Here is a 56,966-nt window from a genome sequence, read left to right on the forward strand (position 1 = left end):
TGTTTAACGTCCCTTTATGACACAACTGATTCTTTTAATATGTAAAGAGCGAACAATGGGCGTGCCTTCAGGAAAAACGCTTAAATGTTGCTCAAGAATGCATTTGTAAAAGTTAACAATAAACTGCTGGTTCATCTGATTATTCCCATTGTTGCCTCACTTGCTGTTGTTAATTTCTACCACGTTTGGGTGTAGAAATAAAAATAAAGATACTTCATAGGCAATAGCTGTAAGACGGATATGTAACAATTTTGCACATCTTCAACAAACGAGATTTCTTAAAGAAAAACACACAATTTTTACATTTATCATCATTTTTTAATTTTAGTTCGATTCTCCTTTAAAGTATTTCATTGCTCTAGTTCATCCTGTAATTCTGTTTAAAAATGTTTTATATCATTTTTACGTCATTTTATCGATATTTTCCGGTTATTTTAGTGGTAATTTTGCAGGTATTTTAAATCATACATAACTGTGCCCTAAAGTTACAGGTATTTTTCATATTCCTAAACTGAATGAATTCTCATTAGGGGCAACTGCCCCCACTGCCCCCCCCCCCCTGCGGTCGCCCCTTCCCAGGTCCACTTGCATGGGAGACACCCTGGGCAGTTGACTGTTACTCGTCATATAGCCTGACAACCGGGAGTGATGGATCGTCTGGGGTGCCATTTCGTAGCAGGTTCTCTTTGATTGTCATCTGTGGCACTCTTATAGCACAGAAGTACATCGACGATATTCTACGCACTATTTTGTTGCCCCTCATGGGAAGCCATCCTGAGCTTACATTTCAGCAGGTATATGCCCGCTCGCACTCGACAAGAATTTCTACTGCTTGTCTTTGTGCTTGCCAAACCCTACTTTAGCCAGAAAGGTCACCGATTTCTTCCCAACTGAGAACATTTCGAGTTTTATGGGCAGAGCCCTCCAACAAGCTCTGGATACTGGCGAGCTAACGTGCCAGCTGGACAGTATTTGGCATGATATACCTCAGGAGTGCATCCAACAACTCTATCAATGAATGCCAAGCCAAATAACTGCCTACATAACTACCGGAAGTGGACCAACGAGTTATTGACCTGTTTAATTTGTGAAACTCATACTCTTGAATAAATCGTCTAGTTTTCCTGTAATTGTAATCGTTTGTTTGTCTGTAAATGTGCATCACAGCTACCGATTTCCCATCGGATGATTTCTTTGAGGTGGATAATTGTTCTTTTTTTTTTAGTGTATGAGGGACTAATTAGAGCCTGTTTACCTTATTCATTATGTTTTGCTTTCTTAACCAATTACTTACGTCATAACATTGTATTTCTCTCCACCATTAGAGCTGACTTTTTCATTTAAAATGTTATTTAATGACAATTCCTTCAACTTATGTTCTTATTTTTTCACAGATTGGGCGTCAGCTCTGTGCTTTTAATGTAAAACCAAAATAATTTTTCGCTTTCAGGTATTTCTCCTCGGTGTCGGAAAAACAATAAATGGAGAAAACATCCATGTCACCACAGATTCAAAAGCAAAAATGCCACAACTATAAAATGCGTGAAAACCACGAAGTTCTCTTCTGACAATGCAGTGAAAAATTTCCTCCTGGCTAACCTTAATGGTAAGTGACGTGACGTGAAGGTCCGTTGACAGCTTGTGTGACTGTCACCATTTGAAATTCATTATGGAATATTCTGACGTTGACATGGCGTGTTGGCCTTAAGTCATATCCTTAAGTTCACCATTCGGTACTAGAGTAGAAGCGAAATGATGTGATGTGACATAAGACCCACTGTAAACGTACCCTCATTCTCCATATTGCCACAGTTAGACTAATTAAATAGAATTTTCCTTTGTGCGAGGCAGCATGCACAAGTTCGTGGGCCAATTTTTAAGTTCTAGATTCTCGTATTTTGCTGGTCACGTAATTTCTGTATAATCTTTCATTGATTGTATCAATACCCGTTTATATTGCGATATATATATAGGGAATTTGTGAACATTAGCGAGTGCCATGATAAACTTGTACTGTTATCATCAATTGCAGCCTTAAACGTAATTGAGCTCTTTAAATTTTTTTAGAACATTAGGGCTATCCTTGTTCAAAACAATCGTTCTCTAATTTCATTGTATAGTTCCATGAGAAACAGGTTATTTTAGGAATTATCGGACGCTTACAAAACTGTTTTCGTATGTTACAGGTATGAGTGTTTTTGATCTATAGTTCATTTCGTAGCAAATCAGTGTTTCTGATTGAAATAGTTCTACCAAAGAATATATCACCTCTGAACTCCATTGTAAATTTATCAACGCAAATAAACGTGCGTTTTAAAAATTTTGGGAAGCTACCAAAGACTTTGCATAATCTTTCCCTTAAAGAGGAGTAGCCCTGTATATTATCAGAATTTATCGAAAATCAACATTGTTTTCGAGTTTGTTAACAACTGCAATTAATCACAATACAATTTAGGAAACTAATAGTTTCTGCCACAGGTTTTTGTATTGTGTTAATAGAAATCTCGTTTTGTATATTTGCTTCATTTCTCTTAGGGAATCAGCAACTTTTTAGCTCAACAGATTAAAAGATAATCAGCTGGCTTATTTTAAAGTTATTTGTTCCCTGCCTTATAATATATTGCACCAGCCAAAACGCAGCTCCACTGTGAACAATGTTATCGAACACAGGATGAGTTGGTTGACGTTCGTAAGCAGCTGGAAATTGCTCTAACTACTGTCAAACAATTGGCAGCTGCTGCGAATCGTTGTGTTGGGAGAGCTACCAAGAGTCATGTACCTGTTATACCAGTACCAGAGGTAGCTCAACTACTATCCTCTCCTGTGGATCCCATCTCCTCTGCAGAAAGTACAGTATCTGACATTACTCGTCTACTTGATTGCAAGTGGCGTGTCAGTGGTAGATCTAGGCGTCCTGTAGCAGGTGGATAGGGACTAGGGAGAATGCAGTGTGTTGTACCGATTCCCCTAATTAACAAGTTTGAGGTGCTGTCTTTCACTGAAACTGAAACTAACCAGTGGGAGTCACTTCATCTGCATTGGGGAAACCTGCTTTGCCCAGTGTCAGGAGGAGGCAAATGGAAAAGAGTAGAGGTCTATTAATCGTCGGCACTTCAAATGTATGGTGGACGATGGTACCCCTAAGGGAAATAGCAGCAAGAGACAGGAAAGAGCACAGGTGCACTCAGTGTGTATGCCTGGAGGTCTCATACAACATGTTGACGAGGCTGTTGCAGCAGCCATTGAGGGAAAAGGGTGCCACCAACTGCAGATTGTGCGCATGTTGGAACAAATGATGTCTGTTGGTTGAGCTCTGAGGTCAATCTTTGGTCATTCCAGTGACTGGCAGAGAATATTGAGAAGACCAGCCTTATGAATGGGGTTTCAACGAAGCACACACTTTGCTCCATAGTCCCGAGAACTGATTTTGTCCCTTTGGTTCTTAGTCGAGTGGAAGGACTGAACCAGAGACTTTGCAGTTCTGTTTCAAGTTAGATTGCGACTTTCTGAACTTGCGTCATAGCGATGAGAACAGTAGGGTCCGGCTAAACGGGTTCATGTGTACACTAAACGGCAGAGGTTGCTACACAGGTAGCTAACGGTGTCTGGGGTGCACACAGGGTTCTTTTTTAGATTAGGTGACTCTCCATCCAATCTAGATAACGATAACTTTAGGAAACCCAGAAGCATCAGAGTAAGATTGAAAGAAATGCCTCGCATAGGTGAGAGTATTAAAATCTTAATGGTAAACTGCTAAAGCATTCGCAACAATGTTCCAGAGTTTCAAGTGCTCCTGAAAAGTAGTGAAGCTCACATAATATTTGGTACAGAAAGCTGGTTGAAACCTGAAACTGATAGCAGTGAGGTTTTTTGGGAAAAATTTAAAAGTACGTCGAAAGGATAGGCAAGTGAGAAACAGTGGTGGTGTATTTGTCACAATAGACAAGAAACTCAATTTCATTAAAGTAGAAATTGAAGCTGCATGTGAGATTGTTTGAGCAAGACTCAGTATCAAGAGTGGGCATAAAATGATAATCGGATTCTTCCATCACTCACCAGTTTGTCTCCTGATGAAATCTAAAAATTTAGAGAAAACCTCACTTAACATATATGCAAGTTCCCCACTCATACTGCAGTCATTGGTGAAGACTTTAATCATTCTACAGTTAATTGGGACAATTACAGTTTTGTTAGTGGTGGGCATGATAAGACATCCTATGAAACTTTACTAAATGCCTTCTCTGAAAACTTGCTAGAACAGACAACTAGGAACCCCACTCATGATGGAAATATATCGGGTCTAATGGCAACAAACAGACGTGATGTCTTTGACGACATTCACATCGTAACTGGTATGAGTGATCATGATGAGGTTGTGGTAACAATGATTACCAAAGTACAAAGGACAACTAAAAGAAACAGAAAGATCTATATGTACAGTAAATTAGATGCAAAATCGGTAGTGGCATATCACAATAAGGACCTTGAAACTTTCAGCACAGGGCAGGAACTTGTAGAGGAAATTTGGCTCAAGTTTAAAAGAATAGTTGGCCATGCACTGGATACATATGTAGCCATTACAACAGTTCATAATGGAAGGGATTCTTCACTGTATACAGTCACTGTAAAGGAACTTCTAAAGAAACAGAGATTACTGCATAATAGGTGTAAAACAAAGCCTAAGGCTATAGACAGCGAGATGCTGAATGAAAAGCAGTTGGCTGTCAAGAGAGCCATTCATGATGCCTTCACTGACTACCATAGCAGCATATTGTCAATTGAACTTTCTCAGAACCCAAAGAATTTCTGGTCGTATGTACAATCTGTTAGTGGCACCAAAGTTAGTTTCCAGTTCCAGTGAATGAGACAGTAACTGAAATTGAGGGTAGCAAAGCAAAAGCTACAATGCTTAACTCTGTTCTAAAATGTTAGCTTACAAAGGGAAACCCAGGAGAACTTCCCCAATTTAATCCTCATACCACTGAAAAGATTAATGAAATTAGTGAAATTAGTGTCAGTGGAGTTGAGGGCCCAATGGATTCTCAATACTGAATTTTCAGCTGAGTTTGCTCCTCTTCTAACTGTAATCTGTCGTAGATTCCTCAAACAAAAAACTGTGCTCAGTTCTTGGTAAAAGGCACAGTTCATTTCCGTCTACAAGAAGGTTAGTAGAATTGATCCACAAAACTACTGTCCAGTATCCTTGACATCGATTTGTTGTAAGATCTTATAACTTATTCTGAGCTTAAACATAATGAGGTACCTTCAACAGATCGACCTCCTCAGTGTCAACCAGCATGGATTTCGAAAACTTCGATCATGTAAACCCACTCACACTTTTCTAACATGACATACTGAAAGCTTTGGCTCTAGGCAGTCAGGTAGATGGAGAATTTTTTTATTTCCGAAAAACATTTGACTTTGTACCACACCTATAATTATAGTCAAAAGTAGGATCATATGGGGTATCAAGTAAAATTTGTGACTGGATTGAGAGCTTTTTGGTATGGAGGACACAGCACATTGTCTTGTGTGGAGAGTCGTTGTCAGATGTAGAAGTAACTAAGGGTGTGCCCCAGGAGTGTGTTTGGACCCTTGCTGTTCATGTTGTATATTAATGACCTTGCAGGCAATATTAACATTAAAATCAAGCTTTTTGCAGATGATGCTGTTATCTATATTGAACTATTGTCTTAAAGAAACTGTATTAACATTCAGTCAGATCTTGATAAGATTTCAAAGTGTTGCAAAGATTAGCAACTTGCTTTGAATGTTCAAAACTGCAAAAATGTACACTTCACAAAATGAAAAAAAAAACATGGCATCCTATGACTATAATAGCAATGAGTCATTGTTGGAATCAGCCAAATCATACAAATACCTGGGTGTAACACTTTGTAGGGATATGAAATGGAATGATCACATAGGTTCAGTCATTTATAATCAGATGGTAGACTTCAGTAGATTGGTAGAGTACTGGGGAAGTGCAGTCAATCTACAATGGGGATTGCTTGGAAATCAGTCGTGCAACCAGTTCTAGAACATTGCTTAAGCGTGTGGGACCCATAACAATTAGGAGCAACAGTTGATATTAAACGTATACAGAGGAGTGCAGCACCAACTGACAAAGGTTCCTGTAATCCATGCGGGAGCATCACAGAGATAGTGAAGAAAGTGAACTGCAAGACCCTTGCAGACAGGTGTAAACCATTCTAAGAAAGCCTATAAACAAAGTTTCAAGAATCAGGTTTGAAGGTTACTCTAGCAGCTGTAATCAAGGCTTTCTTGCAGATAGAACTGAACATGCTGCTCTTAGTGGAACTAAATGGACATATGTAAAGGTAATATCCGGAGTACCACAGGGAAGTGTGATAGGATCGTTGCTGTTAACAATATATGTATAAATGATCTTCTAGAAAGCGTTGGATGCTCTTTATGGCTATTCGTAGACGATGCAGTTGTTTATACCAAAGTAGCAACGCCAGAAGATAGTAAGAATTTGCATAACGACCTGCAGAGAATTGATGAATAGTGCAGACTCTGGCAGTTGGCCCTGAACATAGATAAATGTAACATATTGCGCATACATAGGAAAAGAAATCCACTACTGTACAGCTACATTACTGATGAGAAACAGCTGCAGACAGCGTCTGCCATAAAATATCTAGGCATAATTATCCAGAGCGACCTTATGTGGAAGGGCCATATAAAACAGATAATAGGAAAAGCATACACCAGACTCAGATTCATTGGAAGAATCTCAAGGAAATGTTACTCATCCACAAAAGAAGTGGCTTATAAGGCGCTTGTTCGCTCGATTCTTGAGTATTGTCCATCTATCTGGGATCCCTATCACGTGGGACTGATAGAGGAGATAGAGAAGATACAACAAAGAGCAGCGCATTTCGTCACAGGATCGTTTAGCTGGCGAGAGAGAGTTACGGAGATGCTAAACAAACCCCACTGGCAGACATTACAAGAGAGACTTTGTGCATCATGGAGAGATTTACTATTGAAATTTCAGGACAGCACTTTTCAGGAGGAGTCAGACAACATATTATTTACCCCCACATACATCTCGCATATTGACCATGAGGAGAAAATTCGAGAAATTAGAGTCAATATAGTGGCTTACGACAATCATTCTTTCCATGCACTATACGCGAGTGGAACAGGGTTGGAGGGATCAATTAGTAATACCGAAAGTACCCTCCGCCACACACCATTAGTTAGCTTGCGGAGTATGAAATAGAAGTAAATACGAGAACCTCCTACATATTGAAGATAAGAAAGAATGAAGCTGCGGGATATTCTCATATTTATCTAAAATGTGATCTAATCTGCCATAACTTATTGCTTATGAAACTAGAATTTTATGGTATTTGGGGACTTGCCTTCAAATGGTTCAAGTCTTATCTCTCTTATAGACAACAGAAAGTTCAAATATCTCATGAAGCCAAAAAGTATCTTCTAGATTAAAAAAAAAAAAAAAAAAAAAACCAGCTATGGTGTGCCCCAGGGCTCCGTGTTAGGCCCTCTGTTGTTCATGGTGTACATAAACGATTTGCCAAACCATCTGACAGTTGTAGAAACGGTGATGTTCGCTGATAACACTAGCATTTTTATGAAAGGATACACGGAGGATAATCTACAGCAGAGTGTCTCTAGGACAATAAATGAGACAGGAAAATGGTCTAGCGATAATGCTTTGATCATAAATAAGGATAAAACGGTATTGACGAATTTCAGTACTATTAAAAGTAAAGCTAGCAGAAGAGCAAAAGCTGACTTAGGGAACTATGTTACTGCACAAGCTCCATATACAAAATTCCTAGGTATATGGGTGGGTGAGCACTTGAGATGGGAAAAGCTTCTAGAAGTTTTGTGTAAAAAATAAAGTAAATGCTGCTATGTGCGAATAATGTTTCAGGAACGTTGCAACACTGAACCATTTCTGTGTGCCTATTCTGCTTATATGAAAAGTTTGCTTAGATGTGGTGTGATCTTTTGGGGAAATACAGATATGGCAAAACAAGCTTTCAAACTTCAAACAAGTAATATTAGAATAATGAAAGGGATTCCCTTCAGAGTGTCATGCAGGGAAATATGTAAAGAATTTAAAATAATGACTCTTCCTAGCTTACACATCTATGACTGTGTATCCTTTCTGAAAACTCACCAGGAATTTTCAACATTAAATAATCAGGTTCATAACCATGAAACAAGGAACAGAGATGATTTTCACAGAGACACCCACAATGGAGCACTCTACCAAAAAAGTGTAAACTACCAGCCCAAAATACTTTTTCGTGTATTGCTTTCTACAATAAAGAAAAGTAAAGAATTTCATAAATTTAAGGTAGATCTTAATCAATTTTCACTAACACATAGTTTTTATAATATTGAAGAATATCTGAATATGTAAAAGTAATATTATTTATATATACTGCTATAAAATATTTGTATTTATTATCCAAGTTTTTGAAACAAATTAAATATTAGAATCTATATTTTAATTGACTACATCTATAGAATGTATAGTGTTAACGGATGAATAAAGGGATTGAATTGAATTAGAATAATTTAAACAATCATTCTTCACGAGCTCGATACGTGAATGGAAGAGAAAAAAAAACAATGGGACGTACCATATCTGTCATGCACCTCATGGTGGTTTACAGAATACAGAATATAGATGCAGATGTAGAAATGTGTCGCGGGATACGGTACTACAAATTAGATAGCTAGCTGCAGCAAAGTCAAATAATGATTCATTATCGGACGTGAAGATTAGGTAAATGTGCAAAGGTAGCAATGTAGTCATCCGGAGTTCTAGATACAATTTTTTATTACTTCTTAACGTAAAAATATTGTATCTTTGCAAACTTAACTCTCCAAGCCAAAGATCTCTATCATGGTGTGTAGTTGTAACTTTGCCTTGCGATGTACGAATCATTTCATTTGTATACAAACTTGTTTTATATGTGAATGATGTTGGATATTAAGCGTAAAAAATGTCAAAACGGAAGTCTGCGGTGACTCTAAGTAATGTTGTTGGTGTCGTAAAAGAGGTTCACTACCCGGGGAAAGCGATAGTAACGTTTCGGTTTGATGGGCAAGAAGAACGCGCGCTTCTTTACGGCGAGAAATTGCTTGTAGATGGAAAAAGTGAATCTGATAGGCAAACACTGTACGAATTCGTTGCGCAAGGGTCTGTGCTGAAGTTCACATGTCATTCGTTCAGTAATAATGGTGAAGATCGTTGTAACTGGTTTATAACGTGTGCTTGGCGCCTGCATACTTACGACCTGGGTAGTCCTGCTGGTACGACCTCAGTGAATGTGATATTCGGATTGAACAGTACATTGGGTACTGTTGTTGAAGTGACTGCGAGACATTGTGTACTTTCGTTCATCAATTATAAAGGTGAGACAGCTCTCGTGGTTCTTGGTTGATATTGTATACATTATGAATGAAAACACTGGCGACATTGGTGTAATATTGAACGATATTTATCATTTGTTACATGAACCGGTTTTCCGCTGTTAGTCCAACGAAAGTACTGTGTTCTTTCATTCATATCGAAGGTGAACCATCGTATATGCATCTAATGTAATATATTGTAATGCTGTACCACAGTAGTGTTGGTTATGGACTGTTGGATTATATCGGTGTTTGTAAAGCTTAATTTGTCGTCCACTAAGCAGTATTAAAATGATATTGAAATATTGCTTTAGTGGTGTTGCACTTGATGTTTCAAAATGAATATCGATGTTTTAAGGCTTAGTAGCTTATATCCAACTTAATATAATAATAGTATGGCGGATCCGGGTACTTCCAGCGTATACAGTGTGGCGACAATGACATCATTGCAGTCACACGCCAACAAAAGCGGCCAAAAATAAAAAGACACAATAACATCTCACTCCAAAAATAAAGTGAAACTAACGGGACAGACATTAAAAGGTTAGGATTTACGACGGGGCAAGCTAAATATACAACAATAAAAACACACCGCACCGTCCCAAAACAAATAATATAAAAAAATTAAATTACTGCATTCTGTAGAAATATCGAAACACGTGAGGTAATACTGACCCTACGACTTATCTTAGAAGCTAGATTAAGGAAAGGCAAACGTACGTTTCTAGCATTTGTAGACTAGAGAAAGACAATGTTGACTGGAATACTCTCTTTCAAATTCTGAAGGTGGCAGGTGTGAAATACAGGGAGCGAAAGGCAATTTACAATTTGTACAGAAACCAGATGGCAGTTAAGAGTCTAGGGACATGAAAGGGAAGCAGTGGTTGGGAAACGAGTGAGACAGGGTTGTAGCCTCTCCCTGATGTTATTCAATCTGTATATTGAGCAAGCAGTAAAGGAAACAAAAGAAAAATTCGGACTAGGTATTAAAATCCATGGAGAAGAAATAAAAACTTTGAGGTTCGCTGATTATACTGTAACAGTCAGAGACAGCGAAGGACGTGTAAGACCAGTTGAACGGAACAGGTACTGTCTTGAAAGGAGGATATAAGATGAACATCAACAAAAGCAAAACGAGGATAATGGAATGTAGTTGAATTAAGTCAGGTGATGCTGAGGGAATTAGATTAGGAAATGAGACACTTAAAGTAGTAAAAGCGTTTTGCTATTTGGGGAGCAAAATAACTGATGATGGTCGAAGTAGAGAAGATATAAAATGTAGACTGGCAATGGGAAGGAAAGCGTTTCTGAAGAAGAGAAATTTGTTAACATCGAGTGTAGATTTAAGTGTCAGGAAGTCGTTTCTGAAAGTATTTGTATGGAGTGTAGCCATTTATGGAAGTGAAACATGGACGATAAATAGTTTGGACAAGAAGAGAATAGAAGCTTTCAAAATGTGGTGCTACAGAAGAATGCTGAAATTTAGATGGGTAGATCACATAACTAATGAGGAGGTATTGAACAGGATTGGGGAGAAGAGAAGTTTGTGGCACAATTTGACAAGAAGAAGGGATCGGTTGGTAGGACATGTTCTGGGGCATCAAGGGGTCACCAATTTAGTACTGGAGGGCAGGGTGGAGGGAGACCAAGAGATGAATATACTAAGCAGATTCAGAAGGATGTAGGTTGCAGTAGGTACTGGGAGATGAAGAAGCTTGCACAGGATAGAGTAGCATGGAGAGCAGCATCAAATTAGTCACAGGACTGAAGACCACAACAGCACCACACCAACAAAACCAAAGAGATCGGACATTTCCTTTGATCTCATCCGCAGCTATCACCTACAGATTCAAAAATTGGAATTGGATATTTCCTTTGGCTGTAGCTCAGCTAAAGCCATCAATACCAAAAAACAACAACAATAAAAAACGCAACTGTCCCATCATGAATGTATAACAGCTCAAATATCACAATTACTGTAGAATAAAAATTCCTACAACACCCACAACTTGCAACTCACAAACCAACCCCAATTCACTCAATATTACCCCTGAAAAAAGACCACCAACAAAGAAAAGCCACAAGATAGACCAAACCAATCATTCCTTACTTTGTTAGTGATTTATTGTAATGTCAGTAATTATTGTCTATGGATTTCTTATGATCTCTGGAATTGTTAGTTTAGTGTGTTGGTAATGCTTGGAAATTTAATTTTTGCTTTGCATATCTGATGGATATGAAGAGAAAATTGACTAATAGGTTGTTGCATGCCCAGAGGGTGACGGTGTGATCACAACAATAAGTTCCTTCAGTGTTTTTATGTTTCTTTTATTGTAAGAAGTATGGTATGTGTGTGTAATTTATGCGCATGATTGATTGCATTTTAATTGTGTACTGAAATTGGTATTAAATTTTTTTTTGAATTTGTTGGTTGTTTAATTAGTTGCAGTTAATAATGATTCAATTAAGATTGGTGGATCATTGTGTTTGTTCTGTCTATTTTGGCCGGGTTAAGTTTTCGATAATAGTTACATTAGTGAGGTTTGGTTTCATAGAATTTTTTCTGGCTGGTTTGCTTAAGTGAGATCTTCGATAATACTGCAATGAGTTGTAGCTTTATCATATTGTGGTGTTTGTTCTAGTTAAGTGATGTTGTCAGCTCAAGTTCTTGGATGACTTGTGGTATTGTGGACTCCTTATGCACTATGTCGATCAACCAAAGTTTTCAGTAGGCCTAACAGCATTTGGAGTGAGTTGAGGTTTTGTGGTATCGTGGACTTCATTTTAACTATATAGATCAAGTGAAGTTTCTGGATCAATCTGTGTGTACAACACCACTAGTCAACTTTGACTAATGACGTTGTCTGCACCACAAGACACAATGCACACTTTTTTAAAATGATGAGCAATACTTGTAAACATTTCCATGCTGCACAAATATAACCATAAAGTATGCAAATTCTTAATAATAAATAATGAAAGTAATGGAACAACCACAGGAAAGTTGGGGTTTGGGCAGGAGGACGCTGCCATCTAATATAACACCTGCAGAATCATTTTACTACCAAAATAACAAAATGCAACAATAGAAACATGATAAACCAATAATTAAATAGAAAAACACTATAAGAGGAAAAAACCAATAAATCATATAGAAAACATCAGTTCAACTATATAGCTGACGTTCAAAGACCAATACTAATAAAGAAATTCTGAAAGAAATCACGCTACACACATAGTGCAAAGCCACAAAAATAACAAAACATGATATCAAGAAAATGAGTTGAGTTATATAGTTTAATTTGAAACCCCGATACCAATAAACGAAACCTAAAAGAAATTTCACAAAACAAATATCGATAACCATGAAAATTAACAGGGTGTGGAATCAGCAACATGAGTTGAACTATGGGGTATAACTTAAAACAGGAATCCCTGTGAATAGAACGCCATATTGTCCCACTGACAGTGTCACATATACTGGTCTCTGGTCCAAGGTACAGCAACTTTAGTCGATCTCATATCTTCTTTACAGTGCCTGGCAGTTGAACCAAAGAACAAGAGGAATGTAATCGTACTCTAGATATCACCCCCATCGTAACATGAAGGGACTTACTTGTGCAATTTTTTGTCACTCACATAAGTAACGAAAACTAAATCTCTACCAATAAACAAAACACCACAGTAATCATTCCAGTCCTGAAATTGAAATATTTCCCGTAAGTGTCAGCATCAAATTAACTCGCTAACAAGCTGGCACAAACTCTTCCAGTGTTATCACAAACAGCCCTCAAGGAGTCCAATATTACTAAAAACACTCACAAATAATTTACAGGCATAAACATCCCACTCTAAAGCGAACCTCTGCATACTCCAACATACTCTCTGCAAACACAATACATTTCAGGTATGTTGTCCACCATGACGTCACTCAACACAGTACAGTTATGGCACAGGTCAGAGAAGACGAGCAATATTGAGCACTTAAGTTGACCCAAATTTCTGGTATCACTTTCTTGTAGATTTATTTACATGTTGGTTTAGTAGAGTTTTGTTTATGTATTTAGATTGTTTGATGTTAGTGACACAAATTTTGTGGATTTTGTGTAATGTTGGCATACTGGAATTTTGCAAAACTTTTTGTGTGGATATACATTTTGTATTAGGAATGGTAGTGTGGCTTCAGCTGCCAGAGACTGTGGTCATGTGTGTGAAAGTTGCGACTTTTTTTTTTTTTTTTACAAAGGCCTTGTTGGCCAAAAGCTCATTTTGTGAAAGTCTTTTTGTTGTGCCTATCTGCGACCCAGCATCTCTGCTGTATGGACTAGCAACTATCATTTTCATAATATTGTTATATTAGGAATATTGTTTATTTTATATGCCCCCTTCCCAAAAGTTCCTAATTTCCATGGCTGTCCCATTAGTGCCATGTTGTTATTCAAATTATTGTGATTATGTTTTGTATAATGGGATTATTTTTGTTTGTTCTCATCTGGGATGTTTGTCTTGATGGCTGCCATATTGCCTAAGGGTGAAATGATGTTATGTATCAGAGCTGACAGCCATATCTGCATGTTTTGTTATTTCCAAAAATCTCTATTTTTCTACTTTGGTATGATAGTTTCAAGTTTTTAATATGTTTCAAATTGTTAAAAACAAAACAGCCCTGTTACCTTATGTTTTTTGCTTTGCTAAAGTTGTCAAGTAGTTATTGATGTCATCTATTTATCATTTCTTGAGATTCATATCTCTGCCATGTTAAAAGAAGGTCATCTGTCTGTTGCTACAGCATCATGTTACTTATTAATCCAAGTCAACAAATGTAATACACACTCAAAAAGTAAGAGAGACTTCTCTTTTTTTTTTCAGGTGAAGAGGAAAATGTCCTTGCATTGGCAAGCAGAATTTTTGTGGGAGGTCATCGAGTGAGCTCCAAGCAAAGCCTGCCGTCTGTTCTGCATGTGGATGATGCAGTCACATTTGATGCAACTCCCTGTGAACCAGAAGAAATTCCAAGCAATTGCAAGTGGTTTGCAACAGTGATGTGGCGTGGGCGTAGGCCTTTGCAGGACTATGACAGTGCTTTGGAAATACCTCAGCACTTGAATCTAAGTAATCTACTTGGCTTTATAAAGCAGGTACCAGTATATCTATTGTGATGGTAATGTAGCTGGAAATCTCTCTCTCTCTCTCTCTCTTTTTTTTTTTTTTCTTCCCCCCTCAACCCCCGTTGCAGGCTTCCTCCTCTCCTACTCTGTTTTTCTCCTCTTTATGATCTCCATCCCTCCCTTGCCTCACCTCCCCACTCCTGTCCATATCTTTCAAATGAATAATGTTCCTGACAAGCAAAGATACTAAAAACTTTCTCCTGGCAATTAATAGTCTGTGTTTGTGGTCCCCAAATTCAGCTCTTAGCTTTAATTGCTGTAATTGAAAGCACTAATTATGATGAGGGGCCCTGTTCTTCAGCTTAAATCAGCCAAGATAATATGCGATGGTAAGTCCATTATTATCCACAAAGTAGTTATAAAATTTTATCCTAACCAAATAGGAAACTTTCAAGAACATCATTTTTCGACGTAGTCTCTTTGCGTTTCAATGCACTTGGTCCATTGTTGTGCAAGCTTCCTGATGCCCTCATAAAAGAAGGTTCTCTGTTGACCTGCAAGCCAGGAATGCACCGCTTCTTTTACTGCTTCATGCGAGCCCCCCTTAATACCTGTTTGAGTGGACCAAACAAGTGATAGGCAGAAGGGGGCAAGATTGGTACTATATGGAGGATGATCCAGTTCTTCAAACTTGAGTTTCTGAAGCGTTTCAGCAGTGTGGGCAGCAGTATGTGGACGGGCATTGTCGTGCAACAATACTACACCTTTCGACAGCAATCCTCGGTGTTTGCTTCGAATTGAAGGCTGTGTCATCAATGAAAAATGACAGTACTACCAAAATAAACAAAAATATAACTAGATTGCGGATAATAATTGACTTACCCTCATATTTACTTGTAGTGTAACAACACAGGCCTTTCTCTGGAAAAACACACACACAAAAAGATTCTTACGTTCCATCATTTATATATATATTTTGTTGTTGGCTTTATTGATTGTGATAATGTGTCATTGTTGATGTGTTATGGCTTATGTGATGAATCAGTGTGATTTGGTGTTTACTAATTAAAAGGTGGGTCATTCCTTGTCAATAACACCAATTTGAGAAAATGTTCCAGCTGATACTCTCAGATTTTAGCACACCAATGCTACCAAGTGTGGAACACTCATTCACAAAATTTTAAGTTCCCCTGCCAGTTAGTTCCAGAATTATGGCTTGTGAAAGAAGGTGGCATGACCTGGAAATTGCAACCCGCATCTGGCAATCTATCTTCAGACCCACCTTCAGTTCTTAATAACTTTGGAACTATTCCGCACAGTCCAGTGAAATTTTTACAACCCAGTAACATCCATTTAGAGAACACACTCTGTGAATCAAAACTCCAACAACATATTTCTGAGGGAAAATAAAAAATTCCAAAATATGATTTAAAAAATGTAATATGTTAAAAGGTACATATTGTAGGTTCCCTCTATGCTAAATATGATTCACTCAAAAAGGGTATACATTTTTTGTGTGGTAAGCTTAATGTGGCCTAAACACACACAGAACTCATCTTGCCCATATCAGTCATGAAAACCGAGTTACATGCCCACAAATATACAAAAATTTGAAAAATTACCTGAAAAACATGGATTTTCTAAGTGTGGTAGCACAAAAGAGACAAGTGATATCCAAGCCAAATTTCAAACAGTGCATAAGTAGACCATAATATAATATGTGACAAAATTTCAACTTGTTATTGCAAGGAATTTGTGTACCAGGCAGCTTGTTTTAAATAAAGCTGCAACAATTGTTGGAAACCATTAGGCAACAGAAAGTTAAACAATGGTAGTTTTCAGGGACAGAGTGAGTCATAATTAGGCAGGAACAACAAAGGAAACAAGCAACAATTACAGGTTACACATATTTTTAAGATTCCAGTTCAGACTGGTCAGTACTGTTGTGGAAAGTCAGTATGGAGGCAGAAGAGTGTACTAGTGGTGCTTTTGTTCAAACAAGTTGCAGTGTTGGTAGAGCACAAGTGCCTGAATGTCATAAAACAACATATGGAACAAAATGTGGCATTCGCTTTGTATTGTATGATCTGGATGAATCGGACCAAGATTTGTCACTGTGGAGATCCGGGATACACCCTGTGTGCACAAGAAGTACAGTTCCAGGAAACTTTAGTGTTTGTTATCATCATATGAAAGTGTTTCTGCGTAAGTATTCTTTCCTACAAAGAAGTTGTTTTGATCCATTTCGGATTCATAAGAAGACAGTGAAGTGTAGCCTCAGAGAAATTGAAATAAAATCAGGATTGTAAGTGAATCAGTGCATGGGACTTAACATGAAACCAGGACAAAAGTTATGTTCCAGGTGTGTTACACTGCTAAAAAATGAAGAATATTCTGATAATTTGCATGACAGTGACGAAGAGTATCAGCCACCTACAACCACAGCGGATGAGCAATTAAATACTTCAGTGACTGCTCTTGGTTTGTCTCCCATGAAGACACACAAAGTTGGGAAGAGAGACAGGCCCAGCTATCGTAGAAGAAAACTACAAGAAGCTCAAATGGAATTAAAACACAAAATAGCTGACACACTAATGGTGGAAGAGGAAGAACTATCTGCTCCAAAGTAACAGAAACCATGCCAGAAATGCTCTGATTTGGACAAAATTGTGCATGATTTGAAAGAAAAATGTGCCATATCCACACACCAGAAAAAAGTACCTATTCTTACCCTTGCACCTTCCAGCTGGTCTATTGCCTACACTGCAAGGGAATTCAATGTTTCTACATATATGGTACCGAGCGGAGTGGCGCAGTGGGTAGACACTGGACTCGCATACGGGAGGACGACAGTTCAATCCCGGGTCCGGCCATCCTGATTTAGGTTTTCCGTGATTTCCCTAAATCACTCCAGGCAAATGCTGGGATGGTTCCTCTAAAAGGGCACGGCCGACTTCCTTCCCCATCCTTCCCTAATCCGATGAGACCGATGACCACACTGTCTGGTCTCCTTCCCCAAACAACCAACCAACAACCATATATGGTAAAGCAACCTAGGAAAATAAAAGCAACCCAAGGAGTGCTTCCACAACTTCAGCAGGCTCAGGGTAAGCAATTGAGTTCAGAAATAAAGATGCTAGTGTCGGAGTTTCATGAAAATAATGACTACAGCCGAATAATGCCTGGAAAAAAGACTATGTAACGGTGAAAATGGGAAATGTGCATGTACAGATACAAGAAAGACTGTTGCTATGAAACATATCAGAACTATATGTAGAATTCAAGGAAAAGTATCCCAATACCAAAGTAGGTTTATCATCTTTTTTCAATCTTCGGCCAAAATGGGTTGTGCCTGTAAGTGCAAGGGGACACACAATGTTTGTGTATGTGAGACCCATCAAAATGCTAAGCTGATGTTTGCTGCTATAAAGGATTCTGGTCTGGATTACAAAGGTGCAATGAAGCTGCTAGTGTGTGATATCAGTCCCTACGAGTGCATGATACACAGGTGTGAAAAGTGTCCTGGTCAGGTAAATCTTGCAAAACACATGAATAACAAACTGTATGATGAACTCCTTATGGGTGACGATGATCTTGTTTCTTATAAACAATGGACACACATGGTTCGCACAAGTCTTGAAACAAAGCAAAGTACAGTGGAAGATTTTGTTGAAATGTGTTGTCAAAAAATGGACAAACTGACCACACACAGCTTCACAGCAACAGCACAATCGGCTTATCTCCAGTTTTGTAAGGATAATTTGAAACAAGATGAAATTATAGTAATACAAGACTTTTCTGAAAATTATGCATTTATAGTTCAAGATGCCATCCAAGAATATCATTGGGACAACAGTCAAGCAATTCCCCAGCCATTTGTGATTTACTATAGAGGTGAATCACGTGATATGTGTGTCATGAACCTGTGTGTTTTTAGTGACTGTTTAATTCATGATGCCATTGCAGTTCATGCCCACGTTTGCACTGTCATGGCATATGTGAAAAACAAGCTGCCTCACATACGTTTTGCGAAATACTTCAGTGATGGGGCAGTGAGTCAGTACAAAAACTGTAAAAATCTCAAAAATTTATGCATGCATTACCATGATTTTCAGATTCCCGCTGAATGGAATTTTTTCACAGCAAGTCATGGAAAAAATGTATGTGATGGTATAGGTGCAACCATTAAGCTCATAGCATCACGAGCTAGTCTGCAGCACCCTACAGAAGGTTACATTCTAACACCTCTTCAATTATTACCTGGGTACAGAAAAATATCTCTGGCATACAATCATTCTATGTTTCGAAAGATGAGGTGATACCAGTCGAAGAGTTGCTAAAAAGCAGACTAGAACATGTTAAAACAGTTGCAGGCACAAGGAGCCATCATCACTTCTCTCCAGTGGACTCTGACAATGTGCAGATGAGCAGACTGTCCGGTTATAACTATAGGTTCATGCACAACATGTGTCTTCACAGTGTGTCTGACTCAGGATTCAGAAGCAAAAGCAGCAACTTACAACCAGGTTGCTATGTTATTGCTGTTTATGATGACAAATGGTACTTAGGATGTGTTGCAGAGTGCTGTGAAGCAGAAGGTGGTGTATTTGTGAACTTCATGGCACCAGCAGGACCAGCAAGACATTTTATTGGCCACGTTTGGCAGACAGGTGTTGGATTCCTTTTGAACACATCTTATGACAGTTCCAGTTCCTACCACAGTGTCAAGAAGACAGTACAATTTGCCACTCAATGTACAGAGTACAGTAGCTAAAGTGTGGGAGAACTTCCATTCGAAGCACAATCGACTGGTTTTTAGCAGTTAATGTGCAGTAAACATTAATGATAGGTTGTGTTAATCTGTCTATATGTTGTTGCTTGTGATTAAACAGTTGTGCGAGAGGATAAGAAGAGGCAGAACAGTTTACGATATGTTTTTACAAAATTGTGTTGTGGCACAATGACCACATCACCAAATACATATGTCAACTTGCATTGTACACAAATGTCTTGCAATAACATGCTGAAGTTTTGAGATATTTATCATTATGGTCTACTTATGCAGTGTGTGAAATTTGGCTTGGATACCACTTGTCCCTTTTGTGCTACCACACTTCGAAAATCCATGTTTTTCAGGTAATTTTTCAAATTTTTATATTTTCGTGTGCATGTAACTCAGTTTTTGTGACTGATATGGGCATGATGAGTTCTGTGTGTGTTTAGGCCACATTAAGTTTACGACAAAAAAAAAATTATACTCTTTTTGAGTGAATTATATTTGGCATAGAGGGCACCTACAGTATGTACCTTTTAACGTATTACATTTTTTAAATCACATTTTGGAATTTTTTTATTTTCCCTCAGAAATATGTTGTTGGTGTTTTGATTCATAGAGTGTGTTCTCTAAATGGATGTTACTGGGTTGTAAAAATTTCACTGGACTGTGCAGAATAGTTCCAAAGTTATTAAGACCTGAAGGTGGGTCTGAAGATAGATTGCCAGATACGAGTTGCAATTTCCGGGTCACGCCAACTTCTTTCACAAGTCATAATTCTGGAACTAATTGGCAGGGGAAACTAATACTTTGTACACGACTGTTCCACGCATGGTAGAATTAGTGTACTGAATTTCAGTTAAATATGAGACTGAGCTGGAGCCCCTGGTTGAACTGACATGGAATGACTCAGGTGTCAGGTATATCAACCAAGAGATGGAATTAAATTTTTACTCTACAGCGGAGTGTGTGCCGATATGAAACTTCCTGGCAGATTAAAACTGTGTGGTGGACTGAGATTTGAAATCAGACCTTTGCCTTTTGCAGGCAAGTGCTTAACTGACTGAGCTACCCAAGCATGACTCATAACCTGTCGTCAGATTTATTTCCGCCAGTACTGCATCTCCTACCTTCCAAATGTCATGAAAGTTTTCCTGCTAATCTTGCAGGCTAGCACTCCTGGAAAAAGGATATTGCAGAGAGATGGCTTAGCCACAGCATGAAGTGTTTCTAGAATGAAATTTTCTCTCTGCAGTAGTGTGTGCACTGATGTGAACTTGCTTGTAGATTAAAACTGTACATACAACATGCCTTCACAGCTTTACTTCCACCAGTTGTGCAGGAGAATTTCTGTGAAGTTCGGAAGGTAGGAGCTGAGGTACCAGCTGAAGTAAAGCTGTGAGGAGGCATGTTGAGTTGTGCTTGGGTAGCTCAGCTGGTAGAGCACGTGGCCGTGAAAGGCAAAGGTCCTGAGTTCAAGCCTCAGTCTGGCACACAGTTTTAGTCTGTCAGTAAGTTTCAACCATGGGATAATTACTATCAATTATTTTTTTTAATTTGGTGTAATTTCCAAGTTTGTTAAGAGCATGTAGTAACATTGTTCCAAAATTGCAAGTGTACGTTTGCGATGAATTGATATTTCCACCGTGAAACTGTAAGTAAATAACTCTTTGAATTCAGTGACTTAAATTTATGTATTTTTTGCATATATTTTGTTCTTCTGTATTTCAGCCTGTGGGCATGTAATTAATGCAGTGCAAGTTCTGTGGATTTGTTGATTTAAATTCTACATATTATCTGTGTAACTGAGAATGAGTTTTTAAGTAAGTATTTGTACATATGTATGTGGACATCTGCAAGAAATTTGCAGAATGGGTTGGGAGGACAGAATTTTGACACATTGCTCTTCCTTTCCACAGCGCTATGCAGCTCTGTCTACGAGTGTTTTAGTCATAGTAGACAGGTTACTATCATTGTTGTAAGTTTCATGTTTTCAATGTATGTATTAAGCTTCCTGCACACCAGCTGTACATTGTGCGCTACAGTTAATCCTGGAACAGAGCATTCACTGTGGCACCATAACCGTAGTACCAGACATGTAACTTACTATAATAATACCTATCAGATGTATGTTATATGTTATATATATCAGATGTATGTTATATGTTACGTTTTTTAAACGTGGTAATAAATATTCCCTCCATCTGATCAGCATAGTACTTGGATCATGTTTTGCAGTCCTCTCTATACGTGCTGGAATTGAAAGGTGGTGTAGTTATAATAGGTTTATGTTAAAAGTTCCTATTTTAAGATTTTATTAGGTTGCAAACTAATCCCTATTTTAGTTACCTTAAATATGTTCAAAATTGTATTTGACTTAATCCCAAGGTATGGCACCATCGCAAATATCAGTTGTAGGTTGTTTACTGCTTCTGTCCTAATCATGATGCTGTATTGATTGACGCATGTTGGAATGTACCACTGTCAGAATTTTAACTGTAAAGTATGCCTTGCTACATAATGCCTCTCTTGTAACACCTGCTACTGGAGATGGAGAAGCATTTCCATGACAATTTCACAATTATTAAAAAAACCTGTGATGGAACATGCTGTGCACATCTCTATTTCCACTATTAATCCTGCTACATAATGGTTCCAGACTGAGGAGCAATAGTCAAGTATTGGTCATATGAGGGTTTTGTAAGTTAACTTCTTTGGGATTGGACAACACTTCACGAAGATTCTTCCAGTAAATCTCAGTTTGGCATGTACCTTTCTTATGATTGGTTTTACCTGCTTGATTCACTTTAAATTGCTTGGTATGCATACTCCCAGGTATCTAATGGCTATGACTGCCTCCAATGATGGTTCCGGAAATTGTATAATCATACAGTTAGCATCTTTTGCATATTTATGTGCATTATGTCTTATGCTCCAATTGTGTTTCTGTTTGAACATTTTCATCACCATTCCCAATTTAAACCAGTTTTTAATAGCTGTATTTTGTAGAAGTTTAAACCAGTTTTTAATAGCTGTATTTTATAGAAGACTTATCTCCTCATTGATCTCTTAATTCTTTAGTGAAGGGTCCAAGATGTGATGAAAGATTGCATGAAATTGTGCTTTTTTTTCTACCTTTCAGAATGACATTATTGGTTATCTGCATAAATAAAAATGTAAATGTTCGTTTGTTCAAAATCTTAAATCTTCGAAAGGTCTTCACCAATCTTTTGAAATTTTGACACAGCGTTGTATTCCAATATATGCATGTTTTTATGTGCCTACTGCACCATAATACCCATCTCCATACTAATATTATAAATTAGAAAGTGATTCTGTGTGTTATGCTTTCAAGACTAAACTGCTGAACCAATTTGGACGTAATTTGGTATGGAGATAGCTAGAAATGTGAGGAAGAACATAAGCTACTTTAAGAAAGTGTGTAGTACAAGATTTTATTGATTTGAAGAATACAGTGTGAAACATGGAACAATAATTACTCTTTGAAAAAAATTACTTAGTCTTTGATTTTTGAACTTTATCGTATATGTGAAAATGCTTTTATTATTTGATATATTCTACATCATATGATTCAATGTAATTAATACAATGCTTATACAATCCTCAGCATGTTTAATCCATTCTTCCATACTAATATTATTCACAAGATCGTCACATGCATCTCTTACAGTTTCTGAGACGTTTAAAAGCCCACAATGATGTCATTTCAATGCTGTACTACAAACAGAGAGACATCATGCTTTTATGTAGAATGTGAGAGGTTGCATTTGATTATGATAAGTGAACACAGCAGACACTAACAGGCAGAGATGTTAGGGCAGCCAATGTTATTACAAGTACAAATATTATAAAATTTGTGCTGCACTGAACTGCAAATTATTTATTTTCTTTCTTCACAAGTTTAATACTATATAATAATTTTAGAAAGTATTGCATTTTATTTTAGTACTGTCGCCATCACTCATGATAACAAAACTACCAATATGCTCAAACAGCTTGTGGACTAGTGCTTAGCATTGCTCACTATTGATCACGAGGTTACAAGTTCGATTTCTGGCTGCCTTGAATTTTCTCTGCTAAAGACTATGTATGTGCGTTGTCTTTATCATCATTATATCATTGTAAACACACAAGTCGTCAAAGTGACATCAAATTAAAAGACTTGTACCATGCAACCTGGCCAATAAAGTCATACACATATTACAGTTCATTTTACTGTTATGGGCGCTCAGCCATGGTTAGCAGCTGGTTGTATATAAATACATACATAGTGTAAAAAGGGAAATGTTGTTACCAAAAATTTGAAAATTACTTGGTCAGTTTACTTTACGTTTTTACAGTACACTCTAATAAACATTCATATATTTTTTAAACAACAATGTACAGGTTTTATGTAAAAACTGGCTACAAGAAAGGAAATTCTGTGCTTTGCCCTGATGTGAATATGTTTGTTTTGTTTTCTTACTTGCAGTTAGTTTTAACTATGATAGTAGGCCATTTAAACTATTATAAAAATTGTTTTCCCCACACACAATCTTTCTCAGTATATATATTTTTAAACAAAAATTGTGTACACAAGAATGTGCTGTTTTGTTTTCTTTCTCGCAACAGGTTTTCGTAGAAAACAGCGAAGTTGTATAAATAGCTTGTCAGCTTATGATTAACAACAAAATAAGGAATGGCCAAATTGCTACTCACTGTAAAGATGGCCCATTGAATTGCACACTGACACAATGAGAAGACTGTTACACGTGCAGCTATTGGCCAAAGCCCTCCTCAGAAAAGAAAACATACACACATTCACACAAGCAAGCATGCTTCACATACACTTGGACACCACCAGCAGCTCTGACCGGATTCCTGTCGGAGCTACCAGCAGTGGTGGTCGAGTGTGCTTGAGGTGGGCTTGCTTGTGTGAATGTGTGTTTGTTTTCTTTTCTGAGGAGGGCCTTGGCCGATAGCTGCACATGCAACAGTCTTTTTGTTGAACCTGTCTGCAACTCAGTGGATCATTTTTACAGTGAGAGTAGCAATCTATCCTATTCGTTATATTGTTGTTATTCCAAGCTGAAGTTTCCATTGTTTGTCAGCTTATGATTAGAATACTACTACATAATCTGAATTTGCAATAACAAGACCCAACACCAGAGAGAGGGGGAGGAGTAGATGGACAGAGAAGGGGAGTTGGGAGGAAATGGATGTTGAGAGGGGCAAGGAGGTGATGGACAGAGAGGGGGGAAGGGGGTTAAGAGATACGTGTAATTTCAATACATATGTAGCAATTGCAAATCATTGCTGGATTAGCTAGTGTATTAATATACCTTTTGTGTCTTCTCAGAAAGAGAATTGTTTCTAATGAATGTATGCTATCCTCATGTCTAGGAAATTGGCAGGCTGTTCTCCAAAATTAGTTTTGTGGATTTAGTTTTGCAAGTCCTCATTTTGATTAATTTTAACATAAAATAAAACCAAAATATAATCTACACACCCATAATAATAGGCAATTCTAGCTTTGATTTTTTGAGTTTTTATGTTTCTAATTTATTCATAAATATATCTGCCCTGGCGGGTAGGTAGATTGATTTGTTGATGGCACATTCAGTCAGAGTGAAGGCCTGTGTGAGGCACTGAATTACTTAAAATGCAAAATTAAATTAATGAGAAAAATAACAAGGTTGTAGCAGTGTTGGTAACAGGATCTCTACTGGAAAATATGTTTGTCGTTAGTTTAGAAAACGTGATTCTTTTTTCTTTTATTTTTTTCTGAAATTAATTTCCAAACAAAAAATCAACATATCTATTATCACAAGTACATAGATGACACACTTTTATTTGATGGCACAGTAAACCAAATTGAAGACATACATGACGATATGAGAAGACATACATGACGATATGAGAAGACATACATGACGATATGAGAAGACATACATGACGATATGAGAAGACATACATGACGATATGAGAAGACATACATGACGATATGAGAAGACATACACGACAATATGATATGACACACTTTTATTTGATGGCACAGTAAACCAAATTGAAGACATACACGACAATATGATCTTGGGATGGTAGTACTCTGTGTGTTCGCAGAGCTTTAGTTGTCACATATCATACCTGGTACACTTATAAAAGTGAACAATATGCAATATTTCCACTGGTTTTGATAGTAATTATTACACTAAGTAATGTGAATGAATATGTTGAGTGGAATCAGGGCCATGTACTTTGTGCCTCAGCTAGTCATTCCCATTCCTGTTCCACTATCAAGTGGTGCAAGGGAAAATTACTGTCTGTATGCCTCTATATAAGCTCTGATTTCTCTTATCCTATCTTTGCAGTACTTGTGTGAGCCATACGTTCGTGGCGGTAGAATCGTTATGCGGTCACACACAAATACTGATCCTGTAAATTTTCTCATTAACATTTTGCAAACTGAAGATGGTCTTCACTCTAGAGATTTCCATTTTTCATGTAACTTTTATGTAATAATTGCACGTTGGTCATACCTGTCCATAACAAATCTAGCAGCTCATCTCTCAATTGCTTCAATGTCTTCCTTTAATCAAACTTTGTGGGGATCCCACATGTTTGAGCAGTACTCAAGTATGGGTCACACAAGTGTTCTATATGTGGTCTCCTTTATATATATGAGCTACACTTCACTAGGACACCCCCAATAAACTGAAGCGAATCGCTTGTCTTCCCTACAACCGACCTTAAGTACTCACTCCATTTCGTATAACTTTGCAAAATTACGTTTAGATATTTAATTGATTTGAGTGTGTCAAGTGCCACACCACTATTTTTGTATTCAAACATTACTGTATTGTTTTTGCCACTCAGCTGCTTTAGCTTGCATTGTTCTAGATTTAGAAGAATCTGCCATCCATCATGCTAAAGATAAGTTCTGTCTGTCATTCTGTATCCAGCAATCACTGAATGACGGCACCTTCTTGTACACTACAGTATTTTTAGCATATGGTCAAATGATAATATGTCTATACAATCTTCCTATGTGAATGATTTTAGTAAACACGAGATTTAAATTTTCAGATTTCCTTTTGATGTCTTTTATTGCCACACCCAGCTGGTCGATGAGTGCCTGAATAGAAGCTTTTGACCCATTTATCTACTTTACCTAGGACCAGAATGTATGGTTCTCAGCAAGATCTTGCACAATGTTTGATGGTGGAAGTTGTTGTGTGCTTTATGCATCAATCTTTTAGTAGGTGCACAAATTTCTACTAACCTCTGCCTATTGACACTTCTGTGTTTTGTTTTGATCAAGAGTGCAACTCTCTGTGTTTCTTCAGCACTTCCAGAATTTTATTACTAAACCAGGGTAGGTCTATTATGTCTTTAATCCACTTACTTGAACTTACTTCTTGAGAATGTGATTACCAATCAGTTTAAACTTTGCCTATAATTCCTATATGTCCATCATATTAGAACTAAATTACATCCATTCAGTGTTTAAGTAGGATACTAACTACTGCTTGTCTGGTCTTTTCACATAAAAACTATTGCAGCCTTCTCAGTGAACTGATTAACAATATTAACCATCACTATGATAAAATCAAAACCCCCGTTCCCTGTCTCTGTACTGACACTGTCAATAAGATCAGACCTTTTCATATGCACTAGGTCTAAAATATTTCCATTGCGCATTGGTTACCAAACTAGCTACTCAAGTCAGATTCTAGAGAATGCCTTCAGAATTACTTTACAAGACTGTCTGTCTCCACTACTGCAGTGAATCCACAGACATCCCAGTCTGTAATCGGTAGCTGATGTTGCCTTCAACTAATATTGTATGAAGACACAAAGGAATCAATAACATTTGCTGGCTAGTGGGCATTGATTTAAATCAATGGGAAAATTGAAAATTTGTGGAGCACCGGGATCCAAACCCAGGTCTCCTACTTACTGGTTAGGTGCATTAACCACTGCTCCATCTAGACTCTGGTCATTGCAACAGCACATACTACCCTAGCATGCCTCTTGTCTATCCACACTCTACTGATGTAGTGCCCCTTGGCCTATTATCCTCATTACTCACGGCATTTCACCACTTCCCATAATGGGAATCCTCTGTAGCAGCCAATGTCATTAATTCCATTATGTTTTACTTCATAGTAACTGCAGGATCAAAATGATGTTTGTTCATATGGACATGTCTGAAAGAACATAACCATATATATAATACTGCGTGATGAGTATACTTCTGCACTACTGTGCATAGATTTTCTTTGATGGTTCTACAACTGTTACAACAAAATTGGTTGGCCACTGACATAGGCTGGTTACTTGCATCCATATAACTTCACAGTCAGCCTCAATTTCAGTGTTGATGACAAATTGTGTGGTCCTGCTGTAAACTGATGCCTCCAAATGCTGTGTGAAAATGAAACAAATGTTATCAACATTCTACAACTTTATTCTTCATGTCTACATATTTGCATCCCTCTGCCACTAGAGTGCTCTGAACTGTGGCATGTAAAATGCCAGTGTGTAACTATTTCAGTGTGTGAGAAACAGCTTAGTGTAATTGAGCTTTGAATTTGAAGAGTTTGTCCACACATGGAGCCCCCTCTCCTTCAACATGACAATGCTAGACCACACATGAGCACTGGAACATCTGCAACAAGCTCAAGCATGAGGTTCGCTGTTATCGTTTGTCTTCCACACAGTCCAGACTTGATCCCAACCAATTTTCATCTGTTATCAAAGCTTAGAGAACACCTTCAAGGACTTCACTTTGATGTGATGAAGCGGTGCAAGCAGAGGTGATGTGGCTCCATCAACAAAGTCAAACATCGTACACTGACTATGTCAACAAACTGGTCTCTCATTGGCAAAAATGTTTTCATTGCCAGGGCGACTATGTTGAGAAATAAAGATGTAGACATGAAAAATAAACACTCCCTTTCTCTGGTATGTGTTTCATCTCATTAAATATTTCAGAGCTTTATATTTAATGTTTCATCCATAGCTTGGTTCCAACTATAATCTGAGTGTGATAGCTATCCTGTACCCTAATGAATTCAGAACCTTTTCTATGAATACTTCGACAATTTACTGTTAATATCTTGTCATTCGAAGTGTCTTTAATTTGTACACAATCTGATTCACCCTCTTCATATTGAATGGCAAGCATTCATCAGAGCATCTCAAAATGTTGTGTAAGCCCAGAAAAATCTGTATAATCTCTGCAAATAATCTGCCACCCTAGTAGTAGTTGCTTCATGTGTGTAGTGCTCCCCTGACCTACCAATGCAAATCTTACAATTCTACATCCCAAAGCTCAGATCTAGACATCTGCAGCCACCAACGACTTTAATCTTGCTGCAATTAAGAGTTCTTTTAACCCATACAGACACAGACTTTGACTCATTTATTTTGCAATGATTCCTCGTCCTAAGAACCAAAGGCATTGTGGACATATAATAAAATGTACCCCTATCTCTGTTGTACACCACACAAATCTGAAATGTCTGATAAGCAATAATTTATCGACTGTTAAAAGTTTCCAGTCCTGCTGCAGTCTCTACTTAACCCCCACGTACTACAGTCACGGTAACTCAACGCTTACCATGTCCACTAGCATCTGCGTTAGTAAGTGTAAAATTCAGTACACATCCACAAAACACTGAAGGGCCGTGCAAAATCACTTGCACACTTACACTGTTCTTCAATTGACAAAACTTCTGGTTGAGCCCCTCCACTTGGTTCCCAACCAAAGGACCCTGATCACTTCTGGGTACTGCAAACAGTAAGCTCTGCTTGCATCCTGCAAGGTAGGTCAGCAATCTTCACCACACCAATCAAGCACCTGTACAAACTGAGGACAGCTTCAGAACCCAAGTGACAACTGACATTGTTGCTGGTATGAGCCTCAGCTTGCAGATAACGGTACCCGGCACCCTTTGTAGCTGCAGACAGGCCTCCTCCACATCTTGGCAAACATACTGAGTGCACGTTGGACTTCTTTCCATCCCTGGATGCAATTTTCTATAGACTCCATAACAAGTCCAACATTTAAGTTCTCAATAACTAGCGAACCCCTGCCCCCGTTTGCCTGCTCAGATGCTGCTGAAGAAACAGCTACTTGTCCACTCATAGGGTGAACTGGTGAGGCTACATGGACAGCCACCATATTCACTCTCTGTAAGGGATTATCCATGTTCTGATCTCAAAGTGTATGTTAAGCCTGTCACTAGCTGATTTGTATTGCCTATGATGTTGTATCAACACTCTTAACCTACTAGGTGCTAGTGTGATAAAACTGAATTTTCAGAGAAAAACACTTCATTACAGATGCAAATACATACATATAAAGCTAACAAGCTAACATAGATCTACTGCTATCTTTTGTATGTAGCTTCATCAACTCTCATTTGTATTTTACCTTCCAACCTTATCTAGACCTCAGGCTATGCAGTTCATCAGTCTCTCACTAACATCTAGATTCTGCCTTGAGACGAGACATTAGAGATCTTTCAACACAGACAATGAAGAAGCTTCTGTATTTATCAATAAAAGAAACTCCTGTAAGCAGACATTTTACCATGGATGAACCTGATACGCTACAGTTATTACAGAAAAACCATGGGGCCCATGGAATACCATGATATGGCTGCCCAGTCATCACTGACCCCTGCCATGTCTCACTCTTGTGGCATAAACTCGACCAGAATATGGAAACAGTGTGCAATATCACTCTTCCTACCAAGTGACTTTCTTCCATTGCTCCATAATCCAGGTTTTATAGCTTCAGCATCATGTTTTCCTGTTAAGGGTATTTGCATCACTGACAAGTGGTTATTGGATTCCAACTAGCTCTGCAATTTCTTGTGTTTGGAACTCTCTTCATGTTGTTTTGGTGCTGAAAGGGTTCATGAGTGCAACATTCAGTTCTGCAGAGACTTAGCAGCTGGCGTTCTCCTGATTTTCATCACAGTCACTCTTCAGTGACCATCTGTCATGATCACTCAACAAACAATTTTGTATGCCTTGTGACTTAGTGGATTATGTTTTTCCATTTTCTCTGTGAACAGTATAAATCTTTGACATGGTGCATTTTGAAACATCAAACACTTCAGCTACTTTGGCTATGGAAGCACTGACCATGCAAGCACCAGCAATTTGTATCTTTCAAATTCCCTTAGCTCCCACATAGTGCACTTGCAACTAAAAAGAGCGCTGTTCTCACCCTGACGCTTGCATTGTTTAGACGACATTGAACATGTGTCATTTGTGTTCAAATACAACAACGAACATGAAGGTGTATCTGCAACTGTTGAACAGCTGTTAATTGACTACCACATATTATCCTACCATTGGCTGTCTCCAACATAATATGGAAACATGTTGCCAACATCTCATTTGTACATCTCAAGTGCAGTCCATGAACATCCCTTTGTAAAGCTTCGCTCTCATTTGTAGAAAAAGTTACACCCCCATTTTATATGGGTATCAACAAAAAAAAAGTGTTTGATTGTATACAGATGAAGTGAAGTGGGTTAATATGGTTGGACACGAGGACAATGTCCTCTTTAACTTATAAGATTTGTATCAACTCACTTTATGTTGAAATGTCGCTTGGAAATGGCATACACTATGAAGTCATGATTCCAAGATAAATAATTGCAATAGAAATCCTGGCAGAACATGTTGCCCTGTGTGAAATTTCACAGTTCAAATTTAAAAACTGCACTATTTAAATGTGTGTTATTATTATTATTATTATTATTATTATTATTAAGGCCAGTGTACATCATTTCAGTTTCATTTCAAGTCAATTGTAGAACTAAATAAAACAACAAGTTTACTGTTACCAATCACTGTTTATTTCTCTTCACAATACGTTTCAAAGGTTTAAACCTCCATCAGCAGGTGGATTTACATTTGTTAGTATGGCATTTTTGTGTGAGTTGTGTTACAATTTTTTTTTGGAGGAACTTGTAACACTGTCTACAGTGGCCACAGGTTCCTTTCACTATTGTAACACATCACATATATACTGTCATATTTTGTATTTAAGAATATTTTGCTAGGAGAACTTGATCTTTTACATTTAATACAATTGATTCTTGCAATTTCTGTTTATGAGTTTCACATGTATTTATACTAAGACATTATTTGTTGCCAGTATAACTGACTGCAATGTAAACTTCTACTTAACTACTCCTTAGTTAGTTCAGCAGTTCCATTAGAACTATATCATGGATTGGTCTTAAAATTACAGTCTTACTTAGTAGAAAGGGTTTTGCTTTCCAGCCAAGTGACAGTTCTACTTTTTGTACAGTATTTCAACAAATATCTCACCCGTCTTTTCCGTATGCTCCAATCAGTGGCCAGACTTTGATGTTTGGCTAGTGTAGCTTCTTATAGCAGAGTTTTACCCTCAGTGATTGCTACACCCTTTGATGCATATTTGATTACATGAATTTCCACATCTTTAACAGATGACATCATGATGTCTTATTGAAATGAATGCATGACCCCATGCCTTACTTAAATACAAATTCCTGAGCCTCCTATAATGTCTGCTGCCATAGACTCCTTACTTTCATTGTTCCAGAAATTTGGAGGCAACATCACAATACTGGTCTTATTGCATATCTTTTGTAATTATATTCCAGCTATTGCTTGGCAGCTTGTGATTTGCTTGACTGTTTCAGTCTTGCGTGTGACTGCTGTTCAATACAAACACTGGAAAGTCCACGTTGGCATCTCCTTGACTGTTGCACCTGTTTTGATTGGCCGTTCAACATATGCTATGTCACATTTTCACAGAATGTGGCATATGCCGGCTTTTGGAGCCCTAAATTGTCTATGAGATTAGAAAGCATACATTTAATTGTGACTACATAGATTTTTCCATTGTACTAATTATGGGTATTCTTTTCACATTTGCTGCCAAATCCTGAAAAAACGTAGTATCATCTGGCCACTGTTTTCAGAGGAGATGCTCTTGCTGTGTATCATATGAAGATAGTAGCAAGGAGAGCTGTTAAAATATTAGGTTAAGTTGATTTTATGATCTAACAGCATGCATGAGAATAATATCACAGATTTTGTTGCTGTTAGTGGAAATGAAATGCATTACATGACGCACTTTGTAGGAGTCTGCTGATTTCTCAGCAATTTAGTTTGCTTATGACAGATTAGTGACCCTCTGGGAGAGCACAGAAGCAGCATCCCCAGTGACTGTATAAATTACACCATGAAATAGCAGTACAGTTGAGTGCACCATGGGCAGTGTTGTTTATTAGCAGTGGTCGATTCCTCCACCAACAGTCAACAGAGAAGCAGTAATCTCCCTAAAGGGTCATTTTCAATGCCACTTTTTATGGTCTTGATAAACATCAAGGGATTTGTTGTGTCAAGGAGGCCTTATTGGCTGATTTGTGTAAGGAATGTAAATGTGACAAACATCCTGATAGTTCAAAAGGCTCACCGAGTCTGCAACAGTCATCAGCCAAAAACACAGGTACAGAGTTGGTTCTGGGGAGGTTCCATGGCAGTGCCATCATCACGAAAGCAAACCTGATATTCTCATCAACCTCACTGACTGAAGGAGATAACTTCAAGATTCTTTCAGTGTATATTCCGAAGCTTCTATATACAAGCCTCCAAGTGTCAACTTCATGTTTGAAGAACCCATCAACTTCAATTAACAGGGCATACACTTAATTGTCAGTGATTACAACTGTCAAAGTACATCTTGGGGATACAGAGATTAAGAGTGGCGAAAAACTTGAAAGCTGGACAGAGATTCATGATCTGCAGCCAAGTCATTTCCTAAAGCTGAGACCATCCTTCAGCAGTGATTGAGTGAAGTGCTTCATCTGCTCGTTACACTGCAGTCGCATTCATGAAGAGCATGCTTCCATCCCCTTACACTGGAATCACTTTCATGAAGAGCATGATTCAAATCCCTGTCTGGTGGTCATCCTAGTTTACATTCTCTGTTGACTGCTGTATCGCTCAAGGGAAACACTTGAATGGTTTCTTTTCACAGGTCTGCTTTCCTTCCCTAACTGTGTTAAAAACCAATTATGTGCTCAACATAACTGACCTCTTTGTCAATGGGGCCTTAAACCCTAACCTTTTCTCTTAACCAATATATTAACAAAATGTAGGTGGTACACTGTCACAAACGCTGATGTGATCGATAGAGTTTAGGTGTTCTAAGAGGTTGTGAATTTTGCCAGTTACATTAATATATTCTTACTAAGAGTATCTTGTCAAACAATAAATATTGTGATGTCATTGTCTGCTAGAAGAGTTTAGTGTAGGATTCAACAAACTTTTCAGCAGTTAGCTCCAAGGATACCAAAGGTATTTCTTGCATAACTGAGGACATTAAAACAAAGTGTAATGTACGAATCTCAGAGCTGCAATTGACTGATGTGGTGTTCAAATTCAGCAGGGTTACAAATGTTGTGTTTGCTGTTGTATTCATATCGTGTATGAATGAGCATCTGCTGGTAGAGGAGTGAATTAATGTTACTAACTACAACATGTGTAAAACTGTTACTGTGTGGTGGACACTAGGAAGTATTGCTCTAATACTAGTAGTTAGTAACGTTGGTGCACCCACGTACAAATTGGCAATAATGCACACACCAAGAAGAGTTTTGCATCACCCCGGTTCCCAGAACTTTTGAAGATAAACGTTGACTGTGGATATTGTACTACAGACACAGTCCCTTTGACTGTTCAGTGATGTTACTAAACCTGTCCAAAGATGTAAACAACTATGCATGAGCAGTGCCTATTAGATAGAGGAGATCCGACAGCCAATCAGTTCCAGTCATTCTACCAGGAAGGAGGTACATGGCTCATGTTGTGTGTAGTTAAACCATGCCTAGAAGGTCAATACCGTGGTTTGATCACATCCACATTGTTACTTTGTGCCAGGAAGGGCTCTCAACTGGGGAAGTGTCCAGGCATCTCGGAGTGAACCAAAGCGATGTTGTGTGGACATGGAGGAGATACAGAGAGACAGAAAGTTGATAACATGCCTCGCTCAGGTCGCCCAAGGACTACTACTCCTGTGGATGACCGCTACCTATGGATTATGGCTCAGAGGAACTATGGCAGCACCACCACCATGTTGAATAATGATTTTCGTGCAGCCACAGGACGTTATGTTACGACTCAAACTATGCGCAATAGGCTGCATGATGCGCAATTTCACTCGTGACGTCCATGGCGAGGTCCATCTTTGCAACCCTGACACCATGCAGTGCGGTACAGATGGGCTCAACAACATGCCGAATGGACTGCTCAGGATTAGCATCATGTTCTCTTCACCGACGAGTGTTGCATATGCCTTCAACCAGACAGTTGTCGGAGACGTGTTTGGAGGCAACCCAGTCAGGCTGTGAACACCTTAGACACACTGTCCAGCGAGTGCAGCAAAGTGGAGGTTCCCTGCTGTTTTGGGGTGGCATTGTGTGGGACCAACATACACCGCTGTTGGTCATGGAAGGTGCTGTAACGGCTGTATGATACATGAATGCCATCATCCGACCGATAGTGCAACCATATCAGCAACATATTGGTGAGGCATTCATCTTCATGTACGACAATTCACGCCCCATCATGCACATCTTGTGAATGACTTCCTTTAGAATAAAGACATTGCTCGACTAGAGTGGCCAGCATGTTCTCCAGACATGAACCCTATTGAACATTCCTGGGATGGACTGAAAAGGGCTCTTTATGGATTATGTGACCCACCAACCACTCTGAGGGATCTATGGTGAATCGCCGTTGAGGAGTGGGACAATCTGGACCGACAGTGCCACCATGAACTCGTGGATAGTATGCCACAATGAATACAGGCATTGAGATGCCCTGCTAATCCAGCAGGACAGGACAGATAGTATAAATTGTGGAAAGGGGCCAAAATAATGGCTGTCAGCTTCACTCGAACGTACAACTTTATTATTTGATCAAACATTACAAGATTCCAATTTTTTTTAATCCTTGGGACTTAATTACCGGCTGAAAACCACTTTAATTTAAAAATGGCTGAAGGCCAATAACTTAAAATGCAAGCATAATCAGAAATTTAACAGGCAAGTGTTATCTGAAAACAGTCCTTTAGTTGGGCTGAAGTAAACAAATTAAATTCAAATCGGCCGAAGGCCTAATTTAAAACTCCATAACATTAAACTTTTTTAAATAGCAAAGGCCTTATGTGAAACAGTTCTTTAATTTAGGCTGAAGGCCTTAAGAGCAAAAGAGCTCAAACTCAAAATCGGCTGAAGGCCAAAGGCTTAAAATTCAACAACATTAAAAGTTTTAAAATGCCAAAGGGCTTACATGAAACAGTACTTTAAACAAGTCTGAAGACCTTAAAAAAAATTATAATAATATCGGCTAGAAGCCGTACAAGTACAAACAACAAGAACCCAAGGGTGCTCAGATGTTCGAAAGTCGGCCTGTATTTCAAACACTAACGCTCGTTTAGGTGAGACAGGCAGTCGGGCCAACCATTCATGATCCGACGACAACCCAACCAACCAACAGTCAACGAACCCACCGACAAGATAACTTCCACTTCACCCAACCAGGGCACAACAGGGAGTTCAACAGAACAACGTAGAAGATACTGGTGCCCACAACCAATCATACATGAAGCTGTCAAACTACACACAGTGCTGGGCAACAACAACACGATGAGGAAACTACACTGCCTGAAATTTACGTCAACGGCCAGGCCAGGTAACCGGAACGTTAACAGCCACAAGGCAGAAAATTCCGCTGGTGCACTTCAATTCAAATAACCGAATGCAGTGAAACTCCACCAGAGGGTGGATAGAATTTTCCAACTTGAAAACCACACTGTTGCTCGCGATCATATCCCAACAGCCGACAACGAACTCCAAACGACACAATGTGAACAGTCTTGACTTGCTGGTAGGCCAAATCAAAACTCAACTTTTGTGTCCAGGGTCAGTGAGCCACGGACCTTGTAGCAATGGGAACAGCACCACACACTCTGCATAGAGACCGCCAGTGGGCCCAGCCAAACTATGCCCTGCCAAGAATTCCTCGCTGTTCCACGCCAACCGACTGACTCCGCCAACCCATAAGCGATCGGCGAGTAAATACACGTTATCCGGTAAGATGACCAACCGACGATCAACCAAGACCGTCTCCACTCGAGCCATGTGTGCTGGCAGAGGTTGGGTGAATCATGGCTATCCGAACCTCACTCCCGTTCCAACTCGACCAAACTTCTGCCACATCCGAACTGTCCAACTGCCAGGTCCGAACCCCACTGCTGGCACGTTCAAACTCACAGCAAGACACATGACGACCAGGAAGTAATAGCAGTGCCGCAAAGATAATACGGCAGGGCTTATATTGATAGCGCTGCTGTGCCGCTCATGGACAGGCAAAACAGCAACTCGGTGACACAAGTAATTGAAACTAACCTAATGAGGTGGCAGTACGCCAAAAACAGGATGTTAAATAAGAGATGGCATGAACATGAGCCACGCACAGCTCAGGCATGCACCAGTGCAAGAGGACATGTTACTGAGTATTAAAGGTATCAGTGTGAACAGCAATCTGGACCACCACTTCTGAAGGTCTCGTTGTATGGTGGTACAACATGCAATGTGCGATTTTTATGAGCAATAAAAAGGTCGGAAATATTGTTTATATTGATCTCTATTCCCGTTTCTGTACAGCTTTCATAACTCTCGGAATTGAGGTGTTGCGAAACTTTTTTTGATGTGTGTATAACTTGATTGCCTTAACATCTACACCCTAAAACTTGATTAATTAGTTAGGAGGAACAGTTTGATCCCTTCATCACTATGTAGAGAAAATCCATTCACCTCATCCTCTCTCTCCATGCTGCAAAACATCATCGTTTGTCAGAAATAAATGCAATGCTGAGGACTCCGGACTGTACAGCACTGTTGGATTAAGAGACCCTTGCTGAATTAGAGATCCATTCAAATAGTGTTCCAAAGGAGTGGGTTATTAGGTTAACAAATCAAGCAGGTGGTGCATCTAAAATAAACAGTGCCTTTAGAAGAAATCAAATCTGAAAAGGAATTAGAAAACTAAACCCAGAATTATGGTACAGGCTCCTAGTCTCTGATACATTATAATTGTGTCTATCATAGATTGTTAAAGTCTTGTAAATAGAGACAGGGTTTTCAGTTGGGGCAAGGTGTAAATTCAGTTCTCATAGTGTTAAGATCTTGCTCATTATCTCACGTCTCAGAGCTGGGAAATCTTAGTGAATCAAACCTGGTTGTAAAACTAGGTGTAACATCATTCACATTAAGGCTGGAGTCCAAGGCAGCAAGCACACAGCAGACTAGTGCATGGGGCAGCTGAAGAAGATAGCTAAGTCAGTTTTTGGAATATTTTGAACAAAATGGGTTCTCCAAATCGTCTAGACATCTGATACGTACCTTCAGTTAGTTGCACATAGAAAGTTTCAGAATTATCATTAGAATTCATTTAAAGATCCTTTTGATGTCCCACTGTTGTGTTATGGACATACTTCCTTGAAAACATTTGCTGTGCCTACTTTTAATGTTTCCTCGGCCAACCATCTTGTGGAATTTGGTGGTAACCGACCAAAGGTGGTTTGTGGTGAGTACCACATGCTGCTTGCCTCCATGATCAGTTTACAGTGAGCACAATAAAAACAAAAAAATGTAGAATATATGTTAAAAATCGGCAACAATCCATTAATCGACAATTTATTTTCTGGCATATGCATTTGATTTGATTGTAATGTGCTATATTATTTTAGTTTTTTTATTTTGTTGTTGGTGTTAACTCTTTCAGGCTGCCTTCAACCCTAAATCACCTTTTATCAAAGGGTATGGTCGCATCATTGAAATACTTAATGAAGAATATGGATTGGCACTGATATCTCTGCGTCATAATCATTGGGAGAGTATGCTTTTTCATCGTAGTGTTGCTTTCCTTTTTGGCTTGAAACTAACAACACACAACCTTCAAGAAATCTTCAAAGAAGGTGAGACATTTAATACTTAGTCAGTGAGTTAAACACATCGCTGTTTATGTGATTTATGTAATACTGCAGTAGAAAGAGAACATGTGTAAACTTTACTTTCTTTCTCAAGTTTACCGATAGACAGCCAGTACACAAAAACTGAAAATATGAGTAAGCTATAATGCAGCAACAACAAGAATGCTCATTTAACATCTCTTAGAATTAAATCAACTATAACAGAGCTGCAAAAACAGTGAACATGTACAAAATTCAACTCTCTCCGTTTAAAAATCTGTGTTTTGGCTGTTCGCTTCATCTGTTGAAGGTAACCAGGCATTTTAACGTTTTTTTAACTACGTAAGATGAAATAACTAGAGTGTTCAAAGACTAACATTCTAACTGCAAGTCACTTGCTCACATGAAAATAAAAGTCTGTAATGCAGAATGGAAATATACAGTTGAACCAAAGTAATTTCCAGCGCAGGGTGTATACGACCTGGGACAACTGGGAGATCCAGGAAAAATCAAGGAATTTTTTCATCGAGGAGAAAACCAGAAAACCCGGGAATTTTTCATTGTTTCAGTTAAATTTTTGTAATTTTGATTGGAAAGAACCAATACTCTGACAAAGGACCTCGCTCCTGCAGAATAATACTGCAACAATAAAACATGAATGACAGAAAAAAAAACGAAAATAAAACTTATGTTATAAATGAAATGTGCCATATACAACAACAAAACACAGTGCTCATATAAACGTCTGTCAATAGCAAAATGTGTCGAAGGCTTTAGGAAGACTATGCAGTGCTTCATAACAACAAATTGCCTCAGATGAGCACGATGTCACAACTGCTTACGTTAGATTCATGTGAGCAGTTGCAAGCGGGCTCATGCATATGTGCAGTTAAGTCGCGTTTGAGTAGTACCTTCTCCCGCGTCTGGCTGCAGAAGCCTGGCAGTTAGCTATATAAGCAATAGCAGCAGGCAGCCAGATGCTACCGAGAAAAATTTTACTGGCACTGCCAGATTCACGCATGTACATCAGGCCCAGATCTAGGGGGTGGGGGGCAAACTGAATTTTATTCCCCTGGCGTCAATTTCGGGGGGAGGGGAGGGGAGGGGGGGTGCAAATTAATATTTTTGAGGAAAAAGACCTTGTTTCACAAAGTGCCTAGCATCCAGAGCACGTTGGTCTATCGATTATTCATATGATTTTGAAATGCATCCCTGTTGGTTTTTGAGCAGATTCTAAGTTGATTTATGAAGGAATAAGTTGATTTTTGAATGCGTGCATAGTGTATGTGATGTCTCTGCCAGGGGAATCCCTGATACATCTAGAAATAAACTTTCCTGCAGACCAAAGGGGACAAGGCTATATGAGCTGAGCGAAATAAAGCTGATCGGGTGAATGCCCGTTGCTGTTTATGTGGTTGACTGGGTTTGTGAATGATCAGCATTGTTATAATTACTAGCGAAATCCATAGATTCAGACTACCAGAGTGGAAATAAATGACCAACAGGAATAACAGGTAAGAAAGATTACAAATTTTCTTCTCGGTGTATCCTAGAAATTGAAGTTTTGACAGAAAATTTTTGGCCAGCCGCCACACTAGTAAGGGCCAGTGGTACAATCCCCGACTAACAGCCGCTAAAGTTCTATTCTGGGAGCAGTGCGGAAAATGCATTGTACAAACACATAATAACGTCTAACCAGAGAATAAGCATGGGATAACTAAACTGGTGATCGTAACAGGGTTAGTGAAGTTAACCAGAGAAAAAGTTTTGACACTGGCAGGAAAAGTTACAGAATTAGTGATGACAAGATTGTTTGTTAGAATGAGGAATGAGAAGAAACGAAGATGTCATACAAATTGTGGAAGAATATGACGATTCCAAATTTATATAAAAGTGCTTCAGAAGTTAGAGCGTATGAATTAAATGTGAAACTATTTCCTAACATAAAACTTTTTGCTTGTAATAAGGCTAATAGGCATTTGATATTGGTACTTGGGGAATTACATTCTGTCGTGTTATAAAAATGACCATTTGTGCCGAAACAGTCTCGTTCATTTGGTGTGTGTTGAAATTGCTGCAATATTAGGCAGACCTATATCATTTTATCTAGCATATAGTGACAAAATACATGTAATTAGATCAAGAAACTGCACCAGTGTTGTGTACTAGTTTTTTCAGTATTACATAATGACATTTTGAGTTTTCATGTAGCAAAACGTTTGACGATCTTTTATGAGGTAATAGATTCTTTCCCAGGAAGGAAAGCACACCATGTAAAGCTGTAGCAAGATTGGAGAGAAAAAAATGCTAGGTCTTAAGGAGTGAAGAAATGTGTACTGTCTTCCTTGTCTCTTGTCTTTACTGGTTTTATGTATCCTATATTTAATTTTATGTCACACAAAACAAGAAGTTATGAAGAGTTCTTGTGCTCCCGGTTACAAATAATCCCATCCAGTATTAATTGTGAGTTAATTTTTTTCAGTGGGGCAGGATGTCAAACTGGCTGACTGGAAGCAGGAGAGGCACCACAGGACATTTTAATTTCCACTGTCCTGAATATAGTTTGATGGCATCCATTACAAAATATTACACGTTTGAACTTCACAGAGTGAAATACAGTGACGTGCAATAGAAGAATGCTGTGTGAAGAGGCATGGCACTGCACTTAGGCACACTTACAACCAAATAACATGTCTTACATTTCCTCTAACACATATGTTTTAAGTTTATCAGACTCTTCAGAAAGATGCACACTACAAAATGAACATATTTTTGAAAAGTCGATTGTTTTAAAGTCTTGGGGGGCGCTATCATCTAGTGTTGCCCCGGTTCAGAAATATCGTAGATCCAGGGCTGATACACAGAGCAGTCTGAGTTGTAGTGGGGAGGTGGGTAGTGTCCACGTGACCCTTGTTTACATTTAGTGATTTTGCTGTTTCCTCTTTTGTTTATTGCTCTCATGTCAAATGAAAACAAAACATATTTCTGTGACCGGGAGCTATCATGTGAATTACAATACATTCACATAATTACGGAAGGCTAAAATATGTTATTACTTTCAGATTGTATTTTATTTTATTTCCGCCTTTCTGACAGTCAAGCATTAATTGCCTTGCAGAACAAAGAAGTTATTTTTGTTGGTTTGCTAAAGAAATTCGGCTTTTATTAATCTGTTCTGCTGAGGTAGTCAATTTATTTGAAACGAAATGTTTAATTCCACACTATTGGCTAGTTTCATGTGTTCATTGCATTTTAAATGCACATTTCTATCTTCTAGCGCATGTGGCATTATGCCATAATAAAGAACCAAACATGCGGTGATACAGTACTGGTATCCAAGAAAATTTACATCTGTATCTGGACATATGAGTGTGTACTTTATGCGTATTAGTATTGTTCACAAAATTCCGATGCTCTTGAAGTATCCTTTAATGTCTTGTTTCTTTTATGACATAATGTGAGCTCTTTTAATGTTGTACACACACGAACATAAGAGTTGCCTGCGTAGTCATAGCAGTGCAAGCATGGTGATGCCTGTCATCTGGCACTCTCTGGAATGTGCTGAAACAAATCTATTTCTAATGGGTTGCGGGAAAATATTGTGAATGGTTGTTTGAAAAGCGTCACTTTCAGAATAAATTTCCTTTTACACAAGATGAACTATGCACGAGAATGTGTGATGAATGTGTTAAATCACAGAGTGCTTGTCTCTCATTTAAAAATCATCTCTTTGAGGACGACCATCTAGAATAATTTGGAGCCCAGAAGATCAGATATTTATGTTATTGTTAAAAAATTTTACTAGCACATTTATGTGATATCTTAACGTGCAACACACGCAAAAAAGATAAACATTATATGTGAAAGCTTAGCTTCTCTTGCAGCTTGTTAATCTAAAAGACCAACATTATATGTGAAAGCTTTGCTTTTCTTGTAGCAACAGTATGTATAATAATTTAAACCATTAACTTTTCCTATTTGTTTGTTCGCACTACCAAGTGATGTTGCTATTGGCCGACTACATCACATGTCCTATGCTCTGAATATCCCCCGTCATCAGATGGCGAGATCACGTGACATGAGCTATGACTGGCTAACAAAAGCGCATCACAATCTCGGTTTCAATGCTTCGGAAAGTAACGTGGTGTTTGGTGAAATTGGAATTTATACTATCGTAATATGAAAATATGCAGTGTCCATGTTGCTACACATCAGAAATCTTTCCAAAACATGTTTTTTCTGTGAGTTTCGTTTTCTAAAGTGCCGGGAATTTCTATGCCAGTGTATAAAACCATAACCATTTGAAGGATTGATAAGTTTTACAGTTCCGAGGAAAAGTATACTGTCAGTTAACGCGGAAAAAGTATATTTTTATCCAGGAGAGGGCGTATTTTTAACCGGGAAAAATCTGGTGTTTTTTTTTTGTCCTCGTCTGTGTATAGGCCCTGCAGCAACAACGTCAAACATTCTTCTGGAGTCTTTCACCTGTGATAGGCAATCTGTAGCTCAGATTGCAAAGATTTGACTCAGAGAGACAGTTAGAACAATTTTTATTCTCATGTTTCCCTCCAGTACTAAATTGGTGATCCCTTGCCTCAGAATGTGTCCTACCAACCGATCCCTTCTTGTAGTTAAGTTTTGCCACAAATTTCTCTTGTCCCCAGTTCTATTCAGTAACTCCTCATTAGTTACATGATCTACCCATCTAATCTTCAGCATTCTTGTGAGCACCACATTTCAAAAGCTCCTTTTCTCTCCTTGTCTAAAATGTTTATCGTCCTCATGTTTCACTTCCATACAGGGCTACACTCCATATAAATACTTTCAGAAAGGACTTCCAGACACTTAACTATAGTCGATGTTAGCAAATTTCTCTTCTTCGGAAACACATTTCTTGCCATTGCCAGTCTACTTTGGCCATCATCAGTTATTTTACTTCCCAAATAACAAAACTCATTTAGCACTTTAAATAAGTGTCGGAATTCCTAATTTAATTCCCCCACCATCTCCTGATTTAATTCAACTACATTCCATTATCCTTGTTTTGCTAAATCCTTATTCAGTCATTATTTCATTAAACCTTTTTACCCACTATATTATTTAATAGTTGCCAGTGACAATAGACATTTGGTTATTTTGCAAACATTTTATTTAAATAAATATTCATGATATACTATGCCTGCATGTCAAGTGAAGTGAGGATGCCAAAAGTCGTTTTTTTTCTAGGTTGTTATAATTTGAAAGCTCCTATTCTCCTCTTTACAACAAACATTTTACTTTTTCTGAAAAGTAATATCTCAAAAGTTATTCATATTCAAAATTTTTGTGTTCTAAAGCATTAGACTCTTAAAATGCACTTTTTTCCAAAATGCAGCAGCATGAATTTTGTTGCCCTGGTTTTGCAGTTTCTGAAGATGTGTACTATCTCTAAAATAACCGCTTAGTCTGTTAATTATTCCAATTACAAAATTTGACTTTCAAGGAACTTTATTGCGCACTTTGGGAACCACTGCACACGCTCTCCCATAAGATAGTACCAATAATTTGGCTGTTTTGTAATCACAAAATTACGAGTTAAGCAAATTTATTTCACTATGTTTTGTATCTTGGCCCCTTTTAATTTTTCTGTCTTATGTTAATATGTAAAATGAAGTAGCTTAATATTTTGCCAATTTGTAATTTTCTGTAATATGCACGTCTATAAATTATCATAGTGCACAAAACTTCAGTCAATCTGATACTCTGTTAAGCCACTCGTGGAATATGTAAAGTGATGACCTTTGAGATAACAGTTACTAATTACAAGTCAATTGTGATTGGTTTAAAGCAATAAATGCAAATAAAGAAACAAGTGAATTTGACTTTGTTGTTGTACTATATCATTATTTTCTTTGAACAAACCTATTAATTAGGTACTTAAGGTTTTTTGTAGTTGAGTGTCAATGAGACTTATGAGGCAAATTACGGGTCGGTAACAAATTTATCCACTCATAAGTATAAAACAGTGTCTGGCCTCTGCACTGTGTGGCACTCATGACTGAACACAATCACAGGTTCATTACAGTATGTTGTGGCACCTTACAGTCGAGGCTAAAAGTTACTACGTAGTTTTATTTGGGAGACAGGACATTTCCATTTAGTTAAAACATAGTACATGTCAAGTAGAGCAACTGTTGGCAACTGAATTATTACAGTAACTTTTGTTACAAACTTGGTGACAGGTAGCTCTGCAGCTGTTGATTTGTAAATGTTCTGTAACAAAGAACAACTGGATATCTTTGTAAAAAATGTGCGCCACACAGTAATAAAAGGCATTAAAGGCACCATTGTAACACCTGTCTCGATACTAGGGAAAGACTGATTAATTATGGTAGCCGCATAGGGAAGATCTGGCAAGAGAACTCACTAATCCATGGCGCATGCATGTGTCTTACAGCACATTTTATTTTTTGACATGAGTGACAATGAAAGTTGAAGTCAGGTTTGGAGACATGCTTTATTAGTGTAATTCTTGAGTCAACTGTGTGAGAAAAGCAAGAATCTGGGTTTTCTTTTGCAGTCTGGCACAAATTTTAAATTGTCACGATACTTTCATATTCATAAAACTTTGTAGATTTTAATGTCCGTGTGTGAGTGATCATTTCATAGGTGGACTGTGTTAGTAAATCTTCCTGTCTGTTTGATAATTGTGTTGTTCAGGCTCTAGTATCAAGGAGAACTGTCAGGAATGTGCTGATATTACTAAATGTTTTCAATTGTATGTTTGTTTGAAGCATTGAAATTGACATTTTTCCTACAGGCTGGTATGTCGACAACAACTTATCCAATAACTATAAAGAAGTCATTGAAAAAATTTTATACTTGATCAAGATTTACATTAATACCATTTTTAAACGTAATTTGCAGAATCTTTTTACTTTTAATCTTTTATTCAATTCTATTTCAACAACGGGTTACACTGCCCTTGTACTGTTTCTGTGTTTGGTTATGAACATACAATTGCACTGTTCTTTTGTTGTCATAACTTTAGTTATATGGTGTTTAACATGGATCACAAAATCAGTATTCTTGTTACATTTTAGCTCGTCTTGTAGCTTTATGATTGTGGAATTGAAGACTTTATCCCTACAACCATTCTGTCCCATTTACTTTCTTCTTTCTTTTGCCAAGTTTGCGTTTTATAATACTGTCTCCAGTTCAAAGAGTTATTGGGGTATGTAATTACCCCCCATGTATGCTGTCAGAATTGTCAAGAACCAAATGCTAATTTTACATGTAAGAAACAGTGGTATTACATGTTCAAAATATAAACAACCTTTTTCATTTGACTGTAAGATATGCAAGAACATTTTTTATTGTTCAGAAACTATGCAAAAAATCAGCACTTCTCAAGTGAAGCCTATAATAGCCTTGAGTACATGTTTAAACATCATTTTTGTTCCAGGTGACCAGATTCGTTTTATTGCTGTGCCAGCACCAACTAAAAAACTTATGACCCTTTGGCTGGCAACACAGATTAGTGTAGCAGTTGGTTCCACACTGTTGGAGGGTGATCTCCCTCCAATTAAATGATAAATTCATACTGAATTATTTGTACATGACGCTTTCTGTTGTTTTAAAAGCTATTACTTGTATGGTTACTGTTTAAAGAAGATTATTAATATAATGCTCAAGGAAGTTGAGACAGAGAGGTACAATTTTGAATTCAGTTTCTTGTAGTTTTTTTGTATGTAAGATTGTGTAGAAGAATTGTAATGAGGAGGTGAATTAATGACTCTGTATCTGTCAAATTTCATATTTCTTTGATAAAAAAAGTGTAATGTTGAGATGAATATCTTCAGGTTTGTAAATTGATTATATGAAGTAAAGGGACATAATGTATAACAATAAAACAAAGAGAAGAGGAATTAACCAATTAATCAGAAACAACCATTCCCAAGAACATACAAGAATTATAAAATTAACAGATGATTTAGAAGTATTGATACCAGTAGGCAAACAACAGGCTGAAAAATTGAGTCCCATATGAAATTGATGTAAAAAACAAAAAATGCTGCCAACCTTATAAAAATCAGAAAATAATTCAGCCAAATTGTCAGCAAATCTAATCAGCTCAGCAGGAGAATATTACAAGACCTTTGGGAGACAACTTCTGTCGTAATGCAGAGAAGTGAATACAGAGAAATGCTGTATGCTAACCAACAAAATCATGGAAGAAGCATTCAGTATACTTTCGAAACCTGCAAAACTTTGAGATATTACAAACACCCCAACAAAGATGAAACAACAAGACGTAAACCATCCCCTTCCCCTGTCCAAGAAGCAGCACTCAAGAAACTGAAAATTTAGAAGGCATGCAGAGAAGACAAAAGTTTTCACAGAAATGTGGAAACATGCCAGTGACGTAGTTTGGACACACTCCCTAGCCTCCTACACATGGCTGTATAAAAATTTGAATAACAAAAATTCTGCAAACATTGGACCGACATATAATCCTCCTACTCCAGCAACAAGGAGACAAGAAAAATCCAGGTAACTACAGGGGTGTATCTCTATGGGACTTTTTTTACTTTGTACTTAATTATTAAATTTGTAATATTAACTTTTAATAATTCAGCTAAGAACAGTGCATCATGCAGTCTTTCTGAGGTAAATGCTGTGAGAGAATCAAATTTTCTTTTACAAATCATTATTCTCTAAAAAAGCCTCTTTCTTTTGCCATGGAAGCTTAGGACAGTACTCACGTATGACTTGAAGCGCATTCTACTTCTGCTTCTTGATTTTTGTTAATAGTGTATTGTAGTCCTCCATGAGCTTGACCTCTTTTTCGACAGGATTATTTACAACTTTGACTAGATGTAGAGTATTGATAAAGTCTTTCGTACCACTGTGAAGAATCCATCTTAAGGAACTTTACCCTCAAGCCAAAGCGGATGAAAATAGTTTTGTTTTATTAGAAAGAAACTATTAAATCCCATTATTGATAATTCTGAGAATGAATATTTCTAAATGAACCGTGGTAATATATTCATCTGATAGTTGCAGCTCATTAGTCAGTGTGTTGATTGCTTAATTTTTTATTCAGGAGACAAATTAAGATCAAAGGTGAAAAATTCAGAAGACAGGTACCACAAATGTTTTTTCAGTTTCTGTAAAGCCATACGAAAGATCATGACCAACAACGTGATATTTTTAAGGCTTTGAAAGAATGTTGAAATCCAAATACAGTGCTGTAACTGAGAAGAGGCACCAAACCACACTTCAGTGTAAGCCTTGACAAGGACAACAGAAATATCACAAACTGCATTCTCTGCTTATGATCACTTTTGCCCTCCAACTTTGCACGATGTGGCCCTTGGAGCATGGAAAAATATTCCATGAGATGATGCTTCCCCTAGAAAGATCACATTCAACTCTAAAAATTCTCAATAACTTTCTGTAGGTTGCTGTTCTCTGAAATTATCTAAAAAAGTGTAATATATCAATGGGAAGTCAAGCCAGAATAACAACAATATGAAAAAGGATAGATTGCTACTCACCACATTAGAGAAGGCTTGAGCTCTAGGCAGACAATCTTTTCATTATCTGTGTCTGCGACCCAATGCCTCCTCTATCTGGTGAGCAGCAATCTATCCCTCTCATACTGTTAAAATTAAATATATTGACTTGATTCTCAAGTGTTCCATGACTATCCTTGATGAATTCCAATGTGGAATTTATCATCATCAATTCCATACCAAGCATTTTGAATCTATTTAAGGATTGTTAGATTCCTACACTTAAACCACCCATCTTTTCCTGAAAAATGTTTTTGGTACTTATAAATCTTTCCCTCTCCTTCCCTCTTTCCTGGTGAAGCAACGGTTTGTTGCGAAAGCTTGAATTTTGTGTGTATGTTTGTGTTTGTTTGTGTGTCTATCGACCTGCCAGCGCTTTTGTTTGGTAAGTCTCATCATCTTTGTTTTTAAATATTACTTTAGCTTGACATCAACAATTCAGCATATTGCTATGAGAAAAAATAAGAAAGATATAGCAGTAGCAATTTCAATCACCTAAATATAGTATCCTCCCAATTATTCGGGGTAATTTGGGGGAGAAGATGCACAAATAATCGAACAACACGGATACTCAAGATTTTTTAGAACAGCTTTGTTTGAAAGTTTATGCAAGTTCTGTGCATGGACACTGTTAGATGTGTTATTTTTTAAAACAGTTCTTTGTTTTGTTTTTTTGTTCATTATTTGTGCAGTTATTTTTTCTTTACTATTGAAACCTTGAAAACCACTTTCTTCTGTATATGGAAGAATTTTCCTCCATGATTGAACTAGTGTATGTGGCTTGACTTCCTGCCAGGTATCAGAAATGCTTTGAATGGCATATAGAATTGTGAACTTCTAGAATGCCGCCAAATCATCCTCGTCAACTAGCATTCTCAGTAGACTAGCCCAGCAGTGCTGTTTTACGAATGCAATTATGTCTTGGTCCATTGGCTGTAAAATGGCAGTCATGTTAGGAGCTAAAAACGAAGGTATGATGAGAGCATCGTCAGGTATGATAATCATCTCACTGGAATGTGAAGGGGTGTTAATGAACAATGGGACAGCCTTCTGTGGCAATCCTTTCTGTTCTAGAAATTGCTGAACTTGTGGTACAAAATGTCTGTGGAACCAGTTTTTGAAAATTGCACTATCCATTTATGCTTCTTTATGGTTGTGATAATGGACATTGAGGTCCTTAGCTGTGATGTCCTTGAATGCTCTTTTTTTCCTCAATCATTATTAATTTCACTTTTTGGTTCCCAGAAACATTAAAGTGTACAAAATTGTAATGTGTTCTGTAGATGACTTCTATCCAAGAGTACGAACTTCACTCTGGAAAGCAAGGGCTCTGGTTGGGAGACATTTCCAATACAGGCCACATTATAAATTTAAGTCTGGATGGAAATTCTCTTCTTCCACAAATTTTTGGTGCTCTTACCAGAAGGAATCAGCCACCACAACACACAACATTTGAAATAAGTGCTCTCCTTGCACATTAAGTATGCAAATCCTGTGAATTTTAAATCTGCTTAATCATGCGGATATGGCGTTAAATTCTCGATCTAACCCTACAGCTTCAAGGAAAAAAAATTTTTTTTTTTTTGGCACAAACAGTACCTGGAACAGTGACAACTTCTGCTCATTTTCGGCTAAACCATTGCAAAAGAATAGAATCTAATTCGTCAAGTGTAGTCCCTTCATGCTTTTTTGTGCATCCGATCCAGAACTGGTATCACATTTCCTGACAAAATCCTGTATTTTGTTCTTATTTTTCCAAACAGTCTACATTCTGGTATGATAGGTAGCACTTAGTTTTGCAGCAGTTTTCTCTTCCTCAAATCTTTTAGTTAATTCTAATTTTTATTTTAATGACAACACATTTCTTTATTTTTTTTTCTATCATCTCTTTTGCAGATTTCTTTTAACTTGCTTTATTGACACTTCCAATTAACATCAGAAAACAGTTCATTTTCAATTTTTACACAAAAGGCTGGGCAATAACACGAAGAACAATCTCTGTTATCACATAGCAGTTGTTCAAACAATGGAAATGGCATGTATTGTCATGTGGCGGGTTGTTTATTTCTGTTAGTTAGAGAAAAACATTGCACTTTTTTTTTTTTTTAAAACCACCTAGGTAATTGGGAGTACACTGTAAATGTAAAGTTATCAACATTGAATGGACAGTGGACTTTTATTTTATTTGCAAATACATACAAAAATGTTTAACAAATACATAAATAAATTACTTACAAAATTCATGAATTTTGTATTTGCCATAATCTTGCCTCTTTCTAGATAATTGTACTACATTCTTCTCTCTTTCTGAAGTAACTGGTAATGATTTCACACTTGAACCCTGACCATTCTTTTAACTGTTGGCTTATCGTCTTTATAATAATAATAATATTTAAAGCACTAACATGTGGATTTCAAAGTATCATCAGTTTTTTGAACGATATCTGTTTCTTATGTCTGACAATCTTCCAGCATGATTTTGTAGTTATCTTCAGCATTGATACAGATCTTCTAATTTTTGTATGCTCTTTCTCAACTCGCATGTCAGAATCTGCAATTTTTCCAATACATCAAGACTTCCTATGCAGATGGTGTGACACTTTAGTGCAGCATTAATTTAAACACCTAAACACCTACAAATTGTAAAAGCAAATCTCTAGATCTCATAACTTTCTTTCTTTCTTCCTTTCCTCCTTTTTTTTTTTTTTTTTTTTTTTTTGGGGGGGGGGGGGGGGGGGAGAGAGAGAGAGAGAGAGAGAGAGAGAGAGAGAGAGAGAGAGAGAGGAGGGGGCACTTTGCTTCCAGTTGTTTCATGAAAGTAATATTCAATATTCAAGTAAATAAAATTATGAAGACATTGTCCTTGCTATGATTGCTACCTTCCCTTGACAGTGGAAAGTCCATGTTAGTCATAAAAGGGAATGAGGTGGCTCTCTCCACCTCACTTTGGGTGGGTCACTGACCACTCATGTCATCCCTTCAAAGCGATCTGTGGCATGAGAACTCATTCAGTTAAGAAGGCTGAAGTGAACAATTTGGTTACATTACTTAATGAAAGAATTTGTCATGAAGAAGTAATTTTTATAAGGGTGATAATTTTATTTTTATGAATTTTCTGACTTTGAAGGTCCAGGGGTACTCATTATCCAGCTGAGCAGGGCCATCCATTATCTAAATGAGCCCAAGTTTTACAAAGCTCATTCTTACACAGGATGAAACCAGGTGAAGATGTAGCACAAGAAAAATGCCATATAAGAGCCACCCCGTTGTACGCCCCTGTAACATTAGTCAGCTATCTGTGATAACATTAATATACACCAATATAAGTAGTCATTCATGTCAAGTGTGTTAATATCAGATATACAAGTCTCGTGTTCTTGTGAATGTGCGCAAAGTAAATACACAGTGTGATGCCTTGTAACTAAGGTGCAACGCATCCGTGTGCACAAGATAAATAAAATAAAAAAACTTAATATGCAGCACCTAAAGGCATTTTTTTTAACAACTGTAATTTACAAACATCTACTGTGAAAATGGCTACACAAGAAACTTATTAATAGATGGTATGTGTACCAAGTTTGGTTGAAATCAATCCAGTGCTTTAAGAGATGTGGAACCATTTTTATAATTTGTCGGGATTTCCATCATGGAGAAGACACTGTCGCCACAATAATGCAATATCCAGAATAGGAGCCAATATCTGTTATGGGAGGAAACGCAGATTGGGATTAGTGAACTTCTTTGTGGCCTTATTTGGCATAAATAAAAATAATCCCTCTATAAAAAAAATTACTGTCTGGGAAGGATCACTGAGGGCTAGTAACCACCCAAGTATCAAAGTGGTAGAGGTAGTGGTAGGGGTGGGGGTGAAAGGCAGTGTAGCACATGATATGAGAATACCCATACTTAAGTCATCCAGTATTTGAGAATGAAAGCATTTAGAAACTTGCAACAAACTTAACAAATAATTTTGAACCTTTATGAAACTTTTCCTTACTGATGGCCCCACAAAGTGCTGAAAGGAAAAAATCAATCGCATACTACAATTTCACTGTTCAGGCCATAAAACTGCTGCATGACACATGAAATTTTAATTTATTACATCTTTACTATAACTTTTTATTTCATGACACATTTTGCAGATGGTATTCACATATGCCACTGAATGTAGCACACAAATTGCATTGTACAGCACTTAGTTCAGGAGATATGCAATCATAAACACTGAGTTGCCTGTGAAACTACCACATCGTGCAAAACATTTAAATTTATTACTTTGTTGCTACTAACTCTTATTTGCAACACCTTTTCCAGGCAGTATCCACATATGCTGGTGAATGTACCTAGAAAAGTATATCATCGTACAACACATACAAGTAGTTCAGGAGATATGACATCATAAACACTGTAATGCATGGGAAACTGCCAAGTCACACATGACATTTTAACCAATACTTATTTACTAATACGTCTATTCACAGCACAATCCACCAGATCTACCTGCAAAATTACATCATTGTACAGCACATAGTTCAGGAGATTTGTTGTCGTAAGCATTGAGCTATGTGAAAATGAAACTGCATATAGACAGGTGAAATGAAATACATGTAATAATACAAATGAAGTTTGTTACATATTTGTGAAATGTATTTGATGTATGCATATGCAGGCAAAGGCAAGTGTAAAACACCCATCCTAAACCCTGGAAACGATTTTAATCAAATTTGGTGCACGTATGTGGAAGGAAATCTACAGGTACGAGAACCACAGGTGTGTGTGATAATGTAGAGAGAGAGAAGAGAGAGCAAGGAGATGGAAAGACAGCAAGGGAGGGGGAGGAGGAGGAGAAGAGAGAGGCACAGGTAGGAGAAGATGCAGACAGAAAGAGAAAAGGAGGAGAAGGAAATGTACAGACAGCAGAGGAAGAGAGAGTCAGAGAGATGAGGGAGGAGGAGATGAACAAACAGAAGAGGATGAAGAAATGGACAGAGAAAGCAAAGTTGAGGAGATGGACACAGATAGGAAAGGGGAGGAGATAAGCAGGCAGAGGGGGAGAAGAAAGTGGACAGAGAGAGAGAGAGAGGGGGGGGGGAGATGAGATGGGCAGAAGGAGGGGATGAGAAGGAGGAGGAGATGGACAGAGGGGGGGGGGAGCATATGGACAGATGGGTAAGGAGTAAATTGACAGATAGAGGGAGAGGAGGAGATGGATAGAGAGTGGGGGTGGAGGAGGTGAACAAAGAGACAGAGATGGGAAAGAAGGAGACGGACTGGTAGAAGGTTGGAATAAATACATACCCAGCAAAGCTGAGTACTCATCTAGTTATGGTATCAAGTAAGATCAACAGACCTGCTAACACAAAATTTCAAATGTGTGTATTTATGAAATTCTGATGTTGTTTGAAGAATACTTGGCCTTCAGTTACTACATTTCAATGGAAAGAAGTTATTTTGGAATAAAAAATATTTCTTCTGTATCAGTGTTAAACTCAGTACTAATGGGTATTCATTGATGTGGTTATTAATGGAGGTGAGTAGTACAGGCTGCCCAGTGACAAGTCTAGATGTCTCCCATTGTAATTTGTTCTTTTGGTCCATTTCTGATCACCTCGTTGTTGAGCATTAAAGGCCAATCGCCGTATCTTGCCTTCCCAAAGCCTGATCTTGCTTCATTTTTCCCAATACTTGGGAGGCAGAGTAACCATTTCAGTAGAGTTGATTAAGAAGTGAGTATACAGAATAAAAGTACAGAAGTCAAGCATGCATATGGAAGAGTACCGGAATGACATCAGTGGGCCATCTACACCAGCAGACCGGTTAGAAAAGTTGAAACACAAATGTATGTTGTGTTATCGTGGATAAATATAAAATGTAGTGATAGTGTTATTTCTCAAAATAGCAGTCACTCTTGTGTGTATTCTACTTGATGTTTTGAATGAACTGCTCCTGTTTGTTTCGTACTCCTCTTTGTACATTTGTACCCACTTCCTTACTACTTGCTGGTTTGTGAGCTTTAGCACAAAGCTGAATGTAGTCCTCATCCTGGTTGGAATTTCCGGTATGACCCCCTTGAGTTGTAGAAATGCTCGCAGTTTGTATACTGCTTATAAGTATTATCCCTTTAAGTACTACTTTTTTGGGCTCAAATTTTAAGCCCACAGTGATTGTCATGAGACCGAAATATTTTACCACTTAATGGACATCTTGTGACTAGGTAGCTTTATCATCACCCTTTTCTCATTCATCCTTTTCAAAACTTCAATCAGTGTATTATAATGTTCTATACATATCTTTCAACTTCTCAAAAATATTATTGATATACAGAACTAACTTTCCATTTAAGATGGTTCATATAGATCTTTCTAAGGTTCCCTTGAAAATAGAGACCAATAATAGAATCTGAATGGGAATATATGGAATTGACAACATCAATCTTGAAATAAGCAAGTACTGAAATGATGCAGTTTTATATTCAGTGTTTTATTTTTAGTACCTTGCAGTAATATTCGTCATACTACCATGTTTTACTCTAGTAAACAGTGTTGGTAACTCTCCACAAGACTATATGTGTAGAGATCCTAAGTGAATGCTCCTAATGAATATTGAATTAGTGAAAAGTTAATTATATTTTCATTTAAAAATTAATAATAAGTTCATATCACACAGTGTAAATGTGCAATACATTGAGGTGTATGTGACAATTTTTAGACTACTATAGCCACGCATAATCAAACAGGAAATTAGTTGACAGATTCTTTATGTTGATTGCGTTATTGTGCTGAAGATATGTGGAAGTCAAATTTTATGTAGCACTTATGTTATTTGATGTTGTTAACACACACACACACACACACACACACACACACACACATATATATTGAGTCTTTTACCTGGAATATCACTGACTGGAGTAGAACTGTTTTCAATGATGAGACCTGCTTGGAACTGAGCACTTACGACTAGTGCGATGATATTCTGTGCCCCATTTTGTTGCCCTTCAATGCAAGCCATCCTGGGCGTACATTTCAGCAACATAATGCCCATCCACACATGGCAAGGGTTTCTATCAGTGTGGTCACCAGACATATTCCCAATTGAGCATAATGGCAGGGCCCTCCAACTAGCTTGGGATTTTGACGATCTATCATGTGACTTGGACAGAATGTGGTGCAGTATCTGTCAGAAGGACATCCAACAACTCTATCAATTCAGCCAGACAACTGCGTGCACAAGGGCCTGAGATGGACCAACACATTACTGACCTGCTCAATTTCTGAAGCTCTTCCTCCTGAATAAATCATCCAGTTTTTCCGAAATTGTAATCATTTGCTTGTCTGTATATTTACATCACATCTGCCGATTTGTGTTCCATTTGGATAATTCCTTCATGGTACACCATTTCTTTTTTTGCCGTAGGGTATATTTCAATGACCGAAGCAGCTATCTTCTTCAGATGCTGCTAGTTTTCTTCTTATTTGTATGTGCTGCCAGGACTCCAACTGACAGTGTTCTATTGTTGGGCTTGAGCCACTGTTTATAGCAGAGAGAGTTCAATTGCTGGTGCCCATTATGCCCTTTGATGCATCAAAGGGCATCTTACGATCCCTGTACGTCAGTACATGAGGTCTGTCTGATCTTGGTTTAGCTGTGATTGTTCTTTCACTTTTCCACTTCCCAGTCATATCACTAAGAGTCAACTTTTGCTGCTTTAGAGGGTTTGAAATGTCCCTGATGGATTGGTTATTGAGGTCACATCCAGTGATTTGTCCTTGGCCAAAGTCACTGAGCCCTCCTGACCGACCCATTCTGAGTGGTAGCTTTCTTTTCAGTGTACCTAAATTCATATGCATTAACATTTTCCTCTTTGAATTTATTATAAATTTTCATTCCCATGTATTGAGGTGCCTGGGTATAGAGTTTGAGTTGTTAGGTGGGAAGTATAAACTTTCCTTGTTATCTTATATCATGTTTGTGAACATAATTTATCCCTCAGATATTTCTGTGTCTTCTTCTTCTTCTTCTTCTTCCTCCTCCTCCTCCTCCTCCTCCTCCTCCTCCTCTTCCTTTTGAAACTTTCATCCACATAGCCTTTTCTAAGCTTATCCTCCTGTTGCAGCCCTTCTTGGTTTGCATAATCTTTTACCTGGTCTCCTCATGTTGTTCGTGGCCTTACAATTGGTCTTTGTTCAGATTCTGTCCATTCTAGTGCTCTTCTCGGAAGCCTTTCTCATCCCATTCTTTTAATGTAGCCAAACCATTTAAGTCTGTTACTACCCACAGTTTCTTTTAAGGACATGATCTGCAGGGTGTTTCATAATGTTTCATTCCTTATCCTGTCCCTTCTCGTGTTACCCAGGATCCCCCATTGAAAGAGCATTTCTGTTGTTTGTATTCTGCTGAGATCTTTCTTTGTCCAAGTCCAACACTCTGATCCATAGGTCAGAATTGGCAGATAATATGATTTCTACATCATGATCTTTGCTTTGGCAGGTATTTTCCAGTTTCTCATTATGTCCATACACAATAATAAAATAGCAAGCTATTTTCTGTTATCTCTGAAATTGCATCCTTGATGTTTCCTTTCTTGGTTCATTTACTTCCTAGATATTTGAGTGCATCTATTTCTGTAATAATTTTCCAATTGCAAGTTACATCCTTAATTTTTCCTGACGAATTTCTTTACTTCACTTTCTGTTTAGCTTATTTCTATTCTTTCTTCTTCAGTTACTCTCTGCCAAGTATTTAGTTGGTCTTCCAATTTCTGCTCAGTTTCTTCCCAAATCATAACATTGTGACCATTTGCCCACTTTTTTTTTTCTTTGATTTTTATCCTCGGTGTTGACGTACTTACCCCCACATACACATTTAATATGGGCAGTGCACTATTGTTTAACTTTCGATAAGTCTCATTAAGAGTTTGCAGGTGAACATCCACATTCTGCTACAATAGTTTACTATTGAACATCTGTGAGCAGTAAAAACCTAACACACAGTTCTTGAAGAGTAACAAGGTACATATGGGACAGACACTGTCATTGTTTTAACAT

At 37.9% G+C, this 56,966-nt stretch overlaps 1 protein-coding gene across 1 annotated transcript; it reads left to right on the top strand.

Annotated features, from left to right (window-relative positions):
- The first annotated feature begins 8,893 nt into the window (after positions 1-8,893).
- On the top strand, positions 8,894-46,269 carry LOC126101358 (uncharacterized). The gene is made up of 4 exons (XM_049912026.1): positions 8,894-9,426; positions 14,293-14,561; positions 38,176-38,368; positions 45,807-46,269. Exons 1-4 carry the CDS (start codon positions 9,015-9,017, stop codon positions 45,932-45,934), a joined length of 1,002 nt encoding a protein of 333 aa, XP_049767983.1. The 5' UTR covers positions 8,894-9,014; the 3' UTR covers positions 45,935-46,269.
- The last annotated feature ends 10,697 nt before the right edge of the window (positions 46,270-56,966 follow it).

The sequence above is a fragment of the Schistocerca cancellata genome, chromosome 9, assembly GCF_023864275.1.
Source record: "Schistocerca cancellata isolate TAMUIC-IGC-003103 chromosome 9, iqSchCanc2.1, whole genome shotgun sequence".
In the NCBI taxonomy this organism is placed as follows: Eukaryota; Metazoa; Arthropoda; class Insecta; order Orthoptera; family Acrididae; genus Schistocerca; species Schistocerca cancellata.

Excerpts from the sequence above, each read along its gene's own strand:
- LOC126101358 (XM_049912026.1), top strand. The coding sequence starts at position 9,015 with ATGTCAAAACGGAAGTCTGCGGTGACTCTAAGTAATGTTGTTGGTGTC. Across the intron at positions 9,427-14,292 it reads TTCGTTCATCAATTATAAAG|GTGAAGAGGAAAATGTCCTT; the intron begins GTGAGACAGCTC and ends TTTTTTTTTCAG. Across the intron at positions 14,562-38,175 it reads TACTTGGCTTTATAAAGCAG|GCTGCCTTCAACCCTAAATC; the intron begins GTACCAGTATAT and ends TAACTCTTTCAG.